Source organism: Thalia democratica, chromosome 2, assembly GCF_965202585.1.
Source record: "Thalia democratica chromosome 2, ktThaDemo2.hap1.1, whole genome shotgun sequence".
NCBI classification, from domain to species: domain Eukaryota; kingdom Metazoa; phylum Chordata; class Thaliacea; order Salpida; family Salpidae; genus Thalia; species Thalia democratica.
In genome coordinates, this window is record NC_139166.1 from 52,022,614 (window position 1) to 52,094,702 (window position 72,089).

Genomic DNA, 72,089 nt, shown 5'->3' on the forward strand with positions numbered 1-72,089 from the left:
ATATATCTTTGTTCTACAGTAATACTATAATTACCTTCAACAAACATAAACGATCCAGATAAAATGTGCTTGTTTGGGTATAACGGCAACAATATTCAAAGTACTTGATAACCATCTTAAAACTCCGTAATACTGTGTTATTAAATTAACACTGGAAAACGTTGTATTTTTATATAAATTAAGCCTTGTTAAAAAAGTAAGTATAAAGTTGCTGTTTTATCTACTTTTTAACGACTACACGTATGCGTATAAAAAAAAGTATTTATATGTTAGATTAATTGAAAAATACTACTTTCTTTAAACAGATTTTTTGGTTCCATTGCTACATTAAAAACTTCTATCAAGATTTAAACAAAACAAAAATTGGTAAAAAGTAATGAGCTTTAAAAAAAGAATCGAAAGAAACAAATGCTTAAAGATATAAAAGAGTAAATAAGCGCTGTAAAGCGCGTTGTAGTTATAAAATAATTGTATCGAACTAAGTTTATATAATTAGTTCTTTTATATAATTAGTTCTTTAAATGTTTTAATTTAACTTTTTTATTAACTTCGATGGTTCGAGAAGTAGTAAACGATAAAACCTACTTTTTCAGCTTCTAATTAAAAACTTTTTATACTTTTGCTTATTTTCTAAACTAGTTTATAAACTTTGAGAATGATAAAAGTAGAACAGTGAAAAAATTAAAACTTTGTATAACCAATTTCAAAAGTTTGAGAGAATGTGAATTTTTGTAACAAAAACTAGCATTTCTGCTTATTTAAGATAAAACTGGACAACATACATATGTTTCAGTTGCTAATAAAATATTTCGTAAATCTGCTTACGAATACTACATTACGATAATTAATGAGTTTGTATTTCAAAAAAGAAAAGTTTACAGCCGTACAGTTTCAAAACACAAGAGAATTTCTTCTTTTTTAAAACCAAACTATTGATCAAACTAAATTAAAGTTTCAAGCTTTTATACTTTTATTTTAAATAAGTATATTAATCATAATTTCAAAGAAAAGAGGTTTAAGGAAAAATCTACAGCAAAATAATAATAATTTTTGATAAAATGAACATGCTTTATTTTTACATAGGTGTACAACTTATATTTAAAGTGTGTTGTTGTAAAGATAATGTAAAAAACATAATCTAGAGAAAAGACTTGGATTATAAAATTAAACATTTGAAATGTTTGAAATTTATACAGAAAAAATAATTTCGATATGTTGTAAAGCAATCAAAAGTTCTTAATTTGAGTAAGAGTATATCATAAACTACAAACAATTTTTTTTTTATTATCTATAAATAGCTTTATAGATATCTGTAGAAGATGGTTTTACATCACTATTGTTTAGCATGGGAAAGTTTTTTTATTCGATGGCCAAGAGTAAGTGTGAGAAGGCTTTAAAAAAATTAAACTATAGTTAATAAAAAATATTTAAAAGTAAAATTGCATTTTCAAGCTAAAACGCATTTTAAGGGCCAGAGGTTATAAGGAAACAAAAAAAAAAACATAAACAACTAGTTTAAAAAACATAGTTTTAGGTTGTTTTGAAAAAATCAAAACAGGTAATAAGCAGTATTTCAAAGTTGAATATACAAAGATAAGTATTCCCTTATATGAATTTATTGTTTGTTTTTTACTTAAACTAAAACCGTGTACTAAAGTAGTTAGTTTGAAAAGTTTTTTTGAAAGAGTTAAAATATAAAGTACAAAAGTAATACAAGTTTAAAACCTATTAGTCAAAGTGTATTTCGTATATATTTGTTTTATGATTTCAAAGATTATTATTTTAGCATTAAATGCTTATAAAAACGAAATATCATTTGAAACATTAGTCTAAGTTGGTGCTTAAAGTAACTGTTTGTTATAGCAGCTTTTACACATAAATTTTAATATTTATAAATAGCAACACTTTTATATCAAATTTAAAAAAATAAGTAGAACTAAACTTTAAGATAAGTCATAAAAGTTTGCTTTTTATCGTAAACATGTTTTATATTTAAACGTTTATTCAGTACTACTGTAATATTAGTTTTCAGCAAAGAAGAAACAGCTTAAACACCAATAAAAGTTTATTATATAAAAAGTACTTATAACTTGCACAAGTTATGTTTTTTTTTGAAAAAAACTTACATTAACCTAAATATTTTTTGAATTTTTTTTACTTATTATTAATAAAATAAATACTGAGTATTTGTCAAAATTGTTTTTTTTATAATTTACTTAAAAATAAATTATTTACTAGTGTTTTTTAAAGTATTCATGCGCCTAAAATACTTCCATTCATAGGAAAGCTATAAGTATTTCCGAATAATTAAAGTCAGTTTTTTATAGAAAAAATATAAGATTAGAATAAAAACGTATAAACCTATTTAGCGTTTTTGTTTACACTTTATTACTTTTTGTAGTTATAAGTATTAATTTTTATTCTTATACATTTAAAATCAAAAGTTATAAACCAGATAACTCTAAAAGAAAAAGGTATCAATACTATAAAAATGTCTTAAAAATTAGAGCTATACCTTTTTCAAAGATTTCCAATTTTTAAAAGCAACTTTCGTACATTGATAATTTTAGTAAAAAGTTATAATAATAAACATGTAAGTTAGCTAAAATAGTATCTAGTTTTTTTTGTATTTATAGTAACCTTTAGATGGGAACGGATCTAAATTGCACGAAGACAAAAACGAACGAGTTTACTAAATTGCACGAGGGGACTAAATTGCACGAGAACAAAATTGCACGAAAGCACAAAATTACACGAAGCCAAATTTTCGCAAAGCCAAAATTGTAAAAGGGCACAAAATTGCACGAAGACGATTTTTCACCAAGGGTCAAATTTTCACGAGTTAAATTTTTGCACGTGAGTAAAAAAAGAAATTAAAATAGAAAATAAACAGAAAAAGAAAACTAAACAATTATTTAATAAAGAAAAAAGTTACTGACCGAGGGTAAGGGTTAGGGGTAACAGTGATAGTATAAATAAAAAATAACTTATAAAATTATAATAAAAAAAAAAAGAAAAAAAAATTACCGACCGAGGGTAAGGGCTTGGGGTAACAGTGATAGTAAAAAAAAAATAAAAAAATCAAAAAAAAAATCAAAAAAACATTAAAAAAAAATCTTTTTGTCTACGTGCAAAATGGTCTGCTCGTGCAAAAGTATCTTTGCGCAAAAGTGTCTTCGCGCAAAAGTGACCCTTCGTGCAAAAGTATCTTCGTGCAAAAGTATCTTCGTGCAATTTTGTACGCTCGCGCAATTTAGACAGCTACCCCCTTTAGATACATGTTTAAAAATTAGAGTAACTAAAAAAAGTAGATTTGAATATTATTATACACACTCATAAAACTTTATTACTGGTCATTTGTGCATTCTTCTTACTTTGTTTGTTTTCTACGAATACACAATTGTACAAAATCGTTATCTATTTTATCAATTAGCAAATACACATAAACTTGTTCGTCTAAAAACATGCTTGTTTTACAACTTGTAAACAAATACGGGAGAAAAAACTAACTAAAAGACCTAAGTTATGTTTGCTACCGTAGATACAACTTTGAATTAACATCGGAAAGATTGTTTTTTTAAATGCGGTTTATGTTTGACATATCATATTATGTTATGAACGAATGTCGAAAAGAATCAAACTTGAGTAAACAAAAGTTTGAAGCACTTAAAAGTACTTGTAAATGAATGAGAACTGCATTTATACATCTTGTAAGGTAACAAGCCACAAGTTAAGTTTAATTTGTTTAAGTTATTGCTAAAAAGTTGTTATGTTAGTCTGACCTAAAAAATAAGATATTTCATAGTTTTTTTATTTAAATTATTAAAGTACAGTTTATGTAATATTAGCTATAAATTTAAAGCCATTAGACCTCAAAGTTTACTTTGATTATTCATACATGAACAGAGTTTTCGTCTTAAAACTGATTTTTAAATCGTTTCAGTTTAAAACAAAAAAAAGATGTGTAAGAAGTTTAAACAGTACAAGTTTAACAAATTATTTTAAAGTAAAATTATTTTCAACATAACTAACTTTAAAAAAATAACATTATCATACAAAATATTATCTTGATATTATCAACAACACTGAGTAACTCAATATACGAAATCACATCTTTATGACTTTGTATGATTTTGAACTATATTATATAGTATCTTAATAGTTGGATAAAGAAGTATTATTTTTATCTCTTAAATTTTTATATTTTACAAAAAAATTGTACTAGAGTTTAGAAAGGTTTTTCGACAATAAAAAAAAAACTAACTTTGAATATCTTAATTAAAAATAAAACTTTTACCAACAAAAAACAGAAATTTTTTTCACAATGAATTTAATTTAGCTTTTCATAAGGTAAAACTTCTATGAAACTTAATACTGTAAAACTGGAAATCTTTTTAAGACCTAAACGTTTACTTGTAAAAATTTTCTCATTAAGTTTTTAATAAACATTCTGACTTGATTTATTAACACATTTTACATGTACTAAGAACGTTTGCTTTGTATCTTTGCTAATAGTGAGTAATAACAACATTACGTCATGCAACTTCAGTCTCACGCTATGCAGGCTAGAAAACAAGAAAAGAAACAGACCTGATTTACCCAAATCGCCTACTAAAGCTTGTGGGGTGTCAATCAGCAACGTGTAAATTTGCGGCAAGACCAAAATGAAGTCATTAAACTTGTCTTATGTTTTGATACGCCTCGGTAAACTTTAAAGCCCATCGTTCTGTATGAATTACGAAACTGTTATAATGATGATTATAAAAGCTGTGCGCTTGTGACTCTGTTTCAAACACGCTCAGTTTTGCATGACAACTGTGTACGCATTTAAAGAAACGTTGCTTCAAAGTAACTAAACTTATATTAACAATATTCTGCATAAAATAATTAAAAAAATTTTTTTTTGGAATATATTTATGTTACTCATCGGTAAAACAGTAAAGTTGCACTTCGCTTTGTAAATAGATGATGTAATTGTTCATAAAAAGCCATCGAACCCCGCTAAAAGCTTTTAAAGGCAATAAAAATATTAAAAGATGTTTATTACAGTATGTCTGAATTTCATATCAAGTATTTTTTAGTTATCAAATTTAGCTTAAGGTACATTTGAGAATAAGATGAAAAGTTAACTGTAACTATGTTTGTTTACAGGTAAAGTCTGCTATATAAAATTATAAAATAGAAAACTTGCTTTAAATCTGGAACTAAAACTGTTTTATTTTTAAAACGATTAATTTTGATATTTAAATTGATAAAAGGACATTAAATCTGTTTTTTTTTTCAAAAAGGAACCAAAAATGTCTAAACAAATAAACAAACTTTTTAATAAACTTTAAATATAAACTTTAAATGTAAAGTTAATAAAAAGTATGTTCTACAAAGTGGTAAAAGTCATTTAGACACACGGTTAAATAAAAAAATTAAAACGACGTATAAAAAAAGTTAAGATTTGTAAGAAAGATTAAAACAATTATATTCAAAAAAAGTTTCCCAATAATCTAAACGGATTAACTTAAATAGTTTAAACACGCCTACAATGTTTCAATTCAAGAAGGTAATAAAAAAAAAAATTTATAATTTTTAAACACACAGTTTTTTGTACTACCGGATTAAATTCATAAAATCGCACGCGTGGTTTTTTAATATGTATTTTTACTTTAGCTTTGTGTTTATTTTGATAACACGTACATGAATTCGATTTAAAGTATTGTGGTTACAAAAAATATGTTGTAAGAATTAAAACTAGGTAAAGCAAAAATCTTAACCTAGAATAATTAAGCAATAATAAGTAGTTTAAAAAAAAAAAAAAAAACTATAAAAGTTTTTTTTTGTAAACACATAGATAAAACCATTGAAACTGTTTGCTAGTTCAAAAAATAGAGTAATTTAATTATATATTTTTGTTGTTAAAAGGTCAAACTATCTCAAAAACTACTTAAGAAGAAAATTAAGTACGTAAAACCTAATCAGTACTTAAAAACCACAACCTATAGCTGCGTATGTTATATTTTATTCAACAAATTTTTAATAAAATTGTAAACATTTCTACTAATCTGTTTTCTATCTAAAAAAAAAGCCTTCAAAAATATTATAAGTATTGCAACTTCGTATTTATGCTACTAAGTGTAAAACCAATCTAATACGAACAGCACTGATTTTAGTTCAAAAAAGACGTAGCATAATAATTGTTTTAAACTTAAGCAGTAAAACAATTATAAATAATTTAATTTAAGAGCTTGCATAATATTTGTTTGAAACCTTTGTATTTCTGTAACCAGGTGTAAAAACAAGCTACTACGTCTTACTCTGAAGATAGTTCAAAAAAGAGATGTTAATGTTTTTTTTGCGTTAAACCAAATAAAAAACATAAAGGCGTTACCACTTTTATTGTTGCTGTAAACTATAATAAGAGCTTTTACGACTAGTACATCGTATTTGCTTAATACCAGATTTTATTACGAAGATATATTTTAACGCAGATAGTAGGTTTCCTTACGTCTTCTTAAATGTTTTAAACGTACTTTTAAACGTATTTTAGTAGACTTAAACTTTTATAACCTTCTAAGTTAAAAAATTATTGATGTTACTCATATTGCTGACTTTTACATGGTACGTGGATATAAAAAAATAATCAAAACAAACTTGATTTGTTTTCACTTATAAAAAAAGACTGTCACTAATGAAAATAAGTTGTTAAATTAGAAGAGTTAATTTAAAAGGGTTTACAAAGTACACTATTCTTGAATTTTAAATATTCTGTTATTTTTTAAAGTCATTTAAAAATTGAAAAAAAATCAAATTTTTACAAACTGTGTACGTTTTTCAAATTGTACACCTTTTATAAAAAATTTCTTGATAATAAATAAATATTTAAATAAAAAATGAGTAAAACAATAAAAAGTCTCTAAACTTGTGTTTTTAAGTTTAGGCGTGTTACGGAAACCTATACTTTACAATGCATAACTTAAATAAAATTTGGCAAAGTAAAACAATAGTTTAATTATTCTTTTGCTTTGGCATCATTGCATTTAACTTCGATTTAAAGAAAAATAATTCAACAAGAACATTGCAAACATTGTTGTTTCGAATTCACTGCATAGAAATGTAATTAACTACTTATAAGGTCTTTTAAAAACTAGACCTTTTTTAAAAACAAAATGAGTACGTGCTTATAGACACTGAGTTATTTCGTACATACTTTTTTTCTCAATACTTTTTGGTTTAGAAACTCACCAATTGCGCTTTGACAGATTTGAGAATTTTTTTTGCTTTTTTTTGCTTTTCAAGCTCTCGATTTGTACAACACCTGCGCAGTAATTTATATATAAACCAGTGTGCTTCACTGTTTTACTCATTACAGTGAACTGGAGATATAAAAATCAGTACATATACTTTTCAACATTTAGTACAGTTATAAAAATAAAAGAGTTTAAGATGAGCAATATAACTTCGTTGATGAAAGTTGTTTTAGTTTGTAAGTTATTATTAGAGTATTTACACTGACCTTATTCTAATACATACACTGTATTAAATTCATATCAAAAAATTGCTTTAGTTTTTATTCGCTTTATAGAAACTATAGTGATTAAAAATGTATTTTTTTTACTGTAGTTTTTTAAAGTATATCTTGTTATTTTTTTTAAACCAAACTGTGCGCTTTTCATTAAGTTCTTTCGAAACAATAAAACTTGTATAGATACTAAAGTATGCAATCAACCAAAAGATTTTAAGCTGCGATGGTTTTAAAAATGACTACTGTTTACTTTATGTACGAGACTAAAAAACCTTACTTGTTTACTCAAGCAGTGATAAAAAATTTATAAACAATTCGTACAAAACTAATTCATGTATAAATTAAATTTACAGTGTTCATAGTCTTGCTGGTTGGGAAGCAAGCAAAGTCAGCGAAATGCGACAAAGACGGAAAATGCAAGTTCGGTGGGAGATGTGTGAAAAACGAATGCATTTGCAAATTCAATTGCAAACCAAAGCTTTGGAATTCCATCTATTACTGCGGCATGAAACACGTAAGTTAAGTTAGAACATACCTTGTTCTTGGAGTTGAAATATTATAAGGTTTACCTCAGAAACATTTTAAAACAAGTTTGAAGTATTTAAAAAGCGAAAGTACAAATAGGTTTTAGTAACAGTGAGATTATTGATCAAAAAAAATAGTTTAACGTAGTGGAAATATCCGAGTTTAAAATAAAGTGTCACTAAACAAGAGTAAAAACGTTATTTAAAGATGTATTTTACCCATCCAACAAATAGCAGTTAACTTAAAACTATTTTTAAATCTATTTTATATAGTATTTCAAAGTTTTTTTTTTTAGATTTTTTATCTAGACTGACGATTGAACGAAACAATTTTTATAAAATAATTTTACGGAACAATAAAAGTAAATGTTTTTCAATATTTTAAGGTTTTATCAAAAGGTAACATAATTTTGAGTTGGTTTCTTGAAAAAATTGGTTCGCGAACCCTCAGAAATATTTAATGTAATGTTTAAAAAAAAACTGCATCTAATGCCTTAACATATTATTGATCTGTTAAGCATTTTCTTTGTAAATTTTAATATATTAAAAACGTCTACTAAGTTTAAACTTTATCAATAAAAAATAAATACATAAAACAGTTAAACTATATATTTGTTATTATCCTGTTTTTAATAATTAATAATCTTTAAAAAAATGTTGAAGATTGTTTTATCTTACTTAACAACTAATAATACTATAAAACAACAAAATAAAGTTTGTACAACTACTTTTTTGGTATTAAATTTTTATAAGAAACTATATATTTTTATTACAGTCACGATCACGACCGAAATTCTTCAGGAATATCTGCGAGTTAAACAACCATGCGTGCTTAATTCAGAAAGATGTTCCAATCATTAAATTGAAAAAACCTGCAAAGCATACGATTCTGAAAACATGTAAAGGTATGAAATAATCATGACAAAGCAAACTTTAAGATGTTAGAATTTAAGATTTGAACTTTTAGATAGACTTTAAAGTTTTGATAACCAGAATTTGTTGTTTTAAATAAAATCGCTTTTTTTGTTAAACTTAAATGTTTATGGAATAAGTTTCAAAACCTAACTGCAATAAAAGCCCTAATTGTGTATAAGTTATATTTTCTCTAATTAATTTTAGTCGAAAGTTACAAAATCTAGGTCTTAAACTTATTAAAACAAAATATTACAGTCAATAGACCAAAACCAAATGTAAAGCTTTGTGACAATCCGGCCAAATTTTTGGACAAATGTAATAGTCGAATATCGAACGGAATTTGTTTGGAAAATGTTCATCACAACAATAGATTTTGCAGGTAATATTTTTAAAAATATGTTAAAAAGTTTTTTTTTACATTTAATTTTAATCGACTTCGTTGAAAAAAAGTTTTATTAGTTTTCATTAACATCTTTATATTCTTATTACCACATGCGTTAAAATAAATATAAATTCATATAAATAACAACGTAAACATTTTATTGATTAAAAGATTTGGTTTTTCCTAAAGAGTTAATGTTTTTACTAAACTTACGTGAACTTATAAAAACTTATAAGCATCTATTTTTAAAACCGTAAAATTTTAGGCTATGCAGCGTGATAAAATTAAACTTATGTAATAGTTCATACCTAGAGATGCAAAGGAATTAAAAAAATTAAAAATTGAATAGACTAGAAGCACTGTTTTAAAGTTTAAACTATTTTCAGCTGTCCATCTAATCGATTAGGAGCTGCTTGTGAATTCATAAATCCTTTAACAGGCGGAGCTAAAAATTATGACATCGTTCAAAGCAATATGTCCCTAATTCTGCTTATCGCGTCATTTTTAGCAGTTGTTCTCACTCTAGTTTTCGTTATTGTCTGGAGGTAAGCGATGACTTTTGTTTTTTTTAAACTAAAAAAAAGCTTAGGTGCTTGTATAAAACTACCCACCATTATCAAAAAATATACTTATAAATTTTTAATTAAGGCACAGAAAAAAAAGCAAAAAGTCAGAAAAACTTTACTTATTCAAAAGCAGCAAAAGCAAGTAAGTCTAAAACTTAATTAATAACATACACCTTTGTTTTATTTCATTCAAAAACAAGTATAGACTCATTTAAAAAATTTAAAATTAAGTACTCAAACTTTACACAACATAAAAGTATTTTTACATCAGTCGTTTTTCTAAAGCAATAAATTATATTTTTGCAGGTAATTAATCTTAAAGTAATTTAAATTTTCATGACTTTGATTCATAGGCAGCTTTTAATATTTTATGACTAATGAACTTTTAAAATCTTTTAACAATAATGAATTTTGTGAATCATGAACTTTTACTTTAATGTTACTTTATAAAATATTAGAAAAGAAAAATAAATAAAATTCAAAATAAATTCTTTATAATATATTAGAATATAAACATGGTACTTTTTGTGAATATTTTTAATGTTGTTAAATACTTAAATTTAGCAAATATTAAAACAATTTTCAAATTTTTAAGTATAAAAATATAGGTTTTCACAAATACTAACAATAAACTATTTGTAACAGATCCCAGACTGTTTTACTTTTAACACCGAAAAATAGAAAAAACACCAACATTGGTAAAAGTGAAAATTCTAATCGATGCGATGTTAAAAATATTGATAGAGAAGTTCCACACTAAACATAGTTTCTAAATTTACAAACTTTTATGACAAGGACACTCTTTGAAGTCCGCATGCATTAAACTTATTACTAATATTTTAAAGAGATTATGACTTATTAAACACAGTAATTTATTTGTTTTTCCAATTATTCAATTTACGTAAAAACAATCAATCATATTATGTTTCGTTTTTTCTACTTAAGGTAATGTTGCTGTTAAAATGAGTTGGTCGTTTCTTATTTAGTAGTATCTGTATAAATATATTTCAATATAACTTATCAATTTTTTGTGTTTCTTTTGAAAATTTTCTTCTTTATACTTTATGTAAAACATAATTTTACCAAATATTTATTCATTACCGCTTTTAGGTTAAAAATCAAAACGTTTTCAATTTTATTACAAAGTTTTTGCTTCGACTATGAAATAAGAACTATGTACGTTTATTTATATTAATTGAAAAGGCTTCTTTGTTTTCTAAATTGTATCGAAATGCATATACGCTGGCGTAATAAACTTTAAACTAATTAAAAAATTTATTTAAGTATGTTTAATGAATGTTAAATATATATATATATATACAAATATTAAATAAATAATATAAGAGTACTTATTAAAATTAAAAAAAGGTGTTTAAAGTTTAGGTTGTACATAATTGCTAATCTAAAGTATAAAACTGAAGTTTTGTGACAATAAAATTAAAAAAGTTTATAACACATTGATGATATTTATACTTAATTCAGTTTACATACAATCTTATAAATACAAGACTGTCATAGAAAAAAAAAACTTTTCCGAAAAATAAGTGTTAAGTGTTATATAAAAAAGCAAAGTGTTAAGATTAACTTGGTTAGTTTTTAAAAAGCAGTCATTTAGAAAAAATAATTAAATATAAAACTTAAATTTTCAGTGTGAAATATGACGGTTCCATTATTTGTAATTTTAGGTAATATATCAAGAAATAAAATGACTAACAATAATCATGTTAGTGACTGTTGCTTTATTTATATGTAAATGTTTTTGAGTTAAAAAAATTTAACAGCTAATGTCCAAAATGTTTTTAATTTGAAAACACACAACAATTTCGATTTTATTTATTTTGAATTAGCTGTAGAAATAAAATCTAAAGTTTTGTATATAACAGATTTTTTTTTAAAGAATGAATACTGTATTTAAATATTAAGAAAAGACTCTATTAAAACAAAAAAGAAATGTCTTAGTCACTTTTCATTTAACAAAATAGTTTTTTTATTTATCAAAAATTTTAAAATTTTAAATAAAATATCAGCTGCCTTAAAGTAGTACACATGATATGATAGTAAAAAACACTCTTAATTTATATTGACAAAAAATTTTTTTTTTTAAATATTAGTTTTTTTAATTTATCAAAAAACTACTAAACCGACGGTTTTGTGATATCTATTACCAATATCACCTTTTTAAATTCGTTTTTCAAAAAACAAAACTGTTTAGAACCGTTCTAGATTTTCAAATTCTGCACTAACTTAAGAGGAAATTAGAAAACGAAAATATATTAATTAAATGGGGAACGGGTCTAAATTGCACGATTACAAAATTGCACGAGGGGACTAAATTGCACGAGAAAAAAATTGCACGAGTGCCCAAAATTGCACGAGGGCACAAAACTGCACGAAGACGATTTTGCACTAAGGGTCAATTTTGTACGAGTTACATTTTTTCACGACAGTAAAATAATACGGAAAAAAGAAATAAACAAAAAAAAAAACTAAAAAGTTATTCAATAAAAAAAAAAGTTACTGACCGAGGGTAAGGGTTAGGGGTAACAGTGATAGCAAAAAAAGAACTAATTGATAAAAATTAACAAAAAAAATCATAATTAAAAAACAAAAAAGATAAAACTTACCGACCGAGGGTAAGGGTTAGGGTTTATAGTGAAAGTAAAAATAAAAAATTATTAAAGAAAATAATTAAACCCGTTCAAAATTGTCTGCTCGTACAAAAAAGTAATCGTGCAAAAATGACCTTTCGTGCAAAAGTATCCTCGTGCAACTTTGTACGCTCGTGCAATTTAGACAGCTACCCAATTAATTGAGTTTAATTTATGTTTGTTTTTAATACATGGGTTATAAAATTTTGGCTTGCGAAGCATAATGTACAACCCACAAACATGTTAATCTAATAGCATAACCATAAATGATTTAAATTGCGGTCTGTAAAGACTTTAATAATAAATCTAGCCCATCTGCCGACCTCTGATACAATATGATACAAACAAATAATTATTAGCTAAGTAAAAGAGTAAAAGAAGTAGTACTTTAAAAAATGTTAAAGCTTGTTTTAATTTATGCCGTTTCAAAATTTATCTTATAAAATAACTTATAATAAGTATATATAGAAGTCCTCAAACAACTTATTAAAAAATACAGTTATTGTTTTAACCTATTTTAATTTTACAAAACTAACTGATAACTTCCATGATAATAAAAATATGTTAAGCTAAAAGCTTGCGCTCAAAATAAACTTAAAGTTATTTAGCTAAAAGGTTATTTAGTTATTTTGATTTATAATATATTTTTATAATATAATTTTATAAAACAGTTTTTATAATATGATTGACAAAAAGCAAGTTGTAGTTTATCGTATAACAATTACATTCACAATTAGTCCTAGACAAGACGTTAAAAGGTATCCGTGGTTGTGCGACACGATAAGCGAAAGGTTTTTTCGTACACCAGGTCTTAGAATCAAATATTCTGAGCGTATTTTTTGTCGTTCAATAAACTACATGCATTAACTTTAAAGCTTATTATTAATAATTTTTTTTTTAACGAAATAATTATTATAAAAGTTTAAATACAAAACAAAAAAAGTTTACAGTAACTGAATCTAAACACACTTTTACAACTACTAAAATACTTTTTATTGTAGATATTAATTCTTTATATCTAATAGAATCCAACATATGATATTTGTGTTGTTTTATGTATTTACTAAGCAAAAACTTTAAAACGCTGTTTTTATTCAGCTTGAATTTATTTTACTAACAACTAACTTAAAACTAACTACTTTTTAATATTTAGAATATCATATATGGGTAGCTTTCAAAATTGCACGAAGATACTTTCGCACGGAGAAATTTTTCACGGGTTAAATTTTATTTATTTTATTTTTATACTTTTAGATCAATTTCTTTTTTTTTAATTTTGCTAAATTTAATAATTTTTTTTTTTACTATCACTGTTTCCCTAACCCTTACTCTCGGTCAGTAAGTTATTTTTATTATTTAATTTTTTTATTTAACTAATTAATTTTTTTTTTAATTTATTTTATTATCTTTTTTTTTACTACCTTTTTTACCCCTTACCCTCGGTCGGTAGCCTTTTTTTTTTTTGGTTTTTTGATTATTATTATTTTTTTCTAATAATAATTTTTATTAGTTATTTTTTATTTTTATTTTTATTATCACTGTTACCCCAAACCCTTACCCTCGGTCAGTAACTTTTTATTTGATTTTATTGTTTTATTAAATTAATAGTAGTTTAAATTATCTTTTGTTTTTATTTTTTTGTTTTTTATTTATTTTTTTTTGTATTATTTTACTGTCGCGCAAAAGTGTAACTCGTGCAAAATTTACCCTTTGTACAAAATAGTCTTTGTGCAATTTTGTTCCCTCGTGCAATTTTGTGCACTCGTGCAATTTTGTTCTCGTGCAATTTAGTCCCCTCGTGCAATTTTTTCTTAGTGCAATTTAGACCCGTTCCCATCATATATACATGTTAAAAACTGTAAAATAATTTTTTACAGGGATTCTCTTAAAATTTGAATAATACAACTGAAAAAACAGTACTTAACGGTTTAATAAAGATTAATAAAGTCTAACATCTCAATATTTAGTACGAGCATAAAGTTATCTGCAGTTGTAACGAAAACGTAAATTATATGTTTAAAAATTTAGGGTAAAAAAAAAATTAAGTAAAAATTTTAAACGCTACCTAGTTAAAACTATAAAAATGATACAAACTAACTAGATAGTACGGTTAAACAGCAGTTTTATACCCTCTATTTAGGGTAGCAGAGGTAACTTAAATGCTTGATATAACACTTGTCATCGTGAAAAAATAGATTAAATTAGTTTTAAAAAGTTTATTACTTTAACTTTGTTAAGTACCTAACACTGCAGTGCAATTTTTCTATATAAAAGTTTAAAGTGCTACCAACGATCTTTGAAAGCCTAGGTAAAATCTAAAATAGTTGAAAAATCCTTGGAAAAAGCTTTAAAAAAAAATAAAGGTTCCTTAGTTTTATTTATAAAGTTGTAGTAGTTTAATATTAATAAAGGTGTTTATAAGAAAAATAAAGACTCAACTAAAAGTTAAGATTCGTTTGAATACAACATTTTATCGTTAATATGTCTGCCTGATGAGTTCTAACAGGGACGAAACCAGGTCCCATAATATCACATATATTATTGTTGACGGTCTAGTGCAGGGATCGGCTGGCAATTGGTTCTCGCGGGCCGAATTTAAAGATTCAAAATTTTCCACGGGCCGCAGTTTTAGCTTTCTTCAGTTTTTATTTTAAATTTTATCGGTTTTAGTTACATTTAGCTACTTATAGGGGTCTGGCTTGGCCTATTTGAAATGTATTTTATTTTAGAGTCTAAAATTAAAATTTAATATAATACGTATGTCCTAATATTATTTATAAATTTATTAAATTTTTTCTTTTCAATACCACCTTACTCCTTAACAATGAAATAAGCAATTTATTAGACGTTTTGTCTTTAAAAAAAATTACATGATACACAACAATCAAAGATCAGCTACAAACACAGTGAAGCAATAAAACAATTAATGAAATTTGATATCCATTTCCTCTTTTAGTTCGGTTTCATAAAGTGTTGTTTTTTTCTCTTTCTTCCAGTCTTTTGAATTTTGTAGATAGCCATTTCATTACTATATTCTAAGTTGCTGAAAATAATCTTTATATATCCAATACATTGCACAGCACATATACAAAGTTTCAGTTATTTTGTTAAGTTAACTAAAATATAAAGAAAACTTATATTATTAATTTCATTTTAAACAGCGCAAGTTTTTCTTATAAAACCTTTAAATACTTTAATAATCTATTTAAAGTTTTCTTGGTTGCAACTTTTGGAAACAAAAAAGTTACAATCAGTTAAAACAAACCAGTCAGTGTTTTTAAAAGATAAAAAAATGTAAAAAAGCCAAGATTGAAAAAACTTGCCATTTATACAAAATAATTTACAAAAAAAAAAATTAGAAAATAGTTTTTGATTTATTTAAAATGTTTCTATACAAATTTCAATGTAGTGATAAAATAGTTATAGAAAAAACATTTTTATAACCACATGTCAAAGTAAAGACCTAAATTATAAATAATTGACATGCTAGTAAAACACTTTAATGTTTGCACAGTGTTTGTACACATAAAAACCTTTATAATAAATAAAATTACTTATTGCATTGTCAACTTACTGAATCTAAGAAACTTTCCAATCCAAGTACGTAAGCTTTTGTGTACACTCCAAGATGTTGTTGTTTGAAAGGAAAAAGAAAATCTAAATTTTAAAGAAAAACTGCTGTACTAGTAACTGTCTTTTTTCACATATTTAAGCTTAAACAGTGAAGATAATAAATGGTTTTTAAATGATATTCAGGTACTTAAAAACGAAACTAATAAAAATACTGTTTTTTTTTCGAAAAAGTCATTTTAAAATATAGATTTGTTTAGCGGGCAAAATTTATATGCTCGAGGGACACATTTACATGCTCGCGGGCCACAGCTTTTTTTTTTCGCGGGCCGCATTCCATTTTAATAAAAAACATGCTCGTGGGCCGCAGATTTACACTTTGAGGGCCGCAGTTAACCCGCGAACCGCAGTTTGCCGACCCCTGATCTAGTGGTGTAGTCTGATGCTAACTCATTATAGAAATGTTTTGGAACTTTACAACAATATCATAAAAAAATAGTTATAAAACATTTAAAATACTTTAAAAGCACAACACTTTTTAAAGGAGCTTGATAAGCAAAACAGTCATAGTTGCGTTAAACAACATAAACATAAAAACAACTATTGAAATATTAAGACTACACTATTTAACTATGTTGTATTATTTTTCAATATACTTTAATTAAACTGCTATTTAAGCAACTCAGATTGAAAAACAAGATTGTTAAATACAACTAATGCAAAGAATACTATAAAAAAAATTCGAAAATAATTTATTTTTTTTTTTTTTTAGATTTTTTATATAATCTTGTTGAATAAGTTGTAAAAAAAAATTAAAGAAAAAATTAGGTTAACTGAACTACTGAAGGTAATTATTTTTAATAGTTATAGTTGTAGGTTTTTTTCTGACTATTCTAGTTCGCATCATAAGAGTAAAAGGTATTTATTGTTTAAGATATATAAGCGTTTTGTCAGTTTTGATTTAGTTGAACTCTATCCTTCTATCACCAAACAACACATTTTAAATACTTTAAATTATGCTTTTATGTATTCAAAATTCGCCGATTCCGATAAAGAAATTATTTTACATGCATGCGATTCCTTACTTTTTTTCAGACAACAATGTTTGGAAAAAGAAAAATAACAACACTTTTTTCGATGTGCCTATGGGAAGCTTCCATGGTGCAGAGATTTGTGACCTTGTCGGATTATATATTCTTAGTAAACTGGGAAATGTTTTTAGTAACTGTGGTTTGTATAGAGACGATGGGTTAGGTGTCATAGATCTAGCAAAACCTGTAATACGACAGAACAAGGAAACAAGTGTAAATGTCAGATATAGGTTTCAAAATTACTTTAGATCTGGGTAATCAAGTGACTGATTTTTTAGATGTCACCTTAAGCCTATCTGATAGTACTTTTCGCCCTTACCGAAAACAAAATTGTTCAATCAATTTTATCAATTCAAATTCCGACCATCCCCGACATATAAAGAAAGCCCCCGACAATAATGACCCAAAAACGCTTAGGCTCATTATCATCCAGTGAAGAAATATTTAATGAAATAAAAGTTTCATATGAAAATGGATTAAAAAAAAGTGGTTTTAAATGTAACTTAAAATACATGAAAACAAACAATAATACTAGTAATAACAATAATAATGATATTTTTAACGGTAATAACGATAATAAACATAGTAATGACAACAATAAAAGTAATAACAGCATCATTAATGATAATAATAACAATAATTGTAATAATAATTATAATAACGATAATAATAGTTTTAAAAGTAACAGTAGTAATGATTACAACACTAATAACATTGTAAATAAATTTAATAGATACAATAACACTAATAGCAGTAATTGTAGTAATTATAATAATAACACTAACTATAATAATGATATTAATAATAACAGTATCACTACTGAAAATTATATTAAAACGCAAAAAGTAATAAGTCTCGTAATAGCCGTGTGTTGTGGTATAACCCACCATACTGTTCTAGTATTAACATAAACTTGGGTAAAGAATTTTTAAGATTAGTAGATAAACAATTCCCAGATAACCATTGTTACCGTAAAATATTTAATAGAAAAACTTTAAAAATTTCTTATAGTTGTATGAATAATGTAAAGTCAATGATACAATCACATAATAATTTTGTATTATCTAAATATAATGAGTTGACAGCACAAATTAATAAAAACAATAATAAACATATCACTAATAAAGATATTAACAACTAATCAGATAATACACACGTAATTAATATTAGTTTAGATAGGAACGATAACAATTGCAAAAATAACAAGGTTAAAATAAACAATAATGATAACATTAATCTAATTAATAAAAACAATTATAATGGACCTATAACTAGAAGTATCAGTAAAAACCTAACTAAAAATATAAACTTAATTGTACCTAATGATTCATGTTCTAATAATAATAATAATACAAATAATAATAGTGGTAATAAGGGTAATGGTAGTAACCATATTAATAATAATAATGATAATAGTATTAATAACAACGGCATAACCAATAGTATTAACAATAATAGTAATATTAATAATGATATTAATAATAATAATATTAATAATAAAAATAATAACTGTTCAAAATATAGTTTTAATTGCTTGCTAACAAAAGATCCTAGTAAAGTAACTTCACTGGAATATAAATAAAAACAATGTATACAGTAATCTTCCTTTATTCTACCAACATATGTTTCTGTGTATCAACGAATCAACACACTTCAACTGGGTTCTGTAAAAAAATAATTACTGTAATGAGAGAATAGAAGCATAGAATAAAGTAGGTGTATACATGTTTTCATTAAAATAAGATATTTTCTACAGATAATAGTTATTAATAGGTGAAATACTTAATATTAAATCCGACTGTTATAAAACTATATGATATTTGTAATTATCAAGTCTAAAATAAATAAGTAAGCTAAATTACACAACAAAACATAATATAAACAAACAACTCACGTTAATAGAAAAGATAACTAAATCAAAATTTACTGTTGTTAACTAACGAAAAAATACATTCGTTACAACTAATAATTACGTCACAATGTAAATGAGGTTATTTAAACTATTTAATTTGTATTGTAAAGAACATTAATTTTGTTTTTATGTAATCTGTTTTGAACAAAAATAAAAACTAACCATTAATTAGTAAATCAATAAAATTTAATAAAACTTAACGACGCTGAAGGCAATAAAAGTCACAGAAACTCGGTGTAACATGTATATTATATATTGAATGTTAGTAATGATTGAATCAAAGTTATATAGAATTAGGAAGCAGATTTAGTTCAAATGTAAAAATCAAAATAAAATAACATTAAGCCTAGTAATATATATTTTATTAATTATAAAATACAATATATATATATATAATTCAGGTCATTATGATTTTATGTATGTCGCTGTAAATTAATTATCGGTCAGTACATTGTGAGCCTAGTAATAATTATGTTTTTTGTGTTTTGTTTTTCCTTAAAGTTTAATTTTTTTCCTTAAAGTTTAATTTTTTCATTTTTTCACTTTTTGATTTTTACATTTGAACTAAATCTGCTTCCTAATTCTATATAACTTTGATTCAATCATTACTAACATTCAATATATAATATACATGTTACACCGAGTTTCTGTGACTTTTATTGCCTTCAGCGTCGTTAAGTTTTATTAAACTTTATTGATTTACTAACTAATGGTTAATGTTTTATTTTTGTTCAAAATAGATTACATAAAAACAAAATTAATGTTCTTTACAATACAAATTAAATAGTTTAAATAACCTCATTTACATTGTGACGTAATTATTAGTTGATATGTGACAAATCTTCAAAATCTACGTATTATAAAAGATAAAAGTTTGTTTCAAATTTATTTTCTACAGAAAATAAGTGTGGCTAAATTAAGCTATAGTGATCAACCTTTTCTAAATAAAGTGTACTTTTTAGTTCAAAAAAAAAAAAAAATCATTTGTTAACTAACACAAGCATTTTTTATTTGAAAGCTCTAAGCAATTTAGTAAAGAGTTACTTTAAAAAGGCTCTCATAAATATTGAACTAACTATGACAACACAATAAATTTTATTTCTAAATCTATCTTAGCTGATTGTAAGAATATCATTAGCAAATTTTAACTAATGTTTCTATCTTGTAAATTCAGGATTGATTATTTAAAAGTTTAGTAAAAAAACAAAACCAAATATATTAGTATTTGAAAGTTTCCGGTCATACAAGTTTTTTAATGAATATTCTAATATAATCTTTCTACAAGGGTCGCAAAGCTAAAGGAAAATAGTATTTGATAAGTAGTAGTAAAAGATGAAGAAATTTTTTGATAAAAACAAATTCTTAAATATATATACAAAACTAATAAATCAACAAACTTTATGTTTACCTATTTTCTACACATTATTATACTTTTATGGTTTGTTTTCTAGTTTGAGTGTTACCCAATTTTCATGATCTAATACCCTTTAAGTGACCTCGAGTAAAGTGGTAAAGCTTCAGTTGTAGATTGGCGTTCTAAGTTCAGTTTGAGTTTTATTAAAATACAGATCCTGATCACTAGTTTATAAAATTGCTTTGTACTTTAGCCCGCTTGGTGAAACCTCAACAGCGGTTTCTCGCGACTACGCCTTTGTGATGAGTCCTAATAAGGACGAAATCGGTTGTAGGTTGTCTCGGATGCTGTTGTTGTTGGTCGTGTGGTGAAGTTCATTGTTTATAGTTTTCAAAAAGATATTCAAAAAAGTAATTTTTCCCAGTTTCAGTAACGGGTCTATTAAGAACTAAATTTATAAGTTTTAACAAAAGTCAAATTAAGTAACTTGTCAGCTTCTTATTTTTTTAAGAATTTAAAAACAATACGATGACGTTGAAACTTAAGTGTTTTTTAAGTTTGCTTGCTTTGCATTAATTAGAATAAATTTCAGCATAGTTCTTTAAACATTTAGCAGACTATTTAACAGTTTTGAAGTTAATTTTTTCAGAAAAAAATAAAAAGTTTGGTCTATTTTATGCTGAGCCGTTTTCTTCAAAAATAATACATAAAAATTTTTTTTGTTAAATTTTAGTAATAAGTTTGCTTAAAGCAGTAGTTTTAATATATAAGTCAACAAATAGATAAAAATACCACTTATTAGCAGAAAAAAATTGTTATACTAAAATATGAGCAACTCATTTAAGAAAACTAAATTTTCAATTTTAGTAAAAAATTGAGAAGTTTTTTTTTGTAAAAAAGCCTAGCTACCCAGAAGATTACTTTCTTTTTATACCATTTGTAAACTTACCAGAAATCATAATTCCTACAAACTAAAGCAAACAAAAACAAAAATCAGAGTTACCTAATAGGGTAAAGTCATACACATAATAAAATTTGAAAACATTTTTATAACTAAAACACATTTACTTCAAGCAATAAAAAAAGTTGGTTACTTCAAATTAAAAAAATTTAAACCATTTAAATCTCATTTTTAGACATGCATTGACAAAAGTCTTAAAAATTTTAAAACTTAGTATTTCCTAATGCGTAAAAGTGTTTAAATAAGACATCTTAAAGTAGATGAATTAAAAACCAGTAAAGATGTTTTAATTTTAATAAAATTAAGATAAAAATACATATTAATAAAGCAGTTTAAACATCTTTTATTTCATTTTTAATTAAATTGTTTGTTTAAGAATAATTTTCAACGTTCATATCAGTAAGTACAAAAAAGATACATATATGAAACTTAAACTTACCAAATACGTACTTAAATATTATTAAAAAAAACATTCATCTAAAATTTGCTATTTTTTTAAAGTTTTATGAGCTGTTAGATATTATTTTAGATATAAACTTTATGATTATTGGACTAAAAGTAGTTTTGTCAAAAAATATTTTTTTATAATATGAAACAGAAAGTCCTTAGCTACGTGACTTACATTGTTTCTTTAGAGTTTATATAAAAATGGTACTTTTTAAGTTTGAAAATAAAATTAGTGTAAGTTTTAAATTTTTTGATGTCTTCAACGGTTGTTATTCTTAATCTGTTACGAAAGGATTACAATTTATGTTTAAAGAAGTCTAAAGCATTTTGCCACACTATATTGTACTTGCTCTTTGCATTAATTTTGTGTTAAGAAGATTATTATAAACATTTGCTTTAAAAGAAAAATATTTAAAATGTTCAACTTTTAAATATATACGACAATAGTATAACAAGTTTTTTCTACTACTTTTCATAATACTAAATTTCTTCTTCTGGTTAAAAGTTATTTAAAATCATTATTTTGCTAAAAAAAAGTTTCTATTTTTTGAAGAGTTAGTATAACTTATGATCCCTTTGGGTAAAAGCTGTTATTGTAATAAGTACTGAAGAATAAAATTGTAGGAAGATTATTAAGAAATTTAAAGTTGTCGTGACAGACATTGGCGAATAACACTAAATCAAATATTTTTTTTAGTAAGCATATAGGTTGCTGTTGAATTTAAATGTTTAGAAGTCTAGAGTAACTTTCAGATTAAAAAAAGACATCTTAATTCTTTATGAATAAGGTTTGAATGAGAATATAATTGTAACTGAAGAGCCCTACAGTGTGAAACGTTACTTTGTAAATAATTCTTTAAAAAATTAAATTTGTAAACATATCTTAACAATAATCTCAAAATATACAACATTAAATATTTTTATTCTTAAAAAAACAAACCAAAAAGTGTTTTTAGGCTGCTAAATTTAGCAAAAAGTAAAAGACAGAAATTTTTTGTCAGTTATTGCTGAAAGTTTATTTGAAAGCACACAAGAAAGTAGCGCAAAATGTCACAAAGATCACAATTCGGCTTGAAGAAGTCCTCACACTGCCGGTTGAGTTTTTCACCATGTCAGCTTGCAGGTTCTGTTAACAAATTTAAATTTCCAAGCTCTCGACCTCGTAGCTCTGAAGTAGTTTAACAAGCACGACATGAAGTTACAGTACGAAAAGTGAAAGCAAATCTCAACATTTTCACTCTTTGCCAAATCAATGTTGATGCAACAATAAGCGTCGACGATACAAAAAGACTAAAAAGCAGCCTTGCACGAAATGAAACAAAAATAAAATGTGAAAATAGGAAACGTTAAATACAAAAGAAAAAAGATGATTATGGAAAATTTCTCAGAGCTCCGATTTTTAGTCTATATTTTTGGTAAAAAAAGTTTGGTTTTCAAGAAAACTGATCTAAAAGAATAAATTTTAAATAAAGCTTAAATTTAAATGATATTTATTTTTGGAATAGTTGCAAGAAGATTTAAAAAAAATTAACCGTACAAAATTTTTGGTTAAAAAAACTGAATATATGCTTAAAATAGTAAAAAAAAAGAAATGCAAAGTTTTTGGTCAACAAAAGTATTTTTAAAAGACTACACAAAATACAACAAAAAATTAGGTACATACTGTTGCAACTTTAAGTAAAAGTTACTTTTTGTGTTAGTTTTATCATAAACATAAACGTCAAAACTTATTTTTCCTCCCTCCGGTCTTTGACCATCGGCCCATTTCTCTTGGATGTTGCCAGACTTTAACAAAACGAAGCTTCAATTTTTACCCCTACTTTCGCTGTTTGCAACGGTTTCAAATAGTTCGGTTTTTCCAGTTTGCAAACGCGTTCGTGGCAACGTCAAGGTCATGCAAAAAATAGTTTAGTGTTAGTTACAACATTTAACATGAAAAAAAAAACAGTTTTAAGCTTTAATGTACTGAATTTTATTTTTAATATAAAAATATATAACAAAAGTTTAAGTCTTTAAACATTACAATTTTATAAGCTTTATTGCTACGTTCAGCAACCGTGCTCTACCTAACTCTAAACTAACATAAGTTTCTTTAATGTTAAAGCTTAGGTAATTAAAGGATATATAACCGTCAAACACTTATAAATTAAGGTATAACATACCTCACAATTTATTATCAACCTAAAGTTAGTCAGCATGTCTTTTTTTTACAATTAAGCTTAACTGAAAGTATAGATTGGTAAAAACGCATAACAAAAAGTTAAAAAAATATTGTATTCAGTTTAAGCGTTGTAGTTATTGTATAAAAACTAATTGTCAAATTAATTGTTTAAAAAAAACATGAAGTAGTCGTATTCGAACAGACTTAGTTTCACAAAACCTTTTGAAAATAGTTAAAAACTTTGAAGAAGAAAATATTTAAAACAAGACATTAGACATTTTTGAAGATGAAATATAAAGAGTAACATTTAATTAGTATCAACATAACTTTATAGCATTCAATTAAAAAAAAACTAATGTTAAAAGTTTCATAGTACAATTTTACTATGTACAACAAAAACATGCAAAAAGTATGTTATAACGTTTTAATTATTGTTGCAAAAACGTTAAAATAATTAGAAGTGTTATAAAAAGTTAAACAAAAAAGTTGTAAAAAAACAAGTTATAGTGAAACAAACGTACTTTAAACTTCTAATGTTTAATTGCTTGTATTGTGCTAAAATATCACAAAGTTAAATAAACATTAGCTACTCAACTATCATACAAGCATTTTTTTATGACATGCAAACTCAAAGTTATATGTTAAAACTGACTTAAAAAAAAAAAAAAAAAACATAGTTTTAGAGTAAATTTTAATTGTTTTTAAAAACAAGTCGACTAACGCTCCCACAAATTAAGTAAAAAAAAACTTAAAAATACTTTATTGTCTAATTAATGTACAATTATCACCAAGTATATGTTGAGTTTTTTCTTTTTGAAATTTCTTATAAACGAACGGCATTTTATTGAGTTCTTGAAGACTTTATTAACTCTTTTATGCTAAAATTCCAACAGCAGTTCAAATTAAGTTCGTTTTTATCATATTAAATCTAGTTTGGATGAAATTTTATAAATTGTAAAATCTGTGTTTAAATTAGCAAAAAAAGTATTAACAGTTTAGCAGTGTTTAGATAAAGAAATTAAACATGCTGTTACTTTAAAACTGTTTGAAAAAAAAATGCTAGTCGTCAAACATAAAGAAACTAGATAAAAAAGATTTACCAACAAAGTTTTAGTTAAAAATCACCAGCTTACTCTTATACAAAGATGTTCAAGTTTTTAACCTTAATAAGAATAAATGTTCTTTAAATTAGAAAAATTAAAGCTAATGTTTTTATATATTTGATTGTATAAATAGATAACAGCTTTGGGTACTAAACCAACTAAAAAAAACAAGTCTTATTTTCTCTTAAAGGTTTTTCGTTTTTTATGATAAAACACCTAGATAAAGTTGAAACAATTGAACACCAGCTTATTCAAATTTGTAAATTAAAAGCAGTTTTTATAGTTTAATAATTAAAACTATTGAAAAGGTGTTAAATTAATTATTATATCACCAAGCATTAAACACCAGTATGAGTTTGTAAAAAAATAAATTTAAGGTTTCTTTATTTGTCTAATTTTGTTAAAAATTTTGATTAGTTTGGAAAAGTTTTAATTGAAACTTTCTTTATAAATTTTAGCTAATTTGATTTTTATCATGCTTTGTCTTAAGAAGTAGAAATATAAGAGCTATAAAAACTTAAAAATAGCAGTAAAAACAAATAAAAGCACAATAAAAGAGAGAATTTGTACAAGTAGATGTCCAACGGAAAGTTTTATAGAAGTAAAACAGTCAAAATCTAGCTTTCTCCTACAACTTGTTTTCAACCAAAGAACAACAAAAACAGACTTATGAGGTTTAAAATTTTAAGCGCCTGAACTTTTTTAACTGTTTTATGCACAATAAGATAACTTAGTTAGTCGAGTCGGTGAGCTTAGGTAAACTTGTTGAGCGGAAAAGTTTCAAACGCCTTCGAGAGGCGAAGGGGCGCCGGTTTATCCGCGTGCGATTAATACCACGCCGGTGGTGCCTCTTATCGTGTACCTTGCTGTAGCAGTTCTTCACCGGCAGTCCATATTCGTCCTGAAAAATAGTTGAAAAGTTGATAATTTGCTTAGATTTACTAGTAGTAGTTGTAAGCTTTTACTTGTTGCTTAATAAAATTTAAAATAGTTTTATATAAAGACTTTATATAAAGCTAAAACGCATAGTTATTTTCTTTTTTTTAGAGAACTAAACTTAAAGCAATTAAAAAGTGATATTAGTTTAGTTTTTTTTTTCAATTCAGAAAAAAAAAACTTAGTATTTTAAGGTAAACATTTTAGAGTAAGAAAAGATATTTTAAAGTTTACATTTCATCTGTTGATATAATTATTTAGCAAACAGCTCACAATAAGGTTATGTATTTTTAAAGATAAAATTTTATCATATTGTTATAAATTAAAGATCTATAAACAAATTCATTTTATAAAAGGTTTATAGCAGAAGTTGTTTTAATTTGATTAAATAACTTCTAACAGTAAAAATTATAAAATAGTAAAAATTTGTAACATTCTATAATAGTGGAAATTTTATCGTGCACTATAAATTTGTTAAGTTTATAAACTGTTAGGACTGTTTAATTAAACAAATTACAAGCACCAAACGTACTTATCTGATAGTTTATAGGAATTTACATTCAAACCTTAAACTTAAATGCGTATAAACTTTCGTATATGAATTAATAAATGTATACATAACTATTACAAAATTAGTTATATATTTCATGTAATGTGAAAATTAGTCATTTTATTTAATATGAAAATATTGAAGTAGTTAATTGAGCTTAGTAATCTTGTAGTTATGTTAGAATTTTTTAAACACTTTTGTAAAAACATTCAGAACACTTATTGCTCTAAATTTTAATGCTTTGTAGTAAAATATAAACTTTGCTCTCTCAGTACATGAGATTAAAACTTGACTAGTCAACCATAAAAAAGGTAAAGTACCAGAACTTTGCAATCAACAACGCCCTCTCTGCCGTCCAAGCCGGGAATACCCGGTTCGCCTTTCAACCCTCTCCGTCCTCTTCTGCCGTGGTTACCGGTCTGCTCCCAAGAAGAAACATGTAACGTGATTGGGTAAGATTGTGTTCGTTGTGTTACAATTAGTCTTACTACCACCACGTTAAATACCACAACAAAAACATGACCCAATCCAACACGTTAAAAAAGTATTATGCTTTTACTTGTTCAATGAGAGTTTGACCGGAGCTCTGAGGTGACAAAAAGGGCGCGAATTTTCGCTTTCCGCTTGAGTAAAATAACAAGAATAAAAGTTTTGTTCGAAAATATTTCTTACCATCGGGCAGGGAGCGTCTAGTCCCGGCGCTCCCGGCTCTCCTTTGACTCCTTTGATACCCCTCCTGCCTCGTCTGCCCTTCACTCCCACCTGACACCGACACCCACAATGCAGTTTTATGACGTCATAAAACACGCAGTTTGACGACACAGATGAGTTGATGCACGGCAAGCACGAGTCAATTCACCACAAAAATAAAACAAACAAACGTTAATGTTAAAATAAAGTAACATGCATAACAGTTAGTTATAATAAGTCTTTTATTGTTAATACTTAACTTTCAAGTCTTAAAAAAAAAAAAGTATACATAAACTGTACAAAAGTTAAATAAGTACTAAAGTGTAAATATTTTGTTTTTCAACTACAAAACTGTTTACTACTAAAAATTTTAGTTCACCAATTGTTACTTTTTTATCTACACGTTTTACCTAACACCATCATTAATTTTATATAAACTTATTTAAAATTAAATAAGAAAAACCTTGTCTTGATAAAATTTAAAACTTTGTATTATAAAATTCATAAATTAAGAAACTTTAAATATTGCAAAACAGTCTCACCTCTCCTTTTGGACCGTTATCACCTTTAGGACCCTATAAGTAAAATATTTTAAATAAAGTTCAATTAAATTATCAAACTTTTTATTTAATCAACTTACATGAGCTCCATCGTTACCTCGTGATCCCTGTACAAATGAGTTGTTTATTTATACATTTGTTAAAAAATACCTGAAACTTATTAGTAAAATATTTGTAGCTTTTAGAGAAACAATTTACTAATACAGATATAAAAAATTTGTTTTCAAATAAGTATTTAGACAACTTTAACAAGTTGTAAAAATCGATGTTTTAATAGAATTTTTCGTCTTAAGCTGAAACAAAATCTTTAGAGTAAAAATAAAATAAACGCTTTAAAAGATTTAAACAACTTACCTTTTCTCCTTTTAAACCCTGTAAAAATGTATTGTAAACAATCAGCAAATTTATTATACAAAAATCTTCTGTATTAACAAATGAGCAATACATTTAAGAAAACACTGTTTAATCTATTACAAAATTTTAACCTACCATTTTGCCTTCATCACCTTTAAAACCAGGAAGTCCCATTTCACCCTGTTATTAAAAGTCTTTAATTTTTTAAACTTAAAAAAAAACGGTTAGAGTTTGTGGACTAGAAAATATCTTTCTATTGGCAAACATAACGAACAAAACATCGATTGAAATAAGTAGAGCTAATAGACCTGGTTTAAGAAAAATCGGCCATCAAGATATACACCACTCATTTATATAAACTTTTTGAGCTATAAGTATTAAAAAAAAGTTTAAACCTTAAAAACTAAACAGAAATATATATGACACAATTTAATTGTATCATACCAGAAAAAATAAATTCGTGGTGTATACAAGTTGTACTAAAGAAATAATCTCAGGTATTTTAGCTTGTAATAACTTCCAGACAAAAAAGTACATGTTTAAAAAATAAAGTGATTATAAACTCACATGAAGTCCTTTTAAGCCTCGGGGACCCTAAGGATATATAGTATATTTAATATACAAAGTAATCCTTTTCTAGTAAAAGATAAATACAGAAACACTACATCTAGTAATTACTAGTAAGTTTTATAGTTAGTTTAAATAAAGTTATTAAAAAAAAAAACTAGTAATAAATTTATAGTCTAAGTAAATGTAAAAACTAACCATAGGTCCAGTCTGACCAACTTCACCTTTCAAACCTGGCATACCCTGTAATTGCATCATTTCATTGCTTTTATGTAATAAATATTCTACGAAATTAATTAAAAAATTAAGTTAAAGAAAACAAACATAGTACTTTTATCATAAATAAATTAGCTGTTAATAAAAGAAAAAGTTAGTGAATGTATTAATAAAAAGTACGACTTGATACTTAATTATTTTTCAAGTTACTTTTTTATTGTTGTGTTAAAATCTTATATGTAGTAGTTTTATAAAATAACTAACATTTTTACCGGGTAGCCCTGTAACTCCGTCTCTACCAGGAAGACCACGCGGTCCTTGAACCTACAGGTTTCGTTTTGAATATTAGCAAAGGTAAATTTGAAAAATCAAAAGAAATTACTGCTGATAAAAGCTATATCTAGCTAAAAGGTATTTCAAAGTACAAACTGGAGAAAATAATCCAGTTAACTTTTGTAACCTGTATTTAACTTTGGTATTAAGTAAAGGAATTACTTTATAGTATATTTAAGCTATGTGCTTTTCTTGAGAAGTATTTGAACACCTTTATCATATACTACGTATTGGTCTAGTTACATACGTAAAGTACTATGTTTAAGCATTGATTTACTGTGTGACTCACAACAATAAATTTATACTGCTTTAACTGTTCAATATGCACAAAAGCAAAAAAAAAAGAAATAAAGAAGCGACAAACCTAAAAATCACATTGAAAAGTAACTATTATTGAATTTAGTTTTAGTAAGAACACCATGTTTTCAAAAATACAGACTAAGAAAGGTTTTTCGTAAAATTAAGAGAAAACATGCAAAATACACATTACTAAGTATAAATAGTTTAAAAAGAACCTCTATAACAAAACTACAATAAAATTAAAAGGAGCGGTTTAAGAGGTTTTAAGAAAAAAATGTTATAATCAAATGAGTTTAAAAACGTACCATATCTAGCAATAACATGTACTAATATAACTTCAAAAAAGAAACAAACATGCAATAAAAAGCTAAAATAAAAGCTTTTACTAACATTTTATTTTTTACCAACTATGTAGAATGCTTATAATTAAGTTTAAATTTACTGAGATGTTTTAGATTTCATAAAATTAGGTTTTATTTACTTAAGCTATATTAATCTTAATTTCGCAAAAATAAATTAAAAATACACATTTTAATTAACACTTATAGGTTCTTAAAGTTTAAAAAAAATAACTTGTGCATTTGTTTCAATTAACTTATAAAAGTTTAATTTTTGAGTTGTTAAAAATTTAGTTGGATTTATGAAAAGTTTATAAAACTAAAGCACGTCAAATGTCTTAAACATTTGTTTATGTTTACATTTGAGTTTGATATTAAAGTTTTATAACAACAATACCAGTTGTTTTGTAGAGAAAAACTTTTTAAATTTAGTAAGAATGCATTAGCAGAATACATTAGCTTAGTATAAGTCTTTAATAAAAAAACACCAAAAATTTATACAAGATTGTTAAAAGCCATCTGAAGACAAATCACAGTACATTGTTACGTCACTAATACTACAACATTATCACGTGGTTTCCACATGTGCTCACTAAAGCGAGACACTCTTACTAACATAAACTATTTTTCCGTCGCTATCGCTGCTGTTGCTTCTACTCGGAAGTACAAAGCTGCAGTTCTGGGTAGATCAAATTGTTTTTTCATTAAAAGAAATTAAATGATTAATGTTTTAAAACTCTTTTGAGTAAGAATGAAGATAATAAAGCTCAAGTTCAATTAAAAAAAAATATATACTTGAGACATTAGTTGAGTTATATAATTTAAAAACAAAAATAGAAACTATCTTAATATTAACATTTGACCTATGTTATAATAGAAAACTTTTTGACTCAAATAATTGAAACCACAACTGTAACAATTTAAAAGAAAAAAATCACATTAATGCTTCAAGCTTACAAGTGTCCCTGTGTAATATTTTTAAACCACAAAAATTAAATTATTTAACTTTTTAGTATTTTTAAATAAACAAACTTAGCGAACCTGTGTATTTTCTCCTGGTGGACCAACTAAACCTGGAGCTCCTCTCAATCCCTGAACTCCTTCGGGACCCTTTATTTTGAATAAAAAAAACTACTATTAAAGTGTTAAAAGCTTTAAGTGCTATTAAGATAAATTAATTTACTAAAACAACTATTGTTGCCAAATTAATTTATCAAATATTTAAACAAACAAAAAGATATCTTCAAAATAGTTGACAGTTTTCTTTGGGTAATAGACCTGTATTGATTTAATCTTAACTCTAGTTTAAATACATTTACCATTGATATTGAACACATTTTTAGCACAGAAACTAGCTGTTTAATAAAAGTTAAATTTTAATAACAATGGTAATTTTTATTATTTAAGTGTAAATGATTTATGCGGATAATAAAAGATTTTTTTTCTAAACAAAAGTAGTAGTTAGTCAGAGCGAAGTAACTTATTATAAAGTTTGTATCAAAGAAAACAGTTATGTATAACTAAGTAGCAAAGAATATTTAAAATTACAAATTCAACCTGTAAACCGGTTGCTCCGACTGATCCTTTCATACCTTGCAATCCAGGGCTTCCAGTCATACCCTTTAATAAACAAAATTATTAGGAGGTCATTTAATTAGATTATCAATTTTATAAAAAAATATTAAAACTTAGTGAAGCTCTAAATTTTATATTGATATTTGTCAACATGAGCTCACAGTTTCTCCTTTTTGGCCCGGTGCTCCTGTCATTCCCGGAAAACCGGTCACACCTTTTTCACCGTTACTGCCCTTTTCACCACGCTCACCCTTTTAAAGGTAATTTATTTTTGGTACTATAATTTTCTTTTTTAATTGTTTGAAATTGTTCATGCTTGCTGAAAATGTTTTGAAAAACAAATACTTTTGTTTTGAATACCCTAAGTTTTAAGTTGTAAATAAAAAAACCTTTGTTCCGTCAAAACCGTCTCTTCCTGGTTTTCCTTGCGGTCCTGGTGGGCCAGGTGGACCTCTGGCGTATTCCTAGAGTTTAAAACAAAAAAAAATCATTTTTTATGACCAACCTTACAAACAAATTTTGTAAACTAAAAAATTATCCTTTTTCTTAATTTTCTCGAATTGATTTTTTTAGGAAATATAAACAAACAAAGAAAAAAGTTAAAAAAAACTCTTAAAACACAATTTATGTAAAACTACTTTTTATTCCAAGTATAAATTTATCTAAACATGCAGTACGACATTAGTGTATCTACTTTGAACTAACTCATACTAATAGATCTTACTAAATTCGAGTGAAATAAGTTAAAAGCCGAGTAAAAAAAGTTATTATTTCCAAAATATAGATGCTAGACTTTTTGTATCATCTTTTATTAAACTTTAAAGCTAAAATGTTTAAGTAACCTTTTAAAAATTGATGACTTAAATATTTGTAGTTTAAAACTAATGTATATAGAAAAACAAAAGATTATTTCACTAAAATAAATTCTAGATATTAAACAGCTCTAATTCTTTTTTAGCTGAAACACTTTGTTTTGTTCTGATTTTTTGTTAAGCTCTCCAATGTTATCATACAAGACAACACGAGTTTAAATAAAAGTGATAGCAATACTACCTGAAATATTCTAAGAACAAAACAATCTAAGTTTTACACAGTTGAATATTGAAAACAAAACTTATTAGAGCAGCATAGTTACTTACTGTCTTTTTGATTTTATTAAAACAAAAAAATAATTGATACTTTAATTTTAGTCTACAACTTTTGTATTTTAAATTTCACTAAATAGAACGTTAAAAAAACAAAATTACAACTGGTAAAACACCACTAGAATTTAGTTTTTTTTTAAGATTAGTTATCCTAACACCGCTTTAAAATGATAAAAATTTTAAAAGAAAAAAAAAGTTTCAAATCAACAATTATACACTGCTTGCATTTCTAACATAACACAAAAAGCAAATCGAATCCAGCGCGCTGGCCGCGTTTTCTCTCGCACGCCAACGCGTGGTAACTTAAAAATTGATTGCGCACCGGTGAAGCCATGTAGTGGTATCCTTGGTTTACTACTTCTTGGTGTCTTAAACTAACTCCCTGTGATCAACGAACAATCAACGTTTTTTTTTGTGACGCAACAGTCAAAGTGTGCACATGTTAAGAGAGTGTTTTCACGTTTATTCAACGGTTTTTTGATTTAAAGTGTTAGTTTTTTACATTGAATCACAGTTGTTTGATTTTTAAATCACATTTATGATAGTAGTAGATTGTTGTGAAATTAGAGTTAAGTTTTGAATAGATTATTACGGTTGAATAAATTTATTGTGAACAAAGTTTAAGATTTGATTAAAAGATTTTTTACGGGTTGTATGGTTAGCTAAAAGATTGTAATGAAAAATTAGTAAGTTTAAATAATTTAGTTTTTCAATTTTATAGATGTGTTTTAACTTCTAAAGTCTTACCGAGGGTCCAGTAAGTCCTCGAGAACCTTTTTCTCCCTAAAACCATATTAAAAGTTTATGATTATTTAATTTAAATTGTTACTTTTAGTTTTCAATAAGTTTTGGCAATAGTATATAGATATATTACCTTAGTTCCAGCCGCCCCAGGTATTCCTGCTACACCAGCTCTTCCTACGTCGCCTCTTTCACCCTAAAAAATTATTTTGATAAACCAAACTGCAAAAGTAGGACAGTGTTCATTACTTACACTTCATTGAAACGAACTTTTAGACTCTAAAGTATACAGAGACTCATTTTTTAAAAGATTTGATTACATATTGTAAAAAATTTTATAAGAAACTAAAATTAGTTAAAACATTACACCATATTGGTATGTTGCTTATTGTAAAAAATACCGGTTCCGTTTTATAGTTTAAAAATAAATTAATAAAATTCCTTAAAATCTTTAATACTAAAACTATCTAAGTAAAAATAAACTTTTTGTCCATTTGTTCCAGGAAGACCGTTATGTCCAGGCTTGCCGTTTTGACACATGTCACCCTTTGAAAATTTAAATTTTATATCGTTTTCTTTTAGAACAACCACAGAATTTATTTTTTATTCAAAAAATCCTTTATTGCTGTTAATTAAATTAATTAAACAATTTTGTGATAAAGCTATAAAACTCACTTTCGGTCCCGGCGGGCCTGGTGGCTGAAATAAAATATTAACAATAAAATTCTCAATTTTTATATATTTATTATTTTTTGTTACAAACTACTAATTGACATAACTTATGACTGTGAAAACACTTACGCCCGGTGGGCCGCGTTGACTCAACTGGTTGTTGTTGTTTCTCCAATTAATCGCTTCCGCTATTGGCTGAAACGTAAAATGTTGATGAAAACAAGCAGCTCAAATTAACTGGCAGACAAATCAATTACTTACCTGCTCTTGAACCGAGCCGAACAGCCGTAACGGGTTTTTGGTCTGAAAAAATACACAAGTTTTAATTTCAGATATGAAACCTTTGACTGATAATGGTCATTAGCCGCTGTTTATCTCAAACGGGATTAACAGTTGATTTGAGCGATTCATTTTATGCTATTTTTACTCAAATCGGCACGACCAAGCAGGTCATTATCGATAAACATCATTACACTGCAGACTAGACGATTAATTTGTGTTTTGCAATGCATTTTAGTAAACATAAATAGCTTTTTGAAGAAAACTTGACAATAAAGGCAAACATGTTTAGTTTTATTAAAAAATGCTGTGTCTAAAAGCATTTTAAAGCTACAAAGCGAAATGTAAATGCAACTTCAGTATGGTCAATAAACTTTATTTATTCATTAGCAAATAAATGTTTTAACGTTTTCATGCATAATAATAAATTGAGTAAATTACCTTGACTTTTATCTAAATTTCATGCACCAACAATTTAAAGTTTGTTTTCTAACAAATTTTTAATTTTATACTTAATAAAAAAAAAAATTACAAATTTTAAAAAGCTGTTGTAGTAAAAACAAAAGTATATGTTAAACGAAATTTGATTATTATTTTAGTATGTTAACATGCAGTTACTTATTTCTAAAAAAAAAACAAAATAAATACTTTGATAACTTATGTATCATATATATTTTGCAACAAAGTAAAAACTTATGAAAGTTTATCAGTGTAATAAAAAAAATTGAAGTGTTTGGAATAACAAAAAAAAACGGAAAAAAGAGTTTTTAGTTTAAAAATACTATTTGTTTAAGTATTTTTCTTTTCTTGTTTTCTAATTTAAACTAAATTAATACATTATAAAAACTGTTCAGTATAAGACATGCAAAAATAAGTTAATATTTCTCTATTCCAACTCTATGACTCAAGTGACTACTGCTTGTTATTATGCGAGATATGATTCAAATCTAAATGACGCCCGCTAGCATTATGACGTCATATAGCTACTTTGATGCGAGCCGGGCTGTCCCGATTTTTTTTTCTTGTTACCTCCGAAGTGGACACGTTGAAGCCGCGGGGAGCTTTGGTTTCCAGCACTTTTTCCACGATGGCCTTCACCTCGTCCTCGTCGATGGACTTCTGGGTTAGGGGGTTTCGAGAAAGTGGCGGTTTCTGCTACAGCACCGACATGCGGAAATAAAAATCAACAAACATGCACGGTAATTTTTTTGATTTATTTTTGATCAGGAGCTAAATGCTCGAATTTTAGGTTAGAGTTTTAGACACCAGAATAATCAAAGTGATTAGTTGGAAAAGTTTATCAGTGTAAGTTTTATTGTTATAGCTACTATTAGCATTTAAAATTAATTAATAGCTCTGTAGTAAAAACTAATAAATAAAATTCATTTACTTAAAAAAAAAAGCTTTTGGTTGCAACGGTAATGCAAAACTTGAATATACCTAAAAGTAATAAAAGGTTTTTCTAAAAGTATTGACAAACACGATACTTATAAGGGAGTTGAAAATAATTACAACACAATTTATGGATCTATTAAGTCCAATAAATAAGAATTAAAAAAACGAGTAAAAGCTTTTGGCACGAAAACTGGTTTATCTGAATATAACCTTTTAATTTTGCTTTAAACTGCTGTTTTTAAATCTGCTTCAAACTTTTCCAGTAAACGTATCAAGCAAAATTTTTATCGACTAATTCTCTATTGAAAGTGATTATATGCGTGCCTAATTAGTTGTTTTGATCCAATTTAGTGCCAATTAGTCGTAAATATCGGCAGCTTTTATCTTATCGAAGCCGTAAGCGAATTTTCATAAACAAATAGTTTTTACAGCCCCACCTTTTTGTTTACATTGTCATTATGTTTGGTAAAAATGAACTTTTTCAAAGTATAATTCGTTACTATCCACATTTGATACAGTATTTTATAAGTTTATATATAACCAAAGTTTGAAACAGACACATTTTACACGATTAAAGCAAAAAAGACGCAGCTGTATTTGTTTTTCTCAAACTAGATTTTTTATTTAATCTCATTGACTCAAACTTTTATTCTCAGTGTCAACTCATTAAAAATACATTAATAACCGAAAACAAGCTTACAGTATACTGCATTCATTTAACACAGAATAATCAATCAAAATACAAAATCAAAAGCTTACAAACAGTTTGTAACATTAAAAAAAATCTTTTGAATTATTTAGTTTATTATTTTTTGTTTTACTCTTAAAAAATCAAAGCTCACCTCAGACGGAGAAAAACCTCCCATTCCGAAGTCTCCTGGCTCTCCTTTTGTTCCTTTCAAGCCGGGAAGACCGGCCATTCCCTTAATGAGTATTATTTTACATAAAATAAATTAAAAGTCAAGCATTTCTTTTGCATTAATTAACTTTAGATTTAAATACTCAATACTTTTAAATGTTGCTTTGTAAAAATTACCCTAAAAACTTTTAAACGGCCTGTTTAGCTAAATTTGGTAAATAAAAATTTTAATCAATGTTTATGATTTGGTCATAAAGTAACAACTTCTTTATTACACTTTATGATGTATGTAGATGCAAAAAAACTTTGTAAAAGTTAGTAATTAAGCTTTTTCGTCTTGGTAAGTTATGTTTTTATTTTTCTAACAGTTATACGCTTTTCACCAAGTTTAAATGAGTATCTATTATCTAAAAAATATTCTTTAATAATTTTTATTTATATTTTTATTGCAAACTAACAGGATGTCCGTTTAATCCAATAGGTCCCTGAAAAAATGATTTATTAATTTATAAAACCATGTGAAAAAAACTTGAAGTCGTTGTTGTTTTTGAGTGTGATTCACAACCGAAAAACATCAAGCAGAAACTATAAAATCATATATAACAAATAGCATGCAAGAAAGTGTTGCAATTTTTTTGTTGTCGTTCTACCAACCGGGTACCCTGGATACCCTGAGCTTCCTTTCTGTCCCTGAAAAACTATTTGTTTAAAATATTGCTTAACTTAGAAGAAAAGACTTTAAAAATAAACTAACTTTCATTCCTACAAAGCCACGAAATCCTTTAACTCCCTGTAAAATAACTTAATTGACGATCATTAGTTATACTTTTGTATTCGATTTATTAGTATTTGAGTTATATACCTTAGTAGTAAGTTTTGTTAATCAAATAAAATAATAGTATAAAAAGTTAATACATACAAAATATTTATCAATTTAGTTTTTTTAATTTTTTAATTCACAGTTTTTAATTTTTCAAAACAATAGCTGAAAACATTCGAATAAAAATGCTTTAGACATAACAAATTTCCTGAAAAAAGTGTGCTAAAAATCATTAAAAATTGTTTGAAGTGTTTATAAAGTGTATTGATACTTTAAAAATAGTTATGGTAAATGTTATTGCAAAATAAGCATTCTTAAAAAAATTAACATAAACTTTACAAATTTTACTATACTATTAATTAAAAATCTATTAATTTCATAAACCTTCTAATTAAAAACTTTAAAACAAGTTTGTGTAAAACTTAAAAATTTAAACAGAATTTATACATTATTAAGTTCAAAAACACAAAAGAGAAAAATGCTTATAGCGTTTGAATCATTTGAGAAAAACTCGCGTTTATTTTTTGGAAGGTGCTTTACTTCCATAGTATAAAAATAGCAATAAAACGTGATGATGATCCAATAAGCCTCTCAAATTGCTACTTACCTCGCTCGTTATTTTCATTCACACACAGCGAGTTGGTGTTATTGAAGTAGCACTTCCATTAGCACACTTTCCATGCTTGATCGAGTGCGGACAGAACACGGCTTCAAAGTGCGAGGTCAAGAGTACGCGTCGTTGCCACAGAAAAAAGGTTATTTTTAGTATTTTTTCACCAAAGGCCCACATGAGTGTTTTTAAAAGTTAATAATTTCTTTGCAACACTTTCTAACTTTGATTTACACCACTTTTGCAAGCTTGATTTTTTCACTATGCTAGTTACAGTCGTACGCTCATGCTTTTACAACAATAACTTAAATTTGAAGGATCTCAAAGAATCACGATGTGATTCCGAGTAAATACTAAATAATACCTAACTATAGTTACTTAATGCTAAAATGCACTATTTCTAAAATATTTAAAAACTAATATTTTCTTTAATCATAAAAAAATTGCATTAACCTCTCAAAAACAGTTAGTAAATCTTTCGTCTAAAAATTTCTAAAAATTTTTTGACGTTTATTGTAATTAATAAATTAATTTTATTTGTGAATGAACTCTAATGTAAGCAATTAAAACCTAAATAGTTTTTTTTTAGTTTTTTTTTTAATAAAGTTTAATTTTATTTTTTAAAATAAAATATTTTGTAGATAAATTAATAGGTATTTTTTATAATTACTATTATTCTTTTTATCAAGTTGTGTAATCGTTATAATATATTTATTATTTTAAATATGCTTTTTTTTTTAATTGAAGAATTATTAAAGCAAAAACTTTTTCTTTAATATATATATATCATCTAATTTTTTATAAGTTAAGTCATATTAAACTCAGAAAAATTTTGAAAGAGACATAGCTTAAATAAACTACACTTATACAATAAATATCTTACAAATGACTACAATGCATAAACGATTTTAGTATTTTCTATATGCTTTTAAAAAATAAATACTGGAAATCGATAATGATTTTCTATTCGCGTAAAAGCTTTGATGTACTTGAAGTAACAATGGTCTTAAGAAAGCCTTTGTCTCACACAAAAAAAAGTTTATTTCAATGTTTGTAAACAAGAAGATTACACATGAAAGTTTTATGGACGTTTCATGAAAAAAATGAAAAAACATTTCTACTTGTGTGGCAACAATATTGTGTTTTGGCGACTTGACATTACGATTTCACTGTTAAATCTTTACTTTGATAGCATCACCTGTCTATCTGTCACCGTATTTTGGCGGCGTTTTTATTTTGTTCTGATTTTCGAATAACCATAAAAAAATTATTTTTGTTTCAGTTTTTAAATGTTTAAGCAGACTTATAGCTATTTTGAATGAACTTTTTGACAATTTCAAACAGTTTTCAAACGCAATTTAAACATTATTTTGACTTATCTATTTTTCCTCTGTGTGTTTTTTAGGAAAACGCTTTATAAAGTTACAACAAAAAGCAACAGAAACGTTCCATAACTGCAATAAGAATAACAAAGAAGCAATAAATATACAGCAAGCAATCATGCGAGGTTTCCTCTAACGTCAAGTGCGGAAACCCAACAGGTCCAAGTGCACTTTGCGAAGGAAGACGCAACACTAACAAGTCACAAGTAAAACAAAAACACTACAAAGTAAAAACAAACAATTTTAATAAGTTTTTAACTCCGAAATGATTGTTTACAAAAGTAAAAATATCTTTAAGATATTAAAAGGATTTTTTTAATTTTTAGCTTCTTATCTTACCGTAAGTTCAAAGCGTTTCTTACCTGGACACCTGTAAAAATACAATGGGGTCAATTGATGCGGTTTATTTTAAGTTGAGCATCTCTACTATCTTATCGACTTTCTTAAGAGCCTTAAATCAAAACAACAATATCTTAACCGAAAACAAATTAGAACTTTTACGCTTAGTTAACGCTGCTTGCCCAGCGCTAAACAACACATGAACTTTTAAAGGCTTTAACGCGCTCTAAAAAAAAGAAAAGTCAAACGCTATTATTTAGTAAAGATTGATAAAGTACATGCGTGAGACACTTGAAAGGAAAAATAAAACTCTTTTGTTGTTGCGTTGATTCTTAGAATTACGAGAATAAAAATATACTTTTGTGAGAATCTAAGGAACAATAAAAAAATAAAAGAAATAAATTTTAACCTCTTCTTCCACGGCGACCTCGGTCTCCTGAAAAATAAATAACATTTGTTTATGCTTTTTAAAGAACAAATATAAAATAAATTTTGTATTGTAAAGCTCGTTAAATGTAAGACAAATCGTACTGCAAACATGCTTGTACTATGGAGGTTTAAAATGTAAGATTGAAGCTTGTTGTTTTTAATGTTGGTATAAACTTTTAAAATTTAAACAGCCATAAGTTGTCTTCAACTACTTTGATAAAAAATAAAAGTTAAAAAGCTCAAATTTTTTAATGTGGTGCTTGAGAAGAACTTATATCGAAGCTTATAAATATTTAAACTTAAAATATAGAAAACACTTTTGTAAGTAAACTATAAAAAACAGAAAAATACGCCTTATTTAGTTTTTTATCATACAAGAAGAAAAAAGTAGCAAGCAGCGCTGTTGATCGACCCGTGCCTTCACTAAGCAACTAATTGAAAGACGAATTTGACATGTTGTTGCTCGAAAGAGGCTATAAAAGCCTGGGTGCCTCAGCAAATTGCTGGTGATTCACCACATTAAAAACTGGCTGCCTTCGCCCGAAAAAAGGATCAGCGAGACGTTGTAGTTTCAACAAAACAAGGAAAACATTTGCTGTCGTTTCTCACACTCTTGCTCGCGTTCGCATTGTTGTCAGAGAATTGTGTGCGAGCATAAAGCGTCCACGGTTGATTTTAAAGTCGTTTTTGAGACAAGGAAACGGGCTTGAGCTGACACAAAAAGTTTTAAAAAGTAAAAAACCGCTCCGTTTCTCTGCACCGGAATAATAACAAAAAGCCTTGCAACAACAACCGCGCGGAAAAGAATCAATAAACCTGGTGGGGGCGACAACCGCCTTTGTCCCCGCCCCCATGACAACAATTCGGCGGGTTGTCAGCAGATTTGTGACGTCACAGAAAATTGATTACGGCAGCGCGCGAACGTGATTTGCGGCGTGAAATGGAAATTTACGAGAAGTTTCACTTAACACTTCGAAGCTGTGTGTTAGCAGATGCAGCACGCCGAATTACATGCGTTTAACACTATAAACTTTTTCGTTGACTTATGGCTCTGAAATCTCAATTTATTTTCCGCAAAAACCGTTGAAACCAGAGAGAGAGCATGATTTATTGTCAGCAAAATTTATTCGATTTCGAAAATCGGCTGTAATCCTTGTTGGCAAAAGTTTGGGTTCTGTTTTTGGTGCTCACGGAAACCTTGTGCTCATGTGCGACAAGAAGTGTTGATACCGTGACATTGTAATACGCCGGATATATAACAAACATTTGTTTGTTGTTCGAAATCTATGACGCACGAGTCTCTAACCGTTTAACGCGATTTTTTATAAATTTGCTAATCTTTTTCAAAAAGATTTGGTTATTCAAGTCAACAGAGAAATGGAAATTTTTTTTGAATATGTTCTCAAAGATAGTAAAACACTTTTAAACACAATATTCTGGTAGTATGCCAAAAGAATGTTACTTTAGAAATTGTCTTAAAAGTTGTACAAAACGTTTGTTACAAATGGTATAAAATCAATCTACATTTTTTTAACCTTATCTAAGAAGTTTTAAGATTTTATTTTACTTATATAAAAAGTAAACAAGTATAACCTTTTTTTAAATATTCAATTTATAAACTTTCTCAATGCCTTGAGAAACTATGGACCATAACTATTAATCATTCTCACAAGCTTTCACGGCTCTTTACAACAATACACAAAAATTAAAATACGTCAATCAGTTTCAACCTACGTTCAATACGTTGACAAACTTCTAACAACAGCTGCCATCGAAACTCGCAAACAGTTCGGCACAAGATGTTGGTACAGCAGCAGTAGTGGACAGACGCAAAAACTCGTTTGAAGTCGGTCGCGCTCCAAGTACTTTTGCAACACGCCGGCGGAATCAAGAGAGCGGAAAACACAACATCGAGGATGCTGCGCTAATTGATGGGCTTCCGACAAACCGAACAAAGTCTTATCTTCTCTGATTAATTGCTGCGCGCAAGAAATTCTCTCTAATCCACATGAAAGAGATTTTCTTTGATGTCGGAGAAATTTTTTCGAATCAAAGGTTTTTGAAAAGCTTTTTAGCAAGACTCGTTTAGTCATGTGCTTAAATTTTTTTCAAATGTTTAGAACATGTCCACATTTCTAATACAAGCATTTCTACTGGCTTGTGAAACTGCATGACCATATTTGACGACTTTGTTTATTCTCTGATAATTTATGACAAACTTAACGAAGCATTACGCAATTTACTGGTAATCAAAGATAAGTAAATCTTTTGATTTTATGGTTTAAAAACGTGCCGAAATTCCGATACGGCTTGATTTTACGCAGTGTGACAAACAGTTAGCCATCTTTAAGTTAAAAGAATATTCATTTTTTCTTTAAAGACCTAATATATTAGATTAACTAACTAGTTAAGGAAATATTAAATAACAGTAAAATATTTGTAATTAGTTTAGAACATCACGAAAAGAGAGCATGTTTAAAGTAGGTGTAATTAACACTTGAAAACAGAATGCTGTTTCAAACCGTCCGATTTTTCAACTTGTTTGGTTTGCATTTTGCTTAGTTATTAACTTAGCATTTCTCTTTGTTTTACGTGCTTCTAATGTAGTATTTCTGCTTTAGTACCTACTTTGGAGATTAAAAAGCCCGTTGTTTTCCCAACAGGCTCAAAGCAAACTAATTTGACCAGCTGAGTAAAAAGCTGATAAATTTGCAAACAAAATCAAATTTGCTCTATGCTAAAAAATAAAGGTTGCTAGACTTATTTTTTTTTTAAAAGCTTCAAACGTTGAAATTTTTTAAATATTTATCTTATGATAACATTTATTGAGAGAAAGGATTCAATGTTTATTAGATTTGGTTAAAAACTTATTAACTGATAAAGAGCAGCATATTGTATAAACAGAAGAAAACAAGATAAGCTTATTTTAATTAAAAAGCTTACGTAATAATACATTGTTATTTGAACAATAACTACTAATATATGTAAGTAACTTTAGATATACAAGTTTAAACAAGCAGCATTAACTTGTGTCCAGTTGAATTCGGTTTTAATACGCAAACAAGTTGGTAATACACTTTTCAGAAAGCATATAATCCTTTAATTGATAAATATAATGTTGATCAAAAGCAAAAACTCTTTTTACGATTCGCTTTAAGTCTTAATTTACGTAAACATTAAGTTTTGTTTACAATTGCCTTACAACTTTGACCCATAACTAAGGTTTAACTTTTAAAGAATTTAAAATTCAGTATACAAATTTTAAAGCTTAAAATTTATGCCAGTTTACAGAAGTTTAGGGTATAAAGTCATGAAAAGTTAAACAAAAAGTTTGAGAAGCAAACAGTTACGAATTAAGACGCTGATTGAGAAGGAGATAATTTGAATTAGCAGTTGTTGCCTTTCTCATATACTCGAACTTTGTGCGAGCAAAGAACTTCAATTACCTATGCGCTACCTACCGCTGTTTTTCGCAGAGCGAGAATGAGTTAACCACCGGTGAATAAACTATCAGCCAGTCAACAGCTGAGCGATCGGCTATAAAATTTCCAAAGTATTTAAACTCTTGGATTAGTTTTGACCTTGCCACTCTGCCTGAAATTTCCGCTGTAGAGCTCTCATTGCAAATCTCTAAATTGATTTCTCTAAGTAGCGATTTAACTTTAGTGTTTACACTGCGTAAGTTTTAGTTTAATGCTGCACTTAAATCTTTATACAGCCTCAGCAAATGATTTCAACTTATTTATTCGGCTTAGGGCTAGTTTCGTTTTTATGACTTTTCACGCCCTTTATATTTGTTTGTGTCACGGTTTTTATTTTTTGGGTGACACACAAACTGACCTTTATTGCCAGGTGGGCCTGGAGGCCCCGCCGGACAATTGCTCTCGGAGGTTGATCTCTTCCTTCTTATTGTGACGTCACTTTTCGCTGTTTCATCCGTGAAACTCTGTTTCAGTAATAGTAGTGTGTTAAAAAAAGTTTTTTAAGTAGCTAAACGTTAAAGTATTAAATATAAAATATATATGTTTAAAATCAGTTAACTAAATTTTAAAATTCCAAACAAAGTAAACTTGTATATGTTTAAACTTTTGAAGTTAATATAAATTAGCTGCATTAATCCTAACAAATTAATTCTTCTCAAAAACAAACATAGTTTTTAATGGATTTTAAAATGTTTTTTCATTACTTTCTTTATTATTAACTTTCCTGTAAAAAAGAGGCTAAAATAATTGACTTTAAAAGCATGTAATCTCTTTTGTAAACAAACACATTAAAAAAACATTATGGAACTTTTCTAATACGTTTGATGATAAATCACCAGCATAAATTACTTCACATTACCAATAGAATCAATATTTAATATTTTGCCACCCAGAGCTCAGTATAGTATATGCAAGGAAAAAAAAAACATGCATTTTAATATTTAATCACTCGAAGCAAAAGTTAAATATTTTTCTTCTTCTGACTTCGAGTAGCAGCAGCAGGTCAGCGGCAAACAGTTTTGTTGGTTTAACTACCAAAAAACCCCTTTTAAAGCTCCGTTGAAACCCAAAACTATTACTTATCTGTCACACGCGCTCCTTTACTTTTCAACGTTTTTGGCATTTTTAAGCTATTTTACGTCAACTTTTGCCTATTTACAGAGCAGTACAAAAAAAAGCTCGAGTTTATTTTTGTTTATAGCCTTACTCAACCCTAGTAAACTGTTGTAAATAAAGGTTTAAGTAGTAAAGTTAAAGATAGGTTAGAAGATTTCAAGGCATATATTTTAAAGATTTAACTGAAGTATAAGTATTTTTGAAGAGAACAAGAAGCACTTAAATCTTGAATAAATACTTTTCTACAATTTTTATTTGATATTCAATATTTTGTTGTAGTATTTAATACTTTTAGTTTGAAATTTTAATTCAAACGTTAAAAAAATCTAGCTGATCGTTTAATTAAAAAAACCTTAGATATGAAATCTACATCTAGCCAAATCTTGTGATTTTACTTAATGGTTAATAATATCACTTTACTGGATCAAGTAATACTTGTAGAACCTAATCGATGTTTAATGAAAATCGCGCCTAATTTCAGGTTTGAACTTCAGAAATTTAGACATGCTTTCCGGGCACGAAGCCTGATAGCTATCTTTAATTTGAAGATACCCATCAGAATCTTTTCGATTTCAATAAGCAAGTCTAATATCGGGCTGTCTCCGCTTGAGTTTCAAGCTATTCGTGATAAAAACCTTAACGAGTTTTATTGACCCGGTAATTAACCTATTGTCGTTAACAATCTAAATCAGGGGCTAACTATATTGAAAATAGTGATATTGTACGGATCTTTACACAATTATAGCACGTTAAATGACATCATACGATCAGTCTTCTTGTATTTTTTTTCAATAAAAAGTTTATAACTAACTTATATTTTAATATAAAGTTGATAGATTAATTGAATCTACTCAGAAAAAATTATTTGGATTTATATTAATAAAAAGTCTTATTACTAAACAAATACTTTCTTTAATTTAATATCAAGTTTAAATTTTTTAGGCTAATCAACTATTGGCTAGCCTATTCTAAATGGATTTAGTTTTATAGAAGTTACAAAATTAACTACAAAACTTAGAAACATTTTGTTTAAAAATTGCTATTACTTTTAGGTTTCAAATTAGCTTTGTGAGACATAGTTTTTTACTGCAGTTATAAGTTAAATTAATTTTAATAATAAAACTCAGCTGAATAGAAGTGTCTACAATGGTGACTAATAAAAGTTAATTAAATAAATTGAGATTTAGAGTAAGGTTAATTGATTGTAAAACCGCAGTAAACTTAATAATTCAAGATTATTTATAAACATTAAAAATATTGAATCATCATAACAATTTGCTTCAAAACAAATAGTTGTTTATTAAGTACTAAACTGTTTTGTCAGGTTTAAAAATAATTAAACTATAATTGTTTAACACCATTTTCAACTACTATGCCTATAATAACTTTAGGAACTCAAAGTTAGCATTAAAACATAAGTAGTATAATATAGATCATTTAAAGTTTTAATGAAAAATAAATTACAAAAACCAGACTTATAATAATAAAAAGTATTATGGTGCTAACCTTTTTAAAATTTTAACATTATGTTTCTTTACTAATATTATTACAAAACTTACAATCGTAAATTAGTGCTTCAATTTTTTATTTTCTTGTTTTCAGTTCAAGACTGTTTGAAGTGGTTGAAAATATTTTTATTTTTGCTCACAACACACACATTCAACGAGCTTTTAATTTTATCGCCAAAATTTTGATTTTGTCACTGATACTGACCGTTAGTGTCAGATCTTGCGAAGATAGTTCACACAGCTATCAATGAAACTTGATAATGCGCTAACAAATACAGTGTCTAATTTTTAAATTTCCTCTTTCAAGTGTTCAAGTGGGGGTAGTAATCAACAGAGTGCATCTTGTAAAAATAAACCTTTTGTAGCAGATAGCACTTTTATTCTGCTACTTAACCGAGTTAGTTTTTGATGCCCACTTAAGTTGTGCAAAGCATTTACTCATCCTTCTTAGTACGCCATGTAGTTTATCAAGTAGTAAATATGTATTAAATAAGTTGTTTTCCAATGAGCTACTTTAAATAAACTTTTGCTTACTTTTTACTATATAATTCCATCGTGGTATTTATGTTAAGGTAGCATATCAAAATAGTTAAAGGTTTTAAAATAAAATACTCAGCATTTTAAGTGTTGTATGATTTCTTTTATAAACCACTAAATAAGCTTGTTTTTTTTTCAGAAAAAAAAGCGCTTTAATTTAGTTTTTTGTTTCATACTCGATATTTACAAGATAGAATAACACAGAATTTGTAATAAAATACGTTTAAAAAGGTAACAACGTATGTGCCTTATACTAACTATCTAACAGAAACCTGTTAAAAGTTTTAATATTTTTTCGATTTCAGCTTGATAAAGTCATTCAAAATTCAGATTGGCGAAACGATAAAGGTGAAAAGACACTTGGTAAACATTACAGAGCGGTGTCACACTAACAGCTTGCTTAAAATGAATAGAAAATTTGCAGCTTGAAAGTTGTGACATTTTTCAGTTTATTGTTCATGCGTTTTGAAAACTTGCTTAACTAGTGATAAGTGCTTAAATGAGCAGAGAATAAGTAAACAAATGCTGCAATCTGAATGAGTTTTTTTTTGTTTTCTACCAAACTTTGTACTTTGTATGCATTCTACTAAAAGTAATAAAAACAAAAAAATTGTACTTAATTAAAACCAAGTATTGCGTAATACTTTTTTCCTTACCTAGTTAAAATTTACAAAACACCTATTTAACATAAGGCGTGCATATAACCTTTAATTGAAGTACGAAATTTCAAAACAAGTCTAGTTGTAATAAATCACAAGCAACATTGATACATTTGAACTTTCGTAGCGCGTGGCCACATGCTGTTTGCTATCAGCAAAAAGTGTTTATTTAATTGTTGGTTAAACAGACAGCATATACAATTTGCATTTTATCTCGCAAAACCATTTAATACCTTACACACTTTCTCAATGACATGACGTGGCCAATTCATAATAATGTGCTTTAAAAGGCAAAAGAGACGGCGTGTTATTATACGGGGTGCGGAATTTCCTTCAAATTGTTATTTCTTGTTTTGGCTAGAGGGGCTGATGTTTTAAAAACACTTTGGCTTTGTGAAAGGGCCGTCACAATTGTTGTTTTGAAATCCTACCTCGGTCGACGGTGTCAATTAACTGTGGTATGCGCGGTAAGTGGTGCAAAAGGTTTTTTTTGAGTATTGCGAGGTTATTTTATTCGCTCTCGTGATTACTTATGCATGGCGGGAAAGTTTGCTTAAGTGATCTCAATGAAACAATTGCTGTTGCGAAAATTCCGTTTCAGCGCCTGCATCACTGCTTATGACGGAAAACAACAGAGTTAAATAACTTGTTGTTTAAAGTTCGAACTTTTTCTATTTACTATTATTTGAACAAAAAATCATCACTTTTTGAAGCATTTTGAAGATTAAAAAAAATAATATTTATCAAGAAAGTTCACAGCTTATTTGCTTGTTTCTTTAAAAACTGTTTACTAACTTGGATTTTATAAGCTATTTTAACAAAAGTATTACAACAAATAAATGCTACTTAAGTAATAGTAGTTTATAGTTTTATGTTAATAAATAATCACTAACAAGCTGAATAGATTTACTAGAAAAATTTCAAATACCAAATATGTTCTTAAAAACAAACTCTTTCCTGAAGCTTCTTTTCGACGACGGTGAGTCTTTCAAAAAGCCGAGCAGTAACGCTCCTTAGCTCCTCTATTTCCGTCCGCTGGACCTTGTCAGCCCTGTACTGCTGGCTGCGGAACTCTTCCATGGTCCGCAGCTGATCGTTGACCGCAACGAAAGTCCTGACGCATCCGACGAGAAGCACGGAGGCGAGAAAAGCGGACAGAACGACGAGCAGCCAACGGAAGATTCTCGATATCGGGTTTGCCGGCTTCGTTTTGTGGGTAAAATTTGTTTCCATCTTTTTGGTTGTGTTGCTATTAGAAGTGGTAGAAATGCATTTAAAGAAAAGAAGTGAAAATAAAATATTTTTTTCTGTTAATAATTTTTTTATTGTCGCTTATTAGTTAGTCATCAACTATAAAACATAGTTTTTTTTAATACTTTCTACCGCATTTCAAAATACCTTTCAATAAACAATGTATTTAATATGTTGCAATCTGCCAACAAATTAATTTTGAAAACATCTAAGGAATTATAAACTTTAATTGGTGTCAATTATTAATGACGACATATGCTTTCTTGTTTATATGTGCGGTATGAATAGACTAATTATACGTAAGTTACCATAATGAATAATTCAGCACTCATAAAGACGCTATGTCTGGCAAATTTGACATAGTTCACTGAGTTTTCTTCTACATGTTGAGTCTACTTTAAAACAGTGGGTCTTGTTAAGTATTTTGTAAAAACTATGCAGTACTTTTACTCTAGAAACTTGACAAAAACGAATTCTGCTTAAAAGGTTTCGTAAGTAGTATAGCTTTTTATAATTATACTAATAACCATCGAGAATATTATTTCCCTCATCAATGTAAAACTACTATAATTTAGCTCTTAAAAGTTTATAGGTAACTTAATTTTTATACCAATTTAAATTTGATAAGTTTTTTTCTATAAATATTACTCAAAGCATTTATTATAAAATAAAAGTAAAAAAATTAACCTTTTGTTAATACTCCAACAAAAAAAAAACAATTCGTTTCTAATCGTACAAAATGACCTCTCAGCACTGTTTATAAACAAAACTTATGATAAATAATAACTAAGTAAGATAACAAACATAAGCTAGTTACTTATCGGTAACCTATTACACCGCTAACTAAAAAAATAAATGTTCCGAGCAAAAGACCAGAGACTAATATTCTCATGCTCTACAACCACTTTTTTTCTGTTCAGTTTTTCTCTCGTCTGTGATGCTATCTGCTTTTGTTAGAATGGCTGCTTCGTTTGAATGCTAAACGCTCGCAAGCTTTACTCATGCCATCAATAACAACACTAAACAGTCAAGAAACAAGCAGCGGCAGCAAAAAATCTCTTCATGTTTCTACTTTAATAAACTTTTATGGATGAGAAACTTAACTTACATTAGAAATTGGAATATAATTTTTTTTTTGAACTTTTTACGTAGTCAATCAAACGTTTATTTTTTATCATGTTGAACAAGGTACACGTTGCTGATTTTACGAACAAAACACATCAAGTTAATTACTTTTTATCAAAAATCCATCAAATGCTTTAATTTTCTTTATGATTGACATTAAAACAATTGTTTAAGCGTTGAAAGAAACCAGCATTTTAGCATTACACATAATATCAACAGCATCAATCAATGTTTGACTTAAAGTTAAAATTTTATTAATAAACTGCATAGTTAAAATTTGTTTTTTTATTAACTTTAAATATAACTATTAAATTTAAAGAAGACTTTTTATTTAATTTGAGTTTTCAAAAATGATGTGTTCAAAATTAAGTTACTGTAAAATTTGCATGCTTAGAAAATTTGTTTTTTTAGTTGATGTATTAAGTACTGGTGTTCAGATTATTATTTAAATCAACTTAAATGTCTTTATTAATTAAAATACTATGTTAATTGATTATTATACTAAAAGCCAAATATTTTAACTTTAACCATATATCACTTTTTAACTTTCTTGTTCATACAAGCTGGAGTTTTATAAAACAATGTTATTTTGAGTAGTCATACTAATTTTGATGTTATAAAACTTTCTGTTTATATGAATTCATAACTTTATTTATGGTATTTGTCTCAAAGCTTACAATTTCAAGACAACAACTTATGTTTGTAAGAAACCTACACCAAAATAAAAAATACTTTCACAGTTTTTTGATATATCATTTTCTCATATCGGGTACTCCAACACTAAATCAGCTCACTTCACTGTTATATATAGCATTTTAATTAAATCCATTTCCATCGGTTCAACTCGGGGTCGCCCCTTTAAAAGTAGCTTAAGGCCGCGCCCCTGGAAGCCAATGACAGAACGAAGTTCAATTTCGTCGCTTCGCACCTGGCGCAAGGAAAAATGATGCTACTAACACGTTCGCAGGTAGCTACAATCTCCAAGGTGGGTCACTGAAGTTGTAAACAAAACGTCTGCAGCGGAACAAAGTTCTCTTCACAGCCGAAATGACGACCTATTCAAACGACCTTGGATGGTAAAGAAAAACAATTTAATAACATATCGGTAAGGTTTATTTTAGTATGCTGTACTTAAAATTTCACAGTAGTTTCATTTTTAAGAAAGTGATAAACAAAAGCTGTAATAAAGTTAGTTACAAAAGCAAAGTAAAATTTATCAAAAAATTTACACACTTAAAGTTTTTTTAAAGTTAGTTTGTTTATTTTGGAGACGTCTTATTTGGGAAGCCTTAAATCCAACTAGTCACCAAAACCACTTGACCGACTTAAGCGACAAACATTTGTAGTTGATAAAAGTAAAGCATAGTAGATAGTATTTACTTGAACAATGTAAACAGATTAGTTTAATACTACTAAATCTATGTAAAATGTTTTGAAGAGTCGTTCCTTTAATATTAAATTTTACAACTAAACTCAACTAAACTTTTTTTTTCTTAACAAACAGTTTATTTGTCTTTTAAACTTGTTTGACTTATAGTAATTTATTTAGAGACAGAATAAAAAATTTAAAAAAAATCAAATAGTACTAAGTTTTGAATATCAAAATTAATAACTTCATTTTTAGTCAACACTTTTTATTGTAAAGTACATATATTTATAACTAATACAAGTTATAAAAAAGTAGCAATTATGTTAATTTAGAAATTGTTAACAAAAAGCGTTAGCCTTAATAGCTTACAAAATGATCAGTAATTAAAAAAACTCCTATTGTATAAACTTACTAAAAAGTACATAGAAAAAAAATAAAAATATATACTACTGTATACGAATTTTTAGTCGGTTTCAGTTAAAAACTTCTGTAATAACAACAAAATACAAAGTTTCAAACAAAAATTTAAAGTAAGAAAAGTACTTAAACCAGGTTATGTTTATTTTCGCTATTAGTAAAAACAACTGAGACTACAAACGTTTTAGTACTTTTAATATTTACGTAGTATAGTATAACATGAAAACCTTTTATTTGTCGTGTTTTCGGTCATTGAACCACATGTTAACTTTTACTAAGCTTGTTCGTTGCTATAAATCAAAATTATAAAATGTCTTTACACTAATCTTTTTTAACAAATTACGCAAAACACATAGATTAGATACAGTATTAATACTGTTTTATATCAATAGTTTAGCAGAGGAGAGTTTTTATTGTTGTTTTTTATTAGTTATTTCTTTTAAAACATTTAAAAGCACATATTTCTTTACAAGTAATTTGTTGTAAAGATCTTTCGTTTAAGACTTTTCGATACAAAAAAAATAGTAAGAATAAATTAAAAAAGGTAATTAAAATAATTTTAAATTAAATATAATTACTTTTAAACAATTGCTTCAATTAACTTTTAAATAATTGATCAAGTTTATTTTTACAAACACATCTTCGCTTTTACAAAATCAAGCTTCAAAACAATTTAAATTTTCAGCACAAGTATCTCGCTACAGTTAACACCCACACTTAACCTATTTGCTGGCTCGCTCGCAGTCTATTTATAGCTCACACAGAATCGGTGTTAGCAGGCACACTCACGTCTAATGCCACCACATATCTGGCAATTTGCGTCAAAAGCTCACAGCAAATTCGTGTCTCGAGCCATTATCAACTCGCAACGGCAGCGAGCAGCAAACATAAACAACTTTCTTTTCATGTTATCGAGTTCAAAGCTAATCCGCTTCCTTCAAATTCAGCGGCTGAGATTTCAGAGGCTGACAATCGCTTGGGCGTTTGTGCTGAGCGGCTTTCATGCGACCTGATTGAAAAGCGAAACACTTTCTTGTTTGCTTTGCGCTGTGTGGCGAATGACATGACAATACAACAACGACTAGGAGGTTTGAAACCCAACAAATATTTATTAGAAAACCAATTAGGCGTGCCGTTTAACATCTTCGAAAATCTGTTGTATCTTTCTCAATGATCATAACACAAGCTTGTGTGAAAAGTTTATAGTTTCGTAGTAAAAAAAATATTTTAAGAATGTTTGCACAGAGATAGTTGCAGAGAACTCGCCAAAAAATGGCTTCACGTCACGAGAAGGGAAACCGTTTGTTTACAAAGGTTAAACGACAGTTTTGCAGTTACAAGGCATTAGCGAGCGATCCCGGCCGATAACAAGGGCTACTTACGATAAAGCGGCCAGTTCACATCAAAGTGCGCCAAGGCAAATGACTGGGCGATTTCGGGTGCTTGCAATGGTAAAGAAGCATGCAAACGGTCATGATTGCCGTGTAACTGATGCTATCTGAACCAACATCCTCTTGTAGACCACTGCATGATACGATCTACTACAACACGGTTTTGTGACTTACATGCAGACCACCTCCCTTTACTTGCGTGAGCCAGCGTTGATATTCGACACGGTCGCCTAACGCAAATGAGGTATTTTGTAATGAAGGGCTGATGAAAGAAAAAGCTGCAAATAAGCAAATTAAATTAGCTTTAAGAAAATACAGCGTATAAACTAATACATTTTACTACTTATACAAAAAGTCTAGACAAAAATAAAGTGTATGTTTTAACAGTTTTTTAGTAAATATTGTAATAAAATAAATGTTACATTTTAAAGATTACTAATGCGTAGAAATATAATACTTTAAGATCTATAAAGACAAACTTTTTTTGTCGTTATATGAGTATTAAATTATCATAAAAAGTATCAGATTTTTACAGATTCAAAGAAAAAAGAAGATTAACCAAGATTTAAAAAATTTTTGTTTTTACAAGTCTAACATGTTTATTTTTGTTTAAGTCTGTACATTATTTAAGAAATAAAAAATATCATGTTCAGTTTTATCTTATAATAAATAAGCTTATCCTTTTAAAGAAAGAATATGAAAATTATAACTTTAAATTGGTATCATATTTTTTCATTTTTACGTCTTTTTTATTATACTTTTGATATTTATGTGCTTCCATGAAGCTTAATCTTTTCCAATAAAAACCTTCCAATGAAAAAAAAAATCAATAATACTGAAACTAAAATCTTAGTATACGTTTGGAAATCACAACTTGTTTAAACAGTCTACCTGCTTTTATTTGAGACTTGAAGATTAAATAAGAAAAGTAAGAATAAAAAAAAACCTTAGGGCAAAAACAATTCTCAAAATACAAATTTCCAACAGGTGATAATTTGTATTTGTTTGGAATATCGAACTAATGAATATTAAATTTGACCTTATCTAAACTTTACGTGACATTTCACTTCCAAAATAGTTTTAATATTGTAATCAACAGCGTTATATTCTAAAAAAATAAAAGTGTACGTTGTTTCCGTTGAAACAATCTGTCATATGTTTTAGACAAAAAATGCTTAATAAACTCTTGCATAAAACTAAATCAGAAAAATAAGGTTTTAAGTAAAAATAATTTATAAAAGTAAGTGTTTACTTATATTCAAACTATTTTTTTAGTATAGAAACATCACATATTTATAGAAAACATGGTAAAATACTATTTCTAAAATTTATCAAAAAAAAAAAATTAAACTTTTTTCAAACTAAAAGGCTTGTAAAAAGTTTCATAGCAACTGTTATTGTAATTAATATACACAGATTGAATTACTCCTTTGCCATCATTGAACGTTTTATAAATTTTCAATTTAAAATTGTTTTGAACTTTTTATAATACTTTTCATTAAATAAGTCAAAAAAATAGTTATGATTTATTGCATAAAGTACTTATTTGAAATAAATCAAACTTTTAGTTTTAACCGAACCATAATGTAGTCTAAAAGTGTTTACGGCTAGATATGATTTTATAGTTAAAGTTTAAATGGAAAATTTGATACTTAGCGAAGCGGAGTAGATGGGCAAAGGCTATTCTGAAACCTTTGACCTAAAACCATATATAAGTTGCTGTTTTTGCATTAAACAAAATTGGAAGCTCATCAATTGCAAAAATTTTTCGTTGCGTTCCGTTGAATCTACGATTGCACGCGTCTGCAATATGTTGCGTGTTTTAACTTGAGTCATGCATGCAAGCTCATAAATATATAATTTGGCTTCTACTATCATTCACGACGTTGAACTGCCGTTGTAAAACTTAAACATTTCTTTCATGCACTTGCTCCTTTGTAAACTCGTAACGTACTTTTCGAAAATGAAAAAAAAAAATTCAAAGTTCAACAAATCGTGTACGTCGAAATCATTGTTTTATTTCGACTTCCTGTTAGAGTGTAACTCAAGCGCAATTCGGCCACAAAGTTCTAAAGTTCAAAACGCGTGCGAACGGTGCAATCCAATTACGAGGTTTAATGAAGAACATAATTTATTACAGCCGTCCAGGTTGCCTTTTATCCTCTGAGAATAATTAGATAACACGCTGCGAAAGGGCTGGGTCGCTCACATGGTCTGGTGAGTAAACAACCCACTTTGCTGTGATGTATTTAGTCTTCAATGGCTTGTTGTTATTAACTTTTTATCTTTTCAATCGGCTTAATTAGCGAGCGAAGAGCATTAAACATTTTTAGACGGGCTGTTAAGGGTTAAAACATTCTAATTTCGTCAAAGTCTGATACTCAAAACCAAACAGGTCACCTTTAAGGAGTTAAAAACAGCTTTATTTTGATCTCTGTCTTTTAAATACACTATTTTTTATTTTTCTGAACCGCTTAAAACAGAAAAAAATTTTAGCATGCTTTCATGAACAATAACCAGAGCTGTTTTTTTAAGTATTTTCATTTGAAAATTAAAAAAAAAAAAAGATATTACTGATAGCATTCTATTGTATTTTGATAAAAATAGTTTATTAAGTTCCAAAATGAACTGACAAATTTATTAATTTAAATTGGCACAATTAAATAAGCTAAAAAGTTCTTAATAAAATGACTTTACATTTTTTACATAAACAAACTGCAAAACAATATTCTTTACAATAAAATGGAATTTTCTTTTTTATAAAACTTAAAAAAAAAGTTAGTCTAGTCAAAGTTGTTTTTATTTTTTTATAGAAAAAAAAAACTTATTACAGTCACAAAAGAAAAGTTTGCAAAGGTTCTTTAATTTTTATATTATCAGATACATCATGGTACTGTCACGTGTTAAAAAAATATGTTTAAAAAGTTTTGATCAATTTAGTTTTAAAAATTGTTAGAAAAAAACTACTTTATTTTCAATTCGTTTTGCTTTCGTCAGCTCGACATCCAGCATCCTAATAATTACGAATGCTAAAAAAAAACATTAACAACTTTAAAAGCCATAACTTTTCTCATCGCCTCCCTACCAAAGCCAAAATCCTGTTCACGGTTTCGATTTGCCAGCTTCAACTTAAAAGGGGTCGAACCTTCTCGCTGACCCCGACCGACGGGCGTTGAAAAAACAAAAAGGCGGCGATATATTAACACGTGAGTCATTCTGTAACTCCCTCTTATTGCTATCACCGCTCGTATGTGGTCACAGACTGCTCGATTGTCAAAAGGAAGCGTCATTTCCGAAACAAAAAGTTTACTGTCCTGTCAAGATGCATGGAGATAATGTGTACAAGCCGATGATAGGTTTATACTAAAAGGGAAGTTATAGAATTTAAAAAAAAATTATAGTTTGGAAGTATTATTTGCATACTTATTTATATTGGAATCATTAAAACACAGTAGTTTTTTTTATTTTTTTAAGACTAAAGTTTTCGGCTTTATTTTTTTGAAGGTGTAAAGTTTTTTAAGTTATAAAACTTTTCCTTTATTAGTTGTTGTAATTTGTAATTTTTAATTGATAGGGAGTGTTATTGACTAATTTAAAAGTTTGATGTAAACAAGTATATGAAAATTTAATTAAGAATCATTTCTAAGTTCTACCGATTACTTATCTAGATCTTACTACTAATCTGTTTTAAAAACAACTAAACAAATACTTTTAAGTAACCTGCAATAAATTATGATACTATAATTGTAATGGGTTTTTTGATTTACTTTTGATTAACCATACATTATGCTAAACTTGTAATTAGTATACTAGTTTATAAAATAGGGTATTACATCTAACATAAGTAGTTTTAATGTAAACATTTGTAAATTACGCTTAGAATTTTTATTAAAACATTAGTTCCGTGGAGATTTTATACTTATTTTCTGTGTAACTTTTTTACTTTTTGGTTACTTGTGTTTTACGTTTTTGGTGAATACTACGTACGTAGTTATTTTTATTGATATCTATTTTTATTATGTTTTTTTATAACAACAACTCGAATAATAAGTTCTGATTTTTTCCCTTAAGTTTCAAATATGGTTTAAAAGTTCAACTTTCCTAGCTTTAATTAGTTTTATATTGTTTTGATTTGTGTTCTTTATAATATGTATTGTATAGTTGTTCCTAATAATTGCTTGTTTTTAAGTGTTTTGAACTATTACTTGTTTTAATTGTTGCAATTACATGTAATGTACTTGTTGTAAGCAGTTAGAAATTTAAGTGATAGGGCACATATTCATTATACTTTCTGCATTAGGTTGAAAAAAATATTAAAAATAGTGTTTAAGTTTTTTCTTACCTTTAAAAATAGTTAATTATTTTACAACTATGTGATACTTATTGAAATTACAAACTTAAAAAGTCAACCTCTCTCAAAAGTTCTTTTATAAAAATTCAGATAATTAAAAATACGAGTAAGTCTAAGGTAAGTATTTTTGTATACATATTTACAAACTTTACTAAAGTTTAGCTATTTAATCTGTTTTCATAGTTTATGAGTTTTTTAACCCTATATTAGTTTTTATACAAATGCATAAAACCAAATTTTTCAAATATTTTTAATGTTTAAATTAGACAAAGAGCAAAATAATAGACTCAATGTATTAGTTTTTATTTTGCTTCAAAAGTTTTCCACTAATTTTAAAGTGGCTTGGTAAAGAACATAGTAGTGTTTTCTTTAGAAAAGTTTTATATTATGGTCTAAAAACTCAAAGCTTATCTTAATAAAACTTATAAAAGATCCATGTAATATATAATTCAATCCACCCGTGTTTCTGCGTTGCCGACTGCAAAAGTAGCTTTAAAGCTTTAACGTTAGATGTAAAACTTTATTAGATGTAAACAACAAACGTCGCATTCTTCTTTCCTTTTCTCTACTATCTTATACTACACTAAAAAAAATATCAATTAAGTATTAAAATAGTCTACAAAATTGCGTTAACGTTTTTAATGTAATTTTAATAGTTTAGAGCAGGGGTACAGGAATAACTGTAGACCACAAAGTATAAACCTGCCGCCCTCGAGCATGTTTTTTATCCTAATTGTATGCGGCATGCGATAAGTAAAGCTGCGGTCCACGAGCATGCAAATAAGACTCTCCAAACAAAACTGATATTTTAGTTAAATTTTTTTCTTAAAAAACTTTTGTTTAGTTAACTTTGTTTAAAGTCCCTGTGTAACATTTCAAAACCAATTTAAAAAAGTTACTGCTTTAGCTTAAAAATATGAAAAAGACAGATTTGCATGAGCCTTGTTGAAATGTTAGTGTGTTTCCCCTAACATTTGGTGAGTCAACAAAATAAAAAAACTTTTTTTCATATTTTTCTTATTTTTAGTTTTTTAGAAATTATTTTTTGATTATTTTCTAATATGTTTGGGTAAGGTGGGTTTGGGATAAAGATATAAATAGAAAAAGACTTAAATAAATTTTGTTAAAAGTTTGCTGGCTCGTCAAAACAAAAGCTAATGCATCAAAGATCAAGGACAAAAGTTTTTGTATCTTAGATTCAGTAAATCCTAATGTAATAGATAAACTCATTTAATGTCCGCCTTTACAAAATGGTACAAATGCCGTATACACTGCAGTGACTGCACAGTTATTAACTAAAATGAAAATAATTTACAGTTTCGATATTTGGTTTAGGACGTAATTTTTACAGAAATTTGTGTACTAATAGTTTTATAACTATATTTTATATTAAAATTTACAAACCAGAATTTTTTTTAATAAAATTCAAAAATATAAATAAGAATAAAAAATGAGATGTTTCGTTGATTAGAACACCTTTTTAATAAAAAAATATTTGAAACTACTGACTTAATATACACTTAATCGATTCAACATCTAAATTAAGTATATATAAAGTCAGTAGTTTAAAATAAAATAAAATTAAAGCTTTTATGTTGCTTAATAAATAATTTAAAATGATTCAAATAAACATATTTTCATTTGAAACGTCATAAGTTTTTTTTAATTTGTTTATATCGTGCTGATGAAACACGTAGAAACTTTAATAAACAGTACGAACATTAGTTGTTTTTTTTGTGTTTTTAAATAAAGAAATAAATGTTTTTAGATATACAGACTAAGTCAGGCTAGTTTAAAGATTAATAAATCTCAGGTAACTTATGTTTTTTTATTCAAATTTTGGCTTGTATTACTATTTTTCAATTTTCTTAAACTTAGTCTGAAGTTTTTTCTCAAAAAGTCTAAACCTTTCATGTATTAGTTAGTTTTAGAAGATTGTTTTTAGCTAAACCATGTTAGTTTTAGAATGTTGTTTTTAGCTTTGCAGCCGCTCAACAAAAAATTAAAATAATTTTACACACAACAATATAGCACAAGGCACACTGTCTTAAAGGTAATTTAAGGTTAAAATTTTCTTTTTAGGTATTTTAATAAACTCAGGCTGACTCAAGCTAGTTTATAGTCACACAGACTAGTTATCTTTTACCTTGATAGCTTTTTGTCCTTTAAAAAATTAAAGCTCCAAAGCAATTGAAATGTATTAAATTTAATTGAATGAACTTTTACTCGAGAGTGCCTTGCTTTGCAAAAGTTTACTTACTAAATTAACATATTAACAACAGATTTAAGAAAAAACTCCATTTTGATGGTCCTTTTTTGTGTTTAAAGCTTCAAAAATGGTTTAAAAGCTAAACTATCATATTATTTTGTTTATATTTATTGTTAGGTAAATTAGTTTTTTAAACTTTCAATTGTAGTAGAGCAAAGGATTTTAAAACACAAAACTGTTAACAAAAAATAGTAGCTTTGACTAAAAAAAAACTGCTTAAGGTTCATTTTTATAAGAAGAAATTATCTGCATTGTGAGTAGACCTTCCTTTATTAAAAGGATTTTAGTTTATGTTTTAGTAGTTGAATGAAATTTAAAATACTAAATAAAAGATTCTGGTTTCAGTAAGAATGACCTACTTCCTGTATCAATCACAATTCGGGCTGCTAACAAAATTCCAATAAATATTTTATGAGTTTCTAGACCTACTGTTAGTGGGATTTCTCCAAAGAATGAGGTAGTCAGCTGAAACAATATTATTCATGTCAGTGACTCAGTGATTAACTTTTTTCTCTCGTATGAAACAATGGTTGAACTTCTAATTATAAATAAAGATTTTCCCACTACTAGTTTTTAGCTGCCTCATCAGCATTCTAAAGTTGTTGCAAATTTAAATGATAAAGAAATGTCATCAAACAACGGCACACGCATTTTAATTGGTGGGCTTTCCCCCAGAGCAAAAAAGTTTGGCGTGGAGCGCTTCTTCAAGAAATTCGGCAAGATCCGTGACATCAATCTTAAGCAGGGATACGGGTTGTTGAGTTTGACGATGCCAGAGACGCCGACGATGCAGTCTATGAGATGAAAAACCAGTCACCATGTGGTGGGAGAATCAGTGTTGAGCATGCTAAGGGAACTCCCCGGTCAAGAAACTCTTACAATGACAGGGGAGGTGACAGATACGGGGACTGCGGAGGCGGTAATGGCGGCGGAAGAGGAGGCTACGGCCGTGAAGACCGTGGCAGCTTCAATGACGGGAACAGGTCCAAAGACGGTCCAGCTTTAAGGATTAAGTACAGGTTAATTATTGAGAATGTGTCGTCCAGGATAGGCTCGTGTACGCTGAAGCCCACCAGGGCGTTAGGGGAGAAGGGATCTTGGAGTTCCACTCTCAACAAAATTTGAACAAGGTAATGGACGAGCTTGATGAAACTTAACACAAAGCTAGGAAGTTGCGACCTTTGTACGTTTGCAGTAGGTGTCTACTGCAGAACCAGCGAGGCACCCATTAACGTAAATGGCACAGGAGTGGAGTTGTTATGGAGGTGCTTTCACATGATCAATTTGTGGTAAGAATTGATGGCTCACAGAGATTGACGCGAAGGTATAGAAGGTTTTTGAGGTTGTACTACCCAATCTTATCGAGTATTGATACAAAGGCATTCCATGGTTGGCGTCGAGATCAACCTAGCTCACAGGAGAATAATGAAAGCCATCAATCTCCTGATTCGCCTTAAATGTTTTCGGATGGTTCGAATGATTCCAGAACTGATAAGACAAATGAAGCTGATGGAGATCATAAGAATGTTGAGTAAGAGCACACTACTGATCCTATGGATCCTATTGAAAAGAAAGAACCACTTGCTCTGCGTAGGTTAAAAGACTTCAATGCCACAGGTCCAAATTGATGATATTAACAAAACCAGAAGGGATTCACGTTAAATTGGATATGTTTAATTGTGTAAAATTTAATTGTAATGTTATTTTTTGTTGTATTACAGTTACATTATTTATTTGTTTTAATCAAAAAATCTTAAGCGTTTTCTTTGTTAAAGCCTATTAAATTTTGTTAGTATATTCGACTTATTTCAATTTTAAATAAATTCATTTTTACTTATTTAGATTCCATCATTAGAGCTTTGTTTCACCTTAAGTTTAATATTCCTTAAGTGAGCTGAAGGTAATGTAGAATTATTAAGCTTTAGGTCATTTTAGCTTATATGTTTGTACTTGTTTTGTTTCAGATATTTACATTGTTTTTAATTCCTTTTTAATTCAACAAGGAGTTATTCTTCATGTAGTACTTTCAGATATATAATAAAGTCTTCGATGAATAGAAGCCTATCAAGCACAAAAGCGTCTCGTTTATTGATGTTATGTCTGGTTTAAGTTGTAAGAAACGTAAAGACAATCATAAGAATATGATCGTCCCATATGCAAAATCGAGTATTCAAGAGCTGTGCAAGGAAGCAACTTTAAAACGTTTAGAAGTAAATGCTAGGGACATTATTTACATTACCCAATAGTTATATCACTAGAAAAGGTTATTATTATTTTCTGTTTTTAAGTTACAATACAAATGATAATGAATATTAAAAATAAAACAATGTGCTGTGTAAAAATAGTAACAGCTGTTTATCAATTCTAAGTTTTTTATAAGGTGTACTAAAGAACATACTTTATTTCAATATTTGTTCTTTAATTTTAATTGGCCAATAAAAACTTTTGAAAACTGTATCACACCAAACAATATTATACAGAAAGTTTAACACTAGTAGAAAACAATTTTCTTCTAGCCTTACGAGTATACAAGATTATGCTGACACCAAGTTTAAAAAAATGTTGTGCGAGTTTATCAAAGGAAAAATAATAAAATCAGGTACAAACACTAGGTACAAAAAGCTTACTATAAGTTAACAAAGGCTCACCAACCTAAAGAGAGTCTCGCCGGGCGATTTTCGATGGAAAAACGGGCTGAGATATTTAAAGGCAGATATTAAAGATTTGTTGGATAGTTTCTATGCGAAGTTTACGATTCCAAGAAGTTCGTTGCCCTGAAACCGGCAACCAGGTCGTACGAAATATTGTTGAGGGAACCGGCTTCGGCTATCGCCAGGGGTGGTGAGGTTTTGATTTTCGGTCAGAAATCGTCATTTGTTTTGTGCTACGACGTCGAAAAGGAGAAATGGTCAGAAAAATCGTGTGAAGTTGCCGAGCACCTTGAAGGTTTTGGCTGTGTGATGGCACCCCAGTAGGAAGTTTAACAGTTTGGTGTTCTAAAAACATTAAATTGCTTTTTGCTAAGTTGAATAGTAACTGAAAACTTATAACAAATTTTATTTTAAGTTAACTACTTACTAGGTGATGTTACAAAATCGTCTTTGATTTGATAAACATAGAGACCTGATACATTGCTTTTTTTACTGTTTACTTTATTTTTTAAATGCTAAATGATAAAAGCTTGATATACTGTCTAATAAAATGAACTCTCTGTTGAGCTGTGTTGAAATGCTTACGCAATAGGAAGGTTACTGAACAAATGTTTAAACAAACTATTCTAAAGCTCAAATACTGTCTGAATTTTTATTTCATGTTAATTGAAAATGCTATAAATAGAAAAACCATTTTCTTAGGATACCACACATTATTTAAAGTATTTAGAAAGTTTAATATTTTTCTTTCTTAGTTAAAGGCAGTTTAATAAAAAAAAAGTTTCAGTAAGGTTCAGAAAAGTACCTTCATTCGGTAATTAAAACTTTTACTTTTTTTTTTTTTGAAAAAATGGTCAATTAATCATTTTTAATTTTTTTTCTCGTTAAACAGTTTAATTTAATAAAAGCAAATAAAGTTCAGCTGAGGTTTAACTAAAATTAGGTTGATGATATAATTTTCAATATGTAAACAGTATTGTTTAATTAGACTTGAAATTATTATTGCAAACACAACACAATAACTTTTTTTTTAATACAATAAATCTGAATTAACTAAAACTAACCGTACTTTTATTAGGGAAAGTTTTTTTAAGCTGTTTTTTAATGCGAAAAAGATAAAATTTGTCTTAACATTGTAAGGTTTGCATTCAAACAAAGAACGCAACTCTGCTTGTGTTTACGGCGCGTACCTTACTAATGTCACTAATTTATAAGAATATTTTGTAGCAGTTTATAATTAATATTTCTACTCATTTACGAATCTGTGTCCTCGGTAATTTGAAATATTTTTAAGTATAACTAATTATTTTAGTAGTTAAACAAAAATATTCTTTGATATTTTATTATATTGTTTACTGTGCAATGTTTGACTCAAGCATCAAAGCCTCAGACTCTTAATTGATATTTATTATGGGAAAAATTAAAAAATTGACTGCTTATATTTTCCATTAATAATTTTATAAAGGATAAATCAATCAAATTCCCATCTTCTATACTCTAGAGACCTCAATTTTGAAATTTAAAATTTGTAATTAATAAATATAATTAATTACGTGAAAATAGTTAAGTCTATTGATTTTTTAGTATATAAAGTTAAGAAGTTACTTATCTTAAAGAAAAAAATTGACAAAAGTTTTCTAAAAAATGGATAAACAACTTTTCATTGATAAATGTTTATTATACACAGCTAAAAACTTTTTTTATAAAAACTTTACATAATAAGTTCATTTTGTGGTAGGTATTTTTTTAGGTTTCCTTTTGCAAAACCCATGAAATGACCGACATTTCATTTTTTGGCTTTTTGTGCGTCGTTAAATATTTTTAGTTATATAAAAATTTTGTAAAAAAATATATCAAGTTTAATATTTCTCCATTATAATTTTTATCTTGTAGAATACCTATTCAAAAAATTTTTGTCTTTTGATTAAAACATCAAAACGGTATTAGAAAATTTAAAATTAAACATTGTAAAGACCCTATATAAACATTATTGTTTTATATTTCACGCTTGTTTTCTTATAAAGTTTACACTAGTCTATTCATTTACATAAAAAATATTATCAAGAAAAAAAAATAATTTTGTTACTATCATTCTCCTCTAACCCACCGTTGTTTTCGGGACCTTCCAATTGAGACATGGACTTCTTATACTTATTGTAAGACTTTTCAAACTCATGAAAGAGCGTGTATGGAAGATTTTTCATGTAAAACACGTGAACCCGACTCTCAGATTTGTCGTTTTCAAACACCGCAAACACGTTGCAAACCGGCTGGTTCAGCCCGAAGCTGTAAACCTTCTCGAAGCCGATCTCGCCCAAGCAGTTTGCGCCCGACTTGTCCAGAATTGCCAGGGAGCCGTCCCTGACTTGGAAGCCGACCTTTTCGCCGAACATGCGGTCGTACTTGGAGTGGTGGTGTTTTAAATGGTTCCTGAAGTAGAAGCTCTTCCGGTTGGAAACGTTCTCCACCACCGGGTAGAAGTCCATCCAGTTGTATTGTTTCAGCACGTAAAAGTTTCCCATGTAGAATCCTTGCGGCTTTGTTTTGTCGTCCATTGCTGTTTAATGTTAGGTACTCTGCTGTTCGTTTTTGTTTGATTAAAAAAACAATTTATTTTTAAGTAATAACTCTTTAATTGTTGATTAATTAGATATCGATTTAATTAATAGTTTTTTCCGCGAAACAAATCTGTTGTTTTACAAAACACAAAAAGTTTTCAATAATGATGTGTACAACATAGTGGACTTTTTTTTTGATAAATACTGTTACATTACAGTGTATGTTTTGTATAGAAGTTTTTAAAGTTTGTTAAGTTGCTGTTTTAAAAATATGACACCAACGCTTCAGATAATAACTTAAGAAAAAAAAATTCAATTGACACCAAAAAGTTTTCAAAAAACCAAACAAAGTAAATATATTTTTTTTAAACACTTAACATTTAAGAGCTACTTAATTCATTTTTATAACTTATAAATCACAAAATAGAATGACAAATTTATTTTTTTAGGTCTAATTTTGTAGGTATTTTTACGAATTGGGAATACTATCTAACACAAAGTTATAAAATTAGTAAGCAGTGCGTATCAAAATCTATAATTTCTTATTATTAACTTTGTAACAGCGTGTTAAAAGTTTAGTTATAAGTTTACAAAAACTTAATAACAACTTAGTTATTCACATATGTAGTTCAAAGTATTTTCTCATTCTAATTTACTAAATGACTATTAATAAATGGATATTTTACAATTAATTACTTTTACTATTCGTACTAAAATGTATATACTTTAAAAAATTACAAACTAACTTTTATTTATTGTTCTAATTTATACTAATAAAAAAAGCAAGTTCAAATGAAACAGTCTAACACTATAAGTTATTGTGGTTTAATAGTCGATTTTTTTCATACTTATTTATAATCAGTTTTATAACTAATCAAAAGTTTTTATTATTCATTGTTAATACTAGTCTACTTTTGTTACTATCAATAGAACAATGATCTATAAACAATAGAAAGGATACTTTTGTCTCCAATTGAACTGTTTAAACAAAAAATTTAAACTATTCTTAATATAGTCACTATAAACTTTCAAATAAAATTACTTTCTTTATCGATTATGAAAGACACAAGCTTTTAAAATAATGATTAACAACATTACAAGTATGTACTATAGAATGTTTTTTGTTTGTATTAATTGTAGTATTGAGTATTTTCTATAATATACCTACAAACTAATCTAAATAAACCATTAAAAGTTTACATAACTGTTTAAACTACAACATTTAAATTTCTCATAAAAAACTTTAAGGGGCCACATTTTAATAAGTAACTCGAAATTTGAAAAAATACTATATCTGAAGCTTTATATAAAAAGATTTAAAAATTAAAAGAGTTAATAAAGTATTTAATAAAAAAGATTATTTTTTAACAATTCAGATTTGTTATAATTAGAGATCATGAATTTTAAATTTTCAGAAATTAAATTTTCATGCACCTTTATTTAAACTAATAAAGTTTATAAATTCTAGGCTATAAGAGGTGGCAGGTAAAACTGTTACAAAACTAAAATAAATGTATTTATTGAAACATCACTGAAATGTTTTATATCAAAAAATAAATCAAAAAATACAAAAAAAATTATTGACTAGATCACAAAAATATAATACTATCGTAGACTTTATAAAAACTTAGATACCTACTATTTTTTAGTAGGATCTAAAAAATAAGATACTCTAAACTAAAAAGAGTTTATAAATATTTTATTAAAAAAAAATATGAAATAGTTTATAAAAATATCAATACTTTTATTAATAAGTTTTCGGATTTTTTTTGTTTTGGTATACCTATCGTAAATAGTTATAAAACTTAGAGCATTTCAATTCAGACCTGTTTCTTAAAAAAAGCTTTGAATACTAGCTAAAAGAGGACTTGTATTTAATAACTAGTCAAAACAAATAATCCATTAAACTTATAGTTAACAACCAACCTATAAGTATTTAATCTATAAATAGTTGACTAAAATTTTGTTCCCTTAGTACTAATCAAATGTGACTTTTTTCGTTAAACTACTTGTTGTTTTTATTTTAGGGTTAAGATTAAACCCTGCAATTATATATTTATTCTAAAATTTCTAGAAAAATAATAAATATTAACTTTTTACCGATTGTGTTCAAAAAAAAGAATGTTGTTGGAATAATTTTAGTATAAAACATTTTAACATAAGTGTATAAACAATTAAGTTTTTTTTCTATTGGTTACTGCTTTACAAATGATTTAATTCAAACTTTCCAAACTTATTATATCATTGAATTTTCTAAGCTACTAGAAGTGCATTTTTTATACTAACTATTTAATAACATCATATCTTAATTAATAAATGGTTAAAATAATTAAAACAAGTTACAATTTTTATAGTATCAGTTTATATAAATAAAACTAGTTGTCTGAAAACTGAGCTGTTAATTTCAAGTTCAACAAATAGTAAAATCTAAAAACTTAACACTTCTTACTAACAATACTTCTCGCAGATCAAAATAACTCTTAAATTAAGAAAAAGTAAAAGATATACGTGTTAAAGAAAATACAACTACAAAAAAGGTGTTCAAATATAAATAGCATCAAATAGTATATAAAAAAAGACTACTAAAATACTTAATTAAAAACTTTATTATAAAAATACAACAAAACTTTTCGTGAAATGTTTTGATAGCTAAAACAAAAAGATAATACGAAGTAAGTTTTAGATACACGTTTAGAAAAAAATTAATATTTTTAATACTTTAAAGAAACTATTGCAAAACATTTTCTAAACTTTTCAGTACCAAATTAAGTTTCCAAAAGTACCGATTTTTTTTCTTTATTTAGTAATCATAATATAATTTATTTTTTCTTAAATTAAGAGTTATCCAGTTCTTATTTCTTTGACTTACTACTAAATGTTTTATTTTATCAAAAACTATATTTAAGCTCAAAGCTGTATCAATTTGTAATAGTATTATAATCGTATTAAACAGTTCTAAAACTTATGAGTTTATAAAACTTTAATACGCTATTTAGTTTTATATGTAGTAATTTCTGTCGTTTTAAATGTACCTCAACATTAAACTTGTTTTGATTTTAACTATTTATTTCAAAGATAAAAACACAACTCAATTTTCATAACAATATGTAATGCATGCTAACTCGTCAGTTGTTTACTTAGAAATAAAAATAAAGTTTTGAATACAGCTTATATAGTCATAAGGTAATCAATGTAAAAGTAGTATTAATGAGCAGAACATGTGCAATTGACAGTAAATAAGTAATAATATATTACAATCAAACTAAAAACAAATAAAATATAAGCAATGATTTATAAAACAGTTTCCAAAACGAAAGAGACAGTATAATTAAAATATTAGTGTTTACTCAAGTTATGTTTTCTTAATGTAATACATACATTAAATTTGATTTAGTCAAAATTTTATGACAATTTTTTATAGTTTTAAACCTTTTCAAACTGTAATTACTTGCACAATCAAGGTTTTTAACCAAGTGTTCTGCAATAGCAGATCGTTTTGTAGCATTCAAGACTCTATTAGATTTATTTTCTTTATTACCCATTTTACAAAAATTTTCTATAACTTTTGGAATATGTGTTCTTTTATCCTCTTACCAAATTTTATAAAAGTCATTCCGATATAAATATCTTCACAGAAGCAGTTAGATTGGTAAGCTACCAAACTCTTTTTTTTTAATTCTGATGTCGGCTCTTTGTCCCCAAGTTTTATCAGCGGTCTAGATATAAAAATTACTCTAGGTTTTACTGAGTGATAAGGTTTACTAATTTTTTAATAAATTTTTCTTCTATGGTGGTGTACGACCCGATAACTGAAAGGTTCCTTTGTACACCAAGTCCTTAGACCCAACTTTTTAAGCGCTTTTTTTATCGTTCAATAAATAATAAAAACAATAATTATATTTTCTAAAGTAAGATATTTTTCACTATAATTCTCGAGTTCTTATTAACATAAGGTTGAATCAAAATGATTGGACATTTTTCAGGTCCTGCTGGCTTTATTTTGTTTAAAAAGCTAGTTTTTGTTTTTTAATTTTTTAATTCAAAATTAACAAATCAAATATTATTTATTAAGTTTAAAAGAATTTCACGACTCTCTAATTTTTTTTTGAAAATCTAATTGAATTAAACTCTACATTATTCGGAGTAAAACATGTTTACTGGTAATAAACAAAACACTACACTGTAACTTTATGATAAAAAATAAATTATACTAATAACTCTGAGAACCAGATTTAAGTTTAATATATGACAAGTTAATAAGAAATTAAATTTTATTTTATTGTACATTTAGCATATGAATTAGTTAAAACTGTTACTGTCACTTCTTAAGTTACAACAGTCAAGTCATATTTATGAAGCTACCTTGCTTGATTTAACTAGCAGGTAAAAATCTCTTTAAAAGTCTTATATACCAAAAACAAAGTCATTAAATTAACAACTACATGAAACTTTTAAAGTATTTACTGACGTTGTTAAACTGTTGGTTGGGTTTTTAAGTGTGAGCTTTCTTGTTATAAACATTAAGTTTAATGAATCAAAAACAAAAATTCTTATAAAAAATGGTCTAAGAACCTACTGTACAAAAATACCTCTCGGTTATTATGTAATATAAATTTAGTCGTAAGGTATATTTAGTTATAAAAGTACAGACTTAAACACTTTCTATTCACATAAAACTTAATATATATTGGTTGATAAACAAACTAGATTATAAAATATAATTCGCAAAATCAAATAAGTAATTAAAAATTCAAATCCGCAACCTGTTTTAAACCAGATTATCTTAAATAAAACTCGACTAAAAAATGTTAACTGTTTTTGATAAACAACTTATGTTGATTCTAAAAAGACATTTAAAAAATCATTATTTAGTATGTATTTTTAGATAGATAAACTTTTAAACAAATAACAAACTAGTATTATTACATACTTAATTTTAGCAGCAAATTATGGTTACTAAGGTTTTGAGTATAAAACTATTTATATTAATTACAACTACGAACTATTCAAAAGTTTATTTGAAATACCTTAAACTCTAGTAAAAACTAGCTGTTAAATAAATACTTTGTATTTCTATAAACACTCTAACATTTGATATGGAAAATCAAAATCATGTTTTTTTAACTTGCTCTTACTTAAAAAAAAAAGCACTTTTTTTTTTCACCTTTTGATAGTTTATTTACTAAACGAAATGAATCTTATTTCAGCTATGTTGTCGACAGCGGACGAGACGTGACATTTTTTGAGGTAGCAAGAAAACAAAAAGCAAAAGAACGAGCTTATGACGAATTTTTTCGAGTGAGAGCTCATAAAAGTCAAGGACATCTTGTCTTCCATCATTTTTGTGTTTTGGTTGAAACTTGACGCTGATGTGAGAAGCCGCTGTTCGATTTCACTTCCTGATAAACTCGCACTCAAGCTGAGCGAGATGTCAGAAGTTAGAAAGTTGCCCAGTTTTTCCACTACGCAGTCAAACGAGATAAACTTTTCCGAGACCATCTTTTGAACGTATGCTAAAACTGCTTCGAATCTTAAACCAGTTTTTTCTTTGCCTAAGGTTGGTAAGACTAATTTGTTTTCAGCACTTTCTATCGAAAAATGAGACAAGCTTTCCGAGCTCAAACTTGAAGTTGAATCAACCAAGTGTGGTTTTAAATTTTTGTATATTTTGTTCAATCTACTTTGAAGTTTTGGACTTTCTCTAATCGCAATTTCAAAGGCTGCCCTGAAGGCTTTTAATACTTGGTCAGATTTAAACTGGTTTACTTCAAGCGCTGCTCTAAGCGAGTCATTTACACCTGTCAAAGTGCTAATTGTTGCAACGTCCTCCTTACGAACCTTGTTCAAGTACGCGATCGCTTTTCTGTTTTTAAGGTTAGTGTCCTGCATTTCTTCCAAAAGTTGAGATGTCATGTCAACAGAAATTGAAGCAGATTTGTACCTGGTTTCGTCAGTTTGTAGCGACTTTGCTTCGTAAACCTTGCTGAGTTTTGAAGTATTTTCTGCTTCATTAAGTCTCAAAAAGTGTTGGTAAAAACAACTGTTTTGTATTTTGCTTTCATTTTTGCTGTCTAGTTCATTATTTAAAGCTGAGCTTAAGTTAGTTACGTACTTTGTCATGAAAGAGTTATTACTTTTTTCTGGTTTAATAGTTTCTTCATGTTTTACCACATTTATTAAAGAATCTTTTGCAGTTGCAAAGTTATCCGTAAAATCAATTTGAGACTGCAGTTCTGACTTTTCATCACTATTTTCAGAAGTAGACTGGTTTAACTTTTCTTGTGGATCTTGAAGCGATTGACTGTCATCATTTTTGCTTGCATTACTTAACTCAGAAGCAAACATCTTGAAAATATTATTTTCAAATTTTTCCAAGCTAAGATTTAGTTGACTAAAGTTTTCCACATCGAAATTATCTGAGTTATTATTGTTCAAAGATTTACTAAACTCTAAATGGTTACTTAAAGTTGCAGCACTTCTACTTGTTTCTTGGGCATGTTTTAAGTCCAAACTTTTACTGTCTCTAGACTTATCCGGATTGAAAGTAAAAGGATCGCAATCAAACTTATAAATGGAGCCGAAATTGCTTTCGTCCCTGTCTGCACTTTTTGAATTCGAGTCTTCCAAATTTTCGGCTGACGCTTTAACTTCCGGCTTGAAAACGTCGCCCCCTTCGCACTGGAGCAGTTTTGCGTAAGTTTCTATGTCTGGCAAGCTGAACTTGTTTTTAGACTTTCTTTTGGATCCGACGTCAGAGAGGCTGGTCATGGAGGCTGACCTCACCGAAATCGAGCTCGTGATTCTGCTCTGCACCGAATGAAAGCTGCTGCTGCTGATCAAGCTCTTCCACGATTGCAAGTCGTTGCTTTTTGCCGATTTGCAGTCTTGAGCTTCCGTGGGAAAAAAGCTGTTGTAAATGACCGAAAAATCAAAGGTCGTGAAGCTATGCATTCCTCCTGTTTGGGGTTGAATGAAGACGTTTTCTTTTGTATTTTCCATTACACTTGTGAACTTAATATTTTTCTATATGTTTTTGTTTTTGAAATTTTACTCGTTTTTACAATTAAACAAAACACACTAACACACAATGACAAACAGGAACAAGACTAAAAGTTTATAAAGTATTTTTTATTAGAATCTATCGTTATAAACTAATGACGTAGACCAC

General features: G+C 27.4%; 2 protein-coding genes across 2 annotated transcripts; one reads left to right on the forward strand and one right to left on the reverse strand.

Annotated features, from left to right (window-relative positions):
• The first annotated feature begins 7,365 nt into the window (after positions 1–7,365).
• Positions 7,366–10,998, forward strand: LOC145829903 (uncharacterized). The gene is made up of 7 exons (XM_082937775.1): positions 7,366–7,474; positions 7,867–8,027; positions 8,813–8,942; positions 9,208–9,331; positions 9,721–9,879; positions 9,983–10,042; positions 10,546–10,998. The coding sequence occupies exons 1-7, from the start codon at positions 7,435–7,437 to the stop codon at positions 10,658–10,660; spliced, it is 789 nt and encodes a 262-aa protein (XP_082793901.1). The 5' UTR covers positions 7,366–7,434; the 3' UTR covers positions 10,661–10,998.
• Positions 10,999–25,517: 14,519 nt separating this feature from the next.
• On the reverse strand, positions 25,518–48,839 carry LOC145828683 (uncharacterized). Its single transcript, XM_082936438.1, has 30 exons — positions 48,491–48,839; positions 44,078–44,183; positions 40,218–40,244; positions 39,832–39,839; positions 37,412–37,447; positions 37,312–37,347; positions 37,116–37,142; positions 36,641–36,721; positions 35,433–35,558; positions 34,386–34,427; positions 34,254–34,319; positions 34,128–34,151; positions 33,936–33,998; positions 33,586–33,648; positions 33,459–33,494; positions 33,034–33,093; positions 31,956–32,030; positions 31,728–31,817; positions 31,549–31,611; positions 31,033–31,101; positions 30,608–30,670; positions 29,285–29,344; positions 29,003–29,047; positions 28,805–28,831; positions 28,373–28,417; positions 28,238–28,255; positions 27,964–27,990; positions 27,866–27,898; positions 27,306–27,395; positions 25,518–26,048 (listed from the first exon to the last, which is right to left on the reverse strand). Exons 1-30 carry the CDS (start codon positions 48,770–48,772, stop codon positions 25,878–25,880), a joined length of 1,959 nt encoding a protein of 652 aa, XP_082792564.1. The 5' UTR covers positions 48,773–48,839; the 3' UTR covers positions 25,518–25,877.
• Between the last annotated feature and the right edge of the window lie 23,250 nt (positions 48,840–72,089).

Coding starts and splice junctions, on each gene's coding strand:
- LOC145829903 (XM_082937775.1), top strand. CDS start 7,435: ATGAGCAATATAACTTCGTTGATGAAAGTTGTTTTAGTTT. Junction 8,943..9,207: donor GATTCTGAAAACATGTAAAG/GTATGAAATAAT, acceptor AAAATATTACAG/TCAATAGACCAAAACCAAAT. Junction 9,880..9,982: donor GTTTTCGTTATTGTCTGGAG/GTAAGCGATGAC, acceptor TTTTTAATTAAG/GCACAGAAAAAAAAGCAAAA.
- LOC145828683 (XM_082936438.1), bottom strand. CDS start 48,772: ATGGAAACAAATTTTACCCACAAAACGAAGCCGGCAAACCCGATATCG. Junction 31,818..31,955: donor ACGGTTTTGACGGAACAAAG/GTTTTTTTATTT, acceptor TACCTTTAAAAG/GGTGAGCGTGGTGAAAAGGG. Junction 31,612..31,727: donor CGGGCCAAAAAGGAGAAACT/GTGAGCTCATGT, acceptor TGTTTATTAAAG/GGTATGACTGGAAGCCCTGG.